Raw genomic sequence first — 66425 nt, forward strand, 5'->3', positions numbered from 1 at the left:
CATTGTGGAGGCTTTCTGTAGGAGCTGCCAAGCATGTCACCATTCCTGGGCATGCAGTCCTCGAAACTAGTCTTTGAGTATGGTTGTCGTGTAATTTGTGGACCAACCTTGGCACATGGAAGGTTCCAAAAGGGTTGCACTTCCTAGAGCACCTGGGTGGCTCAGTTGGTTAAGCATCCGGACTCTTGGTTCTGACTCTTGATTTCAGGCTCTGGTCATGATCTCAGGGTTGTGGGATCAAGCCCTGAGTTGGTCTCCCTGCTCAGGAGGGAGTTTGCTTCTCTCTCTCCCTCTGCCCCTCGCCACCCCCTGCACATGGCACACACACGCTCGCTCTCAAATCTTAGAGGCAACAGGTACATCCCATGATAAATGGTCCCTCTTCCTCTGAAGTAGGTATTACTCTTTTTGTTTCACAGGGAAGGATTGTTTGAGATCATGGAGCTCTGGGATGTAAGTAGCATTGGGACCCACGCAGCCCATGCAGGACCCCAGAAAGTTTGCCCAACCAGGGCTGGGCTGCTAGCTCATGACTGTCATCCTGGCATGCTCTGGGGGGGCCAACTGCCCATTACCAGGGGGTGTCCGATAGGTGGGGTCTTGAAAGGGACCAGGAACAGGTTTTATGTCCTGGAGGTACTTTGGCCCAGCCTGAGGTCATCCAGTCAGGTGGCTTCCAGTGAGGCCTGTGTTCTAGTCCAGGACAGGGCATGAAGGCTCCTTTCCCATCATCCTGCTGCAATCTGAAGGGGGAGGCCAGACCCCAGGTCAGGGGCTTCAGCTAGGCTTACTTAAGGTCACAACCAGGTTGCTGTCAGCCTCCAGCTCCCACACAGAGCCTCCCTTGTTCCCTAGTTCTTGAGTCTCAAATCTTGACTCCCATTACTTACAAGCTATGTGGTTTTGGGCAAGCTGTTCTAGCAGAGCTGCTAAAGGGGCTCAGTGAAACCTGCATCCAGGGGCTGCTGGGAGGGCTCAAAGCAGATGGAGCGGGCCAAAGTCCTGGCTCCTCGGCAGAACTGCACGAGCAGGGGTTAGTACTATCAGGACTAAGCCTGCAGGCCACAGAACCAGGCTGTGGACTTCCCTCTGGCCACAACAGAACTTCAAAACCCAGCCCTCCCTGTCTCTCACCCCATGCCCGTGGGGGTCCAAACAGGACTAGATCAGATCAGCTAGAGGAGCAAGCTCAGCAATCAGGCCATAGTGACTCTTGGTCCTGCCTGGAGCCCCCTACCTAGCAGGGCTGACAGACTGAAGCCTCACTCAGCACACACTGATCCCTGCCCAGGGTGTAGGGACCCTAAGATGAACATGCTAGCAGCCGTGGCTTGCAAGCTCTCCTACCTGCCCCACATCTGGCAGGGCCCAGCTGGCCTCCGGCTCTGGTACTGTCTCGGGATCCTGAGTGGTCCCCAGAAGTGTTTCCCTGAGATCTTTGCTTTGGTCTCCTCCTCAGAGTGGTGTCCCCGACCTCATAAGTCAGATAAAGGCTTAGTGGCCACTGAGAAGAGGAACTATGGCCCCTTGGCGCTGGGCACAGACATGGCTGGGTGGTACTGGATGAGTGTACTGTGTCGAGGGACACAGAGCAGGATGGGGCAGCGGGGAGGCACCCAGAGCCAGGCTCAGTTTTCTCATCTGAAATGGAGATGGGAATCGCATGTCCCCAGAGAAATGACAGAATCCCCACTCCATGAACAGAATCCCTGCTCTTAGTACTTCAGAACTGGCCTCTGTCCACACACAGACTTTATTGTTGGGCGGGGGGCAGAGGGGTCCTTGACACTGGTCCGGTGGACGCTCCTGGGACTCAGCCGTCACTGGGCAGGGCAGGCACGCTGGCCAGGGCAGGCAGCAGCCGCGTGTATATGTCAACCCCACGGAGGAACACGGCCTCGTGCAACCGCTCATCGTGGTCGTGCAGCAGCACATGTGTGCGGTTCATGGGGGAGAAGCCCAGCGCGGGGACCCCCGCCTGCAGGGGGCAAGGAGAAGCCATCAGGAGGAAAGCCAGCATCCAGGACAGCCCACCCCCCTGCCCACGCACTGCAAGCCCCTCACCACACGGAGGTAGCGGCTATCCGTGGCAGCAGGGAAGATCTCTGGCTCCAGCGTGAGGTTCCTGCGGAGGCAAGAGCCTGGTGAATGAGGAGGCAGGGAGGGGAGAGCGCAAGGGGAGCATGGAAAGGGTGAAGGAGGATGGACGGGAGGTAGGAGGAGAGAGGAAAGGGGAAGAGAAAGGCGGGCCAGTGTGCTCACATGTCCTTGCAGGCCCCGCTAAATGCCGCCCACCAGGGGTCTGAGTCATCAATTGATGTCATTCGGGACTCCGTCCACTTCTGGAAGGAGGGGAAGGATAGCAGGATCAAGACAGGGCCTGGACAGCTTGCCCTATTCTTCACAGGCCTGTCAGTGCCTGGCATAGACACACACCCATTCCCCCCACCCGCCACCCCAACTTCCACCCACCTACCCAGATAGCCAGCTGGCCAGTCCAGCCACAGGCCCTCTTTCAGTCCCTTACAGGCCACAGGTCTGGGACTTCGCCCTGCCCTTCATCTACTTACTTCCTGTCCAGCTTTCACATCCTAGGCCTCTTCCTCAAAATGGCTCTCCCAGACCTCTCAGACTGGCCAACTACTTGTTACAGGTTCTCAGAGTGCAGGGTCCCACCTTTTCCTGAACCAAGTGTGTTCATACTTATATAAAAGTAATATATTAGGGGCGCCCGGGTGGCTCAGTTGGTTGAGCGGCTGCCTTCGGCTCAGGTCATGATCCTGGAGTCCCGGGATCGAGTCCCGCATCGGGCTCCCGGCTCGGCGGGGAGTCTGCTTCTCCCTCTGACCCTCCTCCCTCTCATGCTCTCTGTCTCTCATTCTCTCTGTCTCAAATAAATGAATAAAATCTTTAAAAAAAAAAAAGTAATATATTAATGTTTAATTCAGGTCTATTTGTCTCTTCATGCCGTAAGGACTATGAGGCCACGTACTTTACTCCTACGGTATCCCCGGCACCCAACAGTGGCCTCCACCACGAACGCCTGTCGGTGAATAAAATGTGTCCCTCATAGCTAAAGAAACGCCCAGACGTATGCAGGTACACCGAGCACCCACTGCCACGGCGGCACACGCCCGGCAAGCCCAGTCTCCCCTGCTCCCACAGCTCCCAACCGTAGGTCCCAGCTGATACCTGAGCAAACTCGAAGGTGACCCCCTCACCAGCTGCCCGGCACCAGCCCTGCAGCTGCTCCTCGAAAGCCTGTGAGAAGGGAGATGAGCTGACCTCTCAGGCTCTCCCTGAGCCTCCAGCCTAGGACTGAGAAGCCGGCTCCCTGCTCCAAACCCAGGTGGAGCTGGCACCTTCAGGTCCACATCCGGTGCCACACGGAAGTCAAAGCTGGCGCTCAGAGTAGCAGGTACCACGTTATAGGCCACGCCTCCCTCTAGCTTGGTCAGGTTCACGGAGGTCACAGCCCCTGCCTTCAGCTGGGGGTTTGACTGCAGCCTGCGGTGGGGGGACAGGGTAGGGGCAGCAGGCGGAGCAACAGATAAAGAGCCTCCCTTCTCTCTTGCAGGGCCGGCCGCCCAGACCCCCATCCTCTTTCCCAGGCTGCCTCACCTCTGCCTCTCCTTCTCCCGGAAAGCCAGAATTGAGCTCACGACCTTGTGCTAGGAGAGTGCGAGGTGGGATGTGAGAGTGGCCCCAGGATAGAGCCCCGGGAATTCCCAAACTCCCTCCCTGTGTGCCACGCACCAGCTTCTCCGCTGCTGTGTCCTCGATGAAGCATGAGCTGTGGCCTGGCTTCCCGGTGCTCGAGATCCGCACCCCTGGGAGGTGAGGGAGAAGGGGGTGTCTTCAGCATGGGAGGGGCTGGAAAAGTGATCAGCCTGGGGGTGGGCCCCAGTCTTCGCCTCATCCCAAGCTCCTCTGGCAGGGTGGTCTCCCTTAGAACGCACGGTGGAGAGCTGGTTTCTGCCCATGGGGGGCTACCCTCAGAAGCTCAGGAAGGAGAAGCCCGGGTAGGAAGGGGCTGGGAGGCAGAGGCTCTGGGTTCAAGGCCTACTCAGGCCCTGACCTGCTGCATGACTCTTGGGAGGCTGCCCCTTCTGGCCTAGCACCCCACCACACAGTGACACCCCCCCTCCAAGCCCATACTCACACCAGGGGCTCCGCTCACTGTAAAAGACAGTGAAGGCATCGGTGGGGTTGGCCAGGCCTGGGGAGGGAAACGGGACTCAGAGGGTAGAGTGGCCCAGCCACTAGCAGCCTCCATATCTCCTACTCGCCGCTCAGGGGCCTGCCACCCTGCTCACCTTCATCCAGGGCGAAGCCAGCCCTCAGGGCCTGGAACTCGGGCCGCTGCACAAACAGCTCCATGCCTTGGTGACCTCCAACCTCCTCATCTGTAAAAGCAGCAGGGACATGAGATGAAGGAGCTGCCCCTGCCACCACATCCTCCTCCTCCCTGAAAGTGTCCCTCCCCAAGCCACCCCTACCTGGCACAAAGGTCATGTGGATGGTTCTGGGGAAATGGTGGCCCTCAGCCTTCAGCCTCCTCACAGCCTCCAGGTACCTGAGGGGCAATGACAGGGTGTAAGCCAGGGCTGGGGGAGCCACCAGATGCTTGGGCGGACAGGCTGGAGCCCTGGGCCCCTGCAGCCTGCTCTGCCACAGCCTGGCAGGGGACTCTGGGAAGTCTCTGTCCTTCACTCTCCCTATCCATGTAATGGTGATAATTCCTGTCCAAGATAAAGGGTCGAGATGTTCCTTGGCCTTGAGGTTCTCCAATGACACCCACCCCAGGTCCTGGGTCAATTCAGTGGGCCAGTAGGGACATTGTGGGGGACAGGAGATGGAGGACACTCACTGGATGCTGACACACTTCATGTCCTGGGCACCCCTGGCGTAGATGTAACCCTCAGCATCCTTGAAGGCCTCAAAGGGGTCATGACTCCAGTGCTCCTGGGGCAGAGAGGAGAAGAGGGACCCAAGCCCCAAATTTAGTCATTAAGCTACTCTGCTTAACTGTGGCCCTGCTCTAGAAGCCTACCCTAGGGTTGGGGTGACAAGTGCGGTGGTGAAGAGGGCTGAAGAGGGCAGCTGACTGCAATCCCTCATCTCTGCTCCCACCTCCACCCCCACCCTGGGCACAGAATGGACCACTGGGCAAAGGCTGCCTGAACGGAGTAGTGTCCTAAGAGATCGGGAGTCAGTTTCAGGACAAGCCCCCGAGGCTCCCTGGGGTCCAATGGGGGGTCTGCATCATCTTTGCGTACCCCAAGGCCTGCGCCGCTTCCCGCGCCCCACACACCTTGAAGACAGGCACCACATCAGTGTGGGAGTTGAGTAAGATGGAGGAGAGTCTGGGGTTGGTGCCTGGCCACGTCAGAATGGTCACCACATGGCCAGGTGCCACCTGGAGAGGACCAGGAGGTGAGGAGGTGCCCCGGGGCCACCTCCCCTCCCCATGCCGGGCCCCAGGCTCACCTCCACTTTCTGACAGCCCAGGCCCAGCTGGCGGGCTCTCTCCTCAAGGAAGGCCACGGCAGCGCCTGGGGACACGGAGAGTCTTGGGGCTGCTTCTGCCTACCCACCCCTCCCACTGGCCCAGGCAGAGCTGGGGGTACATCCGGAGAGGGAAGCCGACCCTGAGAGGGGCTGCTGCCTCCTCAGTGCAATTCCACATTGCTCGAGGACACCTGCATTTCTGTCTCCAAGGAAGAATGTTCTGTCTGGCCAGTCAGTGACCCTTTGTGGAAGGTCAGGTGGAAAGTCCATAGTTAGAAACAGGAGTGATGGCTCTCTTCCTCAGGGATGGGAAAACTGGCGCAGAGGCATGAGATTCACCTGATGTCTCCCAGCTGGTAAATCAGGGCAGGGGTCTGCACCCATGTCCACCATTCCCAGCCACCAAGGTTGATTCCCTAAGGGCTGTGGTCTTTGTCCTGCCGGGTAGGCTTCTGGAGCTTCTTCCTTGAGGCTGTCCGGTCTCCCCTCCCCCTCCTCAAACCCCGGGGCAGTGAGGTGAAGTTGTTCCTTAACCAGCCACCAGAAGTAACTCTGGGTGCAACACAGCCTGGAGCGGCTGCTGAGCAGTCGGCTGGCCTGGGGAATGGCTAGAGGCGTGGAGGTGCCCGTTTGGTGGGAGTCTGGTGTAGAGCAGTCCCCGCCCCGGGACCCCACCGCAGGCCCTGGAACGGCCGCGTTCTCACCGTAGTCGGGCTTGGGCTGGACGGTGCGGATGCGCAGGTACTGGCGGAAGAGTGTCACGGACGGGTGCTCGCCCTCGCGACCTTCGCTGGCCATGGCGCTGCGCGTGGTGATCTAGGGGCAAAGCAAGTGGCTACCTACCCCTCCCAGCCGCTAGGGCCCAGTGGACTCCACCTACCCACGACCCTTCCCCAGGGCGGTTCCCCGTACGTCCCACAGGGAGAAGACACCCCGTTTCGGAGCCCCCATTCTGTTTCAGGGGCTGGGCTGGCCGCTTTCAACACATTTCCGTACTGAATCGGCCAAAGAGCCCCAGGAAGTTCGTGCGTCTATGCCTAGTTTCCAGACGAGAAAGCTGAGGCTGAGAGGTTCAGAGACAGCTAGAGAGTAGCTGAGCCGGGTCTGAACCCTGACATTGACTCTCCCTACCCGCCTCAAAAAAATTCTCCCAACTGCCCGGATTTTATGCCATGTAACCCCAGATCCCTTTACCCCTCTCCGGGGTCCCACCTCGCTCTCCGCCGGTCTTGGGCCCGCGCTTGCCTCTCAGCTCCCGCCCCGGACTGTGGCCGGGGCTCGGGGTCCTGCGAGGTCGAGGGCTCAGAACCGCCCCGGTCCGCCCACCACGTGGCCGGACCGGATCGCGGGGCGGGGCCGAAGACTGCGAGTTAGGGCCAGCCACCCATCCTCTCTGCGGCGGCGAGGGCGAGGGAGTCTCCGCCCGCCCCAGGTTCCAGCCTCCTCTCGGGTTACGGGATCCCTCTCGGGCGCCGCCACCGCCGCCGCCTGCTCCGCCCCGGCGGCCGGCCCCGCCCCCGCCCCTCAGGCCCCGCCCCACAGGCCTGGGCGGCGAGCTCCGGGTGGTCCCGCCCCCGGAGGGCTCTACCTCCTGCAACCTCCAGATTGCGCGGGAAGAGAGGAGAGCAGACCCTTGACACGAGAGGCTGCGTCTGCCCCCTCGGGCGCCCTTCACTCTTGGGGTACAGCGCTGCAAAGTCCTGCCAGAGCTGGCCCCTGCCTGCTCCCCCACCCCCTCCCGCGAGTCTCTGACTTCTCCCCTTTCCGTGTCTCAGCTCCTCAGGGAGGTCCTCCCTGACCGCCTCAGCCCCCCGTGTGGAGAGGTTATTGGTCAATATCTGTCCCCTCAGACTGCAAGTTCTAGGAGGCTGGCTGGTCCATGTACCCACAGGATTCTGTCGCTGGCGGGGCACAGATTGGTGTCAGAGCGGACGCCTGGACACGTGCCAGGAGCGGAGGATAAATGGGCAGAGGGGCACATGGTGACTTCGTGTGAGATCGAGCAAATGTGCCGCTGTGGGAGCTAATCCAACAGTGCGTATCAGCGTGTATGACCGCGTGTGTGACAATACGAGTGTGAGATGGTGGCCGGGTGTGGCAGCGTCTGCGTGACAGAGGATGACACGGTGAAGGTCACCGTGAGGCTGTATGACCGTGTCAGAGGGCGGGATGGCACAAAAGCACACATGTGGCATACTCTTGGCTGACCCTGCGCCAGGCTCCCTGGCTCTCCCGCAGCCACCGGAGAGGGGGGATAAAGAGGCACAGGTGTCCCACTGGCCACCCCCAGGCTGCACACGGTTGTAGCTGCCCACTTGTGTGCCTGGTTGTGCTTTGTACTCTCGGCCAGTTCTGCCCCCTGCTACAGGGGCTGAGTCGGCGTGGGAAGAGGCAGAGCTGAAAACTTCAACCTCTGTGCCCAGAGGAGGCAGGCTGGGAGGGGAGGGGAGGGGAAGGGGGGTCCGTCCAACCCTCCTGGGGTTTAAGTCTGATCTGCTTGCTGACCCACACATACCCAGGGGCAAGCAGGCTTGGCAGTTCAGCGCCAATGCTATGTTAATTGTTAAGTCACATAACCACTTCCGTCCCTACACATCCTGATCTCTTAGGCCATAGGTCCTGCATTCCTGACTCACTGGCTCAACTGCCAGACCCTGGATTTCCCACCAACCCCAGGGTCACACAGCAGTAGTAACACCTGCTCGCCCTGACCCCCCTCAAGCCCTGTGAGGCCAAGTGCTCCATTTACCCAGACTGAGTCAATTCTAAAACCACATTTTGAGCCAGGTATTACCATCATGCCCATTTTACAGGTGAGGAAACTAAGTCACAGAATGGTGAGGGCAGCCAGCTAGGCAGTAGACCATCCCAGGCTGCTGAAGCCTCTCTCCAGCTCCCAGCCCCAAAGCAGCCCCGAACTTGCCACTCACTCCTACCCCACCTGCTGCAACGCCAGGGAACAGGACCTGACACTCCCCGGGCATGACAAAAATGTGTTTTTTTATTGTGCCTGTGAGATGAAATGAGAGGTCCCGACTGGGCCTGGCCCTCTGGCCTCCACCCTCCAATCCCAGGGGCTGCCTCCCTGGTGGGGCCCTGGTCCAGACTCTCCAAGCTCAGGCCAGGCCTGGGGCCTGGTCAGTGGGTGAACTCAAGGCAGGTGGTCAAGGAAGGCAAGGAGGACAAGGTGGAAGTCTTGCGGCTTGTGGAGGTAGCAGGCGTGGCCTGCATCACGCAGCTTCACCACAGAGTGGTTGGGCAGGTGGCGGAGCTGCCGCAGCGACTCCCGAGCCAGGATACGGTCCAGCTCCCCATACAGGATGAGAGTCGGGGTCTGCAGGGCAAGGCAAGGGGCTGTGATCCTGGGGTCTGACGGGGACTGACCCTCTAGCTACCTCCTTAGGGAATCTTTCCCAAACACCCCATCTCTTTCTATCCAGATGAGGCCATGTGTCCTCCAAGTGAGACCTGAGTCCTTTCCCCCCATGACTCGAGCCAGGGATAGGAAGCCGGACCTTTGGAAACCCTCCTTCCAGTACCTTCACGGCCCAGAATTGTTCCTGGGTGTAGTTCTGCGTGGAGGCGGGTGCAATGGGCACAAATCCACGCAGCTGGTGGTGGCCTCGGATCAAGAAGGGCAGGGCGTAGTGGCCACTCAGAGAGGGGCTCACCAATACGGCATTGTGCACCTCCAGGTCTCGCAGCACTCGCTCCAGCAGCTCCGCCCGCCCTGCCTCTGTGCTTGCCTCCTTGGAAGGTGCCGAGTTCCCAAAACCTGGGAACAGCAGGAGGCGCCAGCTGAGGGAGGCTGGAAAGGAACCCAGGACTTCCTGCCCACCACAGTGGGGGAAATGGCAGAGGCACATGGCAGCGCTACCCCCAAACTTCCCAGCAGCTCTTTTTTGCAATGGGATAGGTCTGCTAGAAAAGCATCTTTCATTCATTAGAGTGGCAAAACTAAAAAGATTGACAATATGCAGTGTTGGGGAAGATGTGGGGAAATGGGCACTTTCATCCATGACTGATGGGAGTATAAATCCACGTGGCATTTTTGGAGGGTAAGGTAATATTTGTCAACATTTAAAAAATGTGCATCCTTTGACCCATCAATTATCCTTGGTAGCTACCCTACAGAAATTATTGCCTCCACGCTCAAAGAAACATGTCCAAGGCTGCTTCAGCTTCATGTCCCAAGCATTTCCACAGATGCTGAAAACTCAACTTACATATCCATCAGTGAAGGAATGGGCAGATCAAACCTGTCCATCCTTCTGAGAGCACACAGTACAGAGAGGGAGATTCATATTGACTGGCCCGCTCTATGAGATGTGGTGTAGGGGGAGAAAAACCAAGCTGCAGAGAGATCTGCTAAGCAGACAGGACACCAGTCATGTTTCTAACCTCACCACACAATCCTGCATATTGTCTGTCTTTCTATATACGGAAATGCCCCGAGGGGGTCGGACACCCCCAAACTGCTGGGAGAGAAATGTGGCATGGGTCTCTGAGGGCGTCACTCTTGCTTGATTTTTAAAGACAAGAATGATAGCATAAATAATTTGCATAGCTACAAAACCGAAAAGCTACCTAGTTTGTCATAAAATGTCTCTCCGTGCAAGCACTTGTGAAGTGAGTCACGTTTCTATTTGCTCTGTGACATGCAACAGTCCACATTCTAGTTTTCAAGGCAGAAAATAAAGACACAGACCTTTTAGTATTGCCATCTTGTGTTGCGACCTACCACGGCTTGTCCAGACATTGCGGTCCAATCCCCACCCCCCAACCCAGCCATACCTTAAGGGTTTTCTGCCCCTCCAAGTCCTCCCCTGGGAAGCTGCCCCTTGTACCTGCTGGATGTTGCCTCCCTAGACCCGGAGTGGGGGCTCTCACCTGGGAGGTCAAGGGCCACGGCCCGGTAGCCCCTCTGTGCCAGCAGCTGCAGTGTGCCCAGCTGCTCCCACGTGTGGGAGTTAAAGGCCTTTCCGTGGAGTAGCACCACCTCCACCCTGTGGGCACACAGGGGAGTGTGTGTCCTTGGCGTCTGGAAGTGGCCCGCCATTCTTTCTTTCTAGGCTTCTCCCACTGCCCTCCCAGGCCCTGAGCACCCTGAGTTGAGCTGGGGTCCCACACAGGGACTCCCCTTGGACCCAGGCCTTCCACTACGCCCTGAGGTCAGCACCCACCTGCGTGCCCGGTGGAGTGGCAGCACCTCGCGGTAAAAGATGGGGGAGTTGCCAGGGGTGAGACCAGCCAGGACTGTGACATTGGGGCCTCCCCAGAGCCAGGAGGTCTGCTCAGGGGGGCCTGGCAGCCCCACGTACAGTAGCAGCATGAGCAGCAGGCCCAGGCCCAGCAGGGCTACCTGGGACCGGCTCATGGAGGTCTGTACCACAGTCTGGAGGAGAGGAGAGGAAGAGGAGGCTGGGGCTGTGTCCCCACCAGGTCCCCTGGACCCCATCCCCAAACCCCACCCCCAGAAGCCCCCAGCAGAGGAACAGCTCAGCCCTTGCCCTTTCTCCTGCTCTGAGCAGGGGTCTGAGGGTTCACATCCACTGCTCCACGCATGCTGGGGTGGGGGCTCAGATACCCTGCAGCCTGAGAAGGAGCGTCTGAGATGTCCCTGGAGACAGCATGCTCATCATTGTGCCAGCTAAAACCACTTCCGTTCATCAGGTGCTTATGAGAGCCAGACCCTGTGTTTGGCCCTTCACATACGAGGGCTCACGAATCCACACAGGAACACTGGGGAGCAGATATGAATATAGTTCTCTTGCAGATGAGGAAACAGGCTCAGAGAGGTAAATTCTTTTGCCCAAAATGCAGAATAGCAAGTAAAGGAACTGGGATTTGAACCCAGAGCTGGGCTGCTAACCACCAGGCTACACTGAGCTTGCCAAGGAAGAAACCATGGGGCTGGGAGGTGAGGGACGAACCGGAGCCTTGCTGGTGGAGAGTAGTGAGAAGCATCAAAAGTGAAAGACTATGTATAAAGCCCCATCCCACTGACAGCATGTTTGGAAATGGTTCTTCTTTTTAAATCACATTGCATGTAATAGTGCTTAAATCAGAATGTGTTTTCCAATTGATGGAAATATTCAATGCTCTATCTCAGCTGATATTAAGTGGGAGGAGGGCTCATGGAGAGTATCTGGGATGGAGAAAGGCTGAGGGGAATGAATGGGGCCAGGGAGGGGCATGGTACACCTAGAAATGGAGGCTGGAGAGATGAATGCTCCCCCCACGCTCTCAGCTTCATGACCTGCTTCACCGACTCCTGCAGTCTGGGTCCTTTGCCTGTCCAGACAACAGACATCAGGACCCAGGACCCAGTTAGCCCTGGCTTTGAGATTCTGCTTTGCCACTTCCTGGCTGTGTGTCTTCAGCTTGTCAGTAAAATGGGGGAAAGGATCACTTTGCATCAGCCCTCTCAAGTTTCCTGTGATATTTCAGGAATACTGTGGACTTGACCCAGGGCTGTCCTGTAACATTTCTTGGGCCTAGAATGAGTACACCTGCCTTATTCTCAGATTCCAGCAAACACATCTTTATGGAGTGCCAACTGGGTGCTGGCCCAGCTGGAAACCCATATTGGGCACCACCCTCCTCTCCTGGGAGCTTTGGGGATGTTTCCCAAGCCCCCACCCCCAGGCTCCCAGGTGGTGGCAGCCCCTCTGATGCTGATGGAGAGCCAGGAGCTGAAGGGAGGAAGAGGCCGCTCTTCTCTTCCTTCTGACCATGAACAGCAACCTCCCACTGGGCATGAGCCTAGGCTCCCAACAGTGGAAGAATCCCTGCGGACCTCTTCCTTGTGGGGAGCCTGCTGCAAGGGAGAGGCGGGACTTTGGCCGTTGCCTTGGCAACCTAGGCAGCTGGTGCACTAGACCATGGTGGTGGGCAGCAAGCCAGCAACCCAGCATTGGCTACAGATACGAGAAAAGGCGTGCGGTCAGGGAAGCTGTACCCAACTTAGGTCCTTGGCATACGTGTGGACAATGACACACAGGTGTACACACGTGCACACAAACATCGAATCTTGTCCCCACATACTTTTCTTTTGCACAAGCTATTCCTGGCACGGCGGGTACAGGCAGCCCTGCTTGGCCTGTGAGCAATGGATCCCTTGAAATACGTACCCTCAAAATCAGGCACACAGTCAGCCATCAGGAAGGCAGACGGACAGACACATACACGCTTTCAAAATCATGCTGACCCTCAAATTTCCAGCACACAGTCATATACACAATCCTAAAACACACACGTACAGGCAAACAGACACACATAGCCTCAGAAATACACACGCACAGGTAGATACACACCCTCAAAATCACATGTACACAGAAACGCACATAGCATACAGACACAAGCGTACAGACAGACCGACACCTCCCCCCCAACGTAGGCGCGTAGAAACAGACAGACACCACATCGACACACATCCAGATCCCGCAGAACGCACGCAAACGCCGGAGCGCGCACACCACACACCAACACAGGCACACTCGCGCCTGCCACTCCCGCAGGACTCTGCCCCAGGGCTCCGGGGCAAGGGGCGGAGCCAGGATGGCCCGCCCCCGGGCACCCTGCAGTCTTCACTCCCCAGGGACACTCACCGGGCCGACTGGGATGACCGGGCCGGACACCCCAGGGCGAGCCCCGCCCACGCGGAACCAGCAGCCAAACAGCGCCGCGACCATTGCGCTGCCTCCGCCGCTCTGCAGGCTGCTGCGGGGACCAGGCGGCGGGGCGCGCAGCCAAGGAGGCGCGCTTGCGCAGTCCGCAGTCGCAGGCCCCGCGCCTCCTAAACCCACGCAGGGGGGACTCCAGGCGGCGCCCGAAAGCACGTAGGCCCGGCCCACTATCCAGATTTTCCGGATTGTTCTCAGCCCGAGGGCCAGGGGAGAGCCACCGGCTTCTCCCCGCCAGACCACCTCTACGGTGGGTCAGTCCCTCGTCTGTAGAGGGTTAAGGATCAGGATTGTCTTAAGGACCACAAAAGATGGGTCAAGCCTTAGCACAGTGTCTGGAGAGGAGGCGTCGCTGTTTAATGTCAGATATTATTGTCACTTGGCAACTCCAGGTCTCAGTCCAGCCGCTTCCCCAACCCCTACAAATACACAGGCGCACACACTCGGTCACAGCCCAGGGTGGCCTGTGACTCTTTCACTGCTCCTTATGGCACCTATCCTGGTCGGCGATGTGTGGCCAAGGCCAGGCGTGGCAGCCAGGCCGGGTACAGGAAGGCAGCGCAGGGCACGCAGGACTCACTCCGTTATAGACACCCTGCCAAATAGGCAACATCACACCCATTCTACAGGCCAGGAAATAGGCTCGGAGACGCTGTGAAAACGGTCGAGGTCACCTGGCTGGACTTGGGCAGAACCTCGCACTCAAAGTTGTCTGGCTTCACCGCGTGCCTGCACACAACCCTGGGCCTGGGCAGGGTGGGGAGGAGGAGGGAGCAGAGGGATGAGACCCTACGAACCCTTCTCCGCAAGCCGCATCATGTGCATCTGGGGCAGGCTGCTGCGGCCGCACCCAGCCGGGTGCTTGGAGCACATGGGGCCGAGGGGCTCGGGGAAACCGAGGCCGCTGTGACAAGACGATCTAGCGGCAGCGACCGGCCCTGCGACGGCTTGTGGCCACAAGAGGGCGTCCCGTAGCACGGCCTGGTCTCCGCCCTCGGCCGGGCCACTTCCCCGCTTCCCTGCCCCGGCCCCAGTCGCCGCCAGCACTCGCCTGCCTCTTATCTGCGCAAGTCTACGCAGCTCCCCAGGTACCAGCCCTGCGCCCCCAGACCCTCTCGTCTTCTGTCCAGTGAGATCCCACCCCCACCCAGCCCAAGTTCCTCCCCTTCCCATCTCGGCTCCCCAGGTCCCCTCCTCGGGTCTGGCCCCCCCCCCGCCCCCACTTTCCGCGTGCGCCTTACCGGGCCCAGCGAGCCAGAACCGAAGTCTGCGGAGGGGACCGAGCGAGCCGCCGCGGCGCCGATGACCGTGCGTCAGAGCGTTGGGGCCCAGCGGGCAGCGCGCTGGGTACTCCGCATTCCTTGCGGGCCGGAACTCCAAAGCCTTTCCCAGCTCTGCGTTCCGGCTTCCGCCTCCGGAAAATGGGTTTTTAACTCCAACCCCGACCCCCTCCGGCCTGCGGGGCCAACCTACAAACTGTAACAGTGCCTTGAAGAGAAAGAGGTCGATAAGCAAAAGAGCTGCTTACTGTCGACTGAGCGCTTATTATGCTCACTGTGTGCTGGGAGCGGTGTCCAGCGTGGTACGTGCGTGAGCTCATTTAATCGCATCCGCCACCTAGGAGCTGAGTACCATTGTATTATCCCCATTTGTAGAAAAGAAGAATTAACAGTGAGGACAATAATCATAATGGGAGCTGCATGTATTGAGTTCTAAGGGCAGGCACCCTCACTTGTCCATTCTTTTTTTTTTTTAACGCATTAATTCTTGAGGTAGGTTTTGTTGCCCCTTATTCCAGAAGAGGAAACTGAGGCCCAATGCCACACAGTTGAGTGGCAGAGGCATAAATAACTCCTCTGCCTTCCTCATCTGAAAGCACGTGGAGAGTTCTGGTAGCCTCCTGGAGGCCTCCTTGCTGCTCCCGGAGGGACCCCTGCCCTCTCTGTGGCAGCCTCTCGGTCCCATCTGGGCAGGGGGTTCTGTGGCTCCTTATCAGTCTTGCATTGAACCACAGGTGCTTCACCAGTACAGCGGCAGGGATGGCAGGAGTGGAGCTTCATGAGGGCACCATCCAGGTGCAGGGCCAGAGCCTCTTCTTCCGAGAGGCTCGGCCAGGCGGTGGGCAGGCTGCCTGCTTCTCAGTTCTGCTGTTGCACGGAATCCGCTTCTCCTCCGAGACCTGGCAGAACCTGGGCACGCTGCACAGGCTGGCTCAGGCTGGCTACCGGGCTGTGGCCATGGACCTGCCAGGTACTTCCGGCGCAGGCTTCCGGACCAGGGTTGTGGGGGCCTCACTGGGGGACTGGGCACTGGGGCACTGGGAGGACCTAGCCAGGCTAGGCCCCCCCAGCTTGACAGGGTGCAGTGCCCTTGGCAAGGGCCTTCCAGTTTCTCTGGTCTCGATCTGGATGTGGTCTGGACACTGTCCAGCTGCTTCTAACCAGGTTGCCCAGGGCAGTGTCTCAGTGCCTCTGAGCCTCTGTTTCCTCATCTGTGATGGGAGGTACAGATTTCGGGGGTTGGCTCTAGTGAGAATGGACTGATATTACGTGCATATGTGGCCAGTACCCAACACCTAAGACTCGGTGCTCAGCCAAGGGGAATTAAAATCTTTTGACAGAGCCATAACCATAGGCTCTGCGGGAAGCCCGAAAGAGTGAGACTGAGTCTCCTGACACATGTGGGGGCGGGGCGGGGCCTGGTGGGTGGCTGAGCCCCCAGTCATGATCCCAGGTACAAAGCCCTGAACTGGGCTCTGGAGTAGGGGAGGGGCAGCCCCAGCTCAGACTGATAGGCCCCAGCCCATGGAGCCAAGTATGACCCTGTAACTGACCTGCTACCCCTCACAGGCCATGGCTGACATGGTTTCAGTGCCCAAGTGTGGGCCTCCAGGCCCAGATGGGATTGGTTCGGACAGTGGGTTGGACTGATCTTCCAGGTGAAGGTCTTGATCTTTTGGGGGAAGGTGGGGCCTGACTAATTGGAGGGGAGGTACATGTGCAGAGCCAGCTCCTCGGCCACTGTCCACCTTGCCAGCCCTGGAACAGGTGCCTCTTACGCAGTTAATTCACTTAATTTTCACCACAATCTGAAATGGCAGATACTTTTTTGTCTCCTTTAACAGATGGGGAAACTGAGCAGCTGAGAGAGGGGTGAGGAGACTTTCCTAAGGTCATGCAGATAGTTAAGTGGAAAATTGAGACTTGGCCCCAGCTGTGTTGGACTTCAGAGCCTGATCCTTTCCAGGACACTCTACGGCTGGGATGGGCACAGACATAGAGGGAAATGCCTCATGCTTGCCAAAGAGATGACAGATCTAGGCTGCTGTAGGAATAAACTTAGGCACGCTGTGTGCTGCTGGAACCTGGCACAGGGAGATTGAGCTAGGAGGGCTTCCTGGAGGAAGGGACTGTCTCTTCCATTTTCCCACTCAATGCCCTTGTCTTTCTCACACCTGAATCCCTGCAGGCCTGGGGCGCTCCAAGGAAGCAGCAGCCCCTGCCCCTATCGGGGAGCTGGTCCCCAGCAGCTTCCTGGCAGCTGTGGCGGATGCGTTGGACCTGGGCTCTCCAGTTGTGATCAGCCCATCGTTGAGTGGCATGTACTCCCTGCCCTTCCTCACGGCCCCTGGCTCCCAGCTCCGGGGCTATGTGCCAGTGGCCCCCATCTGCACTGACAAGATCAGTGCTGCGGACTATGCCAGTGTGAAGGTATCCCTGTGTGGGAGGCTGAGATGCCCCTGCCACGAGCAAGAAAGCGTCCATCCTGGGGCCTTTCCTCAACTCAGGGCAGGGTAACCAAGGGGTGGCTTCTGGGGGGAGCTAAACCACCAAACGCTGCCCTGTTGGTTTACTTAGCAGCAGATTACCGTGCCTTGGCCCGCGCTAAACCATGTGCTGGGGCAGACCAAAATCCATGCCTCTGTCCCTCAGGAGCTGGGGCCTCTTCGATCACCCACTGGGCCAGCTTGTCTCTCCCCCTCATTTGGGGTGGCCCCAGGGAGAGACTGAAGTGGTGGTGGGGCTAGACCTGACCTCTAGGAGGTTGGGGCTGGTGTGGCAGATCCCTGTTTACTGTTTCCCTTTCGTTTCTCTAGACCTCAACTCTTATAGTATATGGAGACCAGGACCCCATGGGTCTGACCAGCTTTGAGCACCTGAAGCAGCTGCCCAACCACCGGGTGTTGGTCATGGAGGGGGCAGGGCACCCCTGCTACCTCGACAAACCTGAGGAGTGGCACACAGGGCTGTTGGATTTCCTGCAGGGGCTAGCATGAGACCCAGCCCTGCTGATGGGGTGGCTGCTGGCCTGCCTTGGGCTCTCTCTGTCTCCTTCCTCCCTCCATGGGTTCCTGCTCATCAGGTACATGCAACAGGTGTGTCTCTGTCTATCTGGGTTCTTGTCTCTGGGGTCTGTCTTTTCCTCTTCCTCTTTCTCTTGCAGTGACAGACTAAGGAGGTGAAATCAAGAGGAAAAACCTCAGGAAGCAAGAGACGTAATCTGGTGGAGGGTAATCCATTAGATGAGCTTCTCCTATAAGCTTTCCTGTCCGCTCGCACCCCTTACTCTGCCCTGTGCAGCCTCCCCAGCCTGCCTCCAGCCTTTTCCTTCAGCTGCCCTCCAGGGCACTCACACCTCCTACTCCTGCTTCTTAGACCACAGATACATCCATGCCCACATGCATGCTTACACATTTAGAGCCATCCATGTTCCCAGATGTGACCCTTCACTTGGGAGCAACCACACAGGTACGGACAACTCTGGACTGACATGCACAGTCCCCTACAGCTTTGCATTGCATGCATTCACACACATGCATTCTTGCGCTCTCACACAAGCATTCACATGGGCACATGCACCCTCCCAACCATGCAGAACCCCACTGTCCAGGGAGGTGGGGACCCTAGGGGCCAGCCCTTGCAGGAGGCCCTCTGCCAGGTTTAGGAGTGGCCAGCCCTGAACTCCATTCACCCACAGGTTGCAGCTGGCCCCAGACCAGAATTGCCACCCAAAAGGTGAGGGCCACCCTTTGGAACCTCCGATCTCCCTGCTTTTCCCCCTCTTTCTGCGTGCTCCACACCTCCCCAGGTTATTAGGCCTGGATCTGCTCAGCCAAGCTTGTTTCCTGCTCTGAGGTTTGGGGGTTGGGGAGACAGAGACTGGCGAGTGGAGGTCGGTGAAATAAAGTGATGCAATTAGACCCCGCAGGCTCTCACTGTCTCTGGAGCGCCGCCCCTCCCCCCGCCCCCTGGGGACCGGCACTGTGGGCCCTTCCCCCACCCTGGCGGGACCAGATGGTCCCCCTGCCCTTTGTCCACCCGGCCAGATGGAGGGGAAGGGAGATTGGATTCCCCTCCCCACCCACACACACACACCCAGGTGCCAAGAGACTCAGCTGTGGGGGGAGGTGGAGGTCAGTGGGACCAGGCTGAGCCGATTACGGGGCGGGGGGGAGGGGGGGAGGTAGATCGGCTCCCCAGGGGGTACGGTGGGGGAAGGAGAGGGCTTGGGGACCGTCCAACTCCTCCCATTCTCTAGCAGAGTACACAACTGCGCCGCGGCCCTTGCGACCCTAGCCCCAAAAAGGCATTCTGGGGGTAGCTTTGGGGGGAATGGCGGGGCGGGGTGCACGGGATCACACCGCTCTCAGGCCCCTCCTCCAGCCGGTCCGGTAACCTGTCCGGGGCGGACAAGGGCCGGGCCTCGCGGAAGCTGTGGGTGGCTGAGGGGCGCGGGTCTTGGTGGACGAAAGCCCAGCGCGGGGATGGATGGCGCAGAAGCGAGGAGAGCCGGGAACCGGGCCGGGCGGAGGGTCGAAGGCCGCGCTCCGAGAGATCCGAGCCGGGGCCGGGCAGCGCGGGGACTGGGGTGGAGCGGGGGGCTCGGCGGAGGCGCCGGGCAAGCGGCCCTGGCGGGCAGAGAGCGCAGGGGCTCGGGGCCCGGCGAGGCGCGGGGGGAGCGCGGCTGGGCTGGCGCTCGCGGCGCGACCCCCCCTCCCTCCGGCCCCCGCTCCCGGCGCCGGGACGAGCCGCCGAGGGAGGGTCGCCCCAGCCCTCCCGGAAGCGGCCGCCGCTCGGGGCGCACCGCGGCGCGCGGGGCGGGGCGGGCGGCTGCGGCACTGGGGCGGCTGGGGCGGGCCCGCCGCGCTGTAATCGGATCCGGGGAGGGGGCGGGGAGGGGCCGGGCCGGGCGGGCCGGGGGGTGGGGGGGGCGCGGAGCCGGGCTCCGGGCCGGCCGGGCTCCGCGCCTGTCAAACCCCTCATTGTTCGCAGCTGATGTCACTCGCAGTTGTGAGCGGCCGCCTCTCCCGGGGACAATGTGGGACTGAGCGGCCCAGCCGCCGCGCCGCCGCCGCCGCCGCCGCAGGACAGCCCCAGCGAGGTAGGGTGCGGGCCGGGCGGGGCACCGCGGGCCGCGAAGTTTGGGGGTTCGGCCGGGGGGCGGGGAGCCCGCGCCGGAGTCTACAGGCCAGGGTCCCGGGTTGGGAGACTGGGAGACTGAGAGGAACACGCTTCCCTGTCCCACACGGACCCAGGCCTGCACAGGTTGGGGGCGCTGCTCTGCCAGAGGAGCCCCCAGCACCAGGGAGGGCCTTCCTGGACCCGAGACCCCAGATTTGAGGCCCACATCCCACCTGCTGTTTCTGTTCTTTGGACCCGCTCTTCTCTCGACCTCCTGCCTTGGGTTCTGGTTCTGCTCCATGTCTATCCCCATCTGCCATTCCCCTGCAGTTCCTGGCTCAGCACACACCCCTTCCCATTCTCTGCAGTCCTTGGTTGGGGGGGAGGGGGGGTGGGGAGGCAGACAGACCTCCAGACCAGGGGTGTGTGGAGATGACAGTTGGGGGCTCAGAGTGGTCCCTCATGCTCTGTGGCTCTTAAGCCCCTCAGCTCTGACCTAGCTTCTAGCTGAAGTCCTGGGGGGCAAGGGGTGTCTGGATATTCACTTCAGCCTGGCCCTCATGCCTGCCTGGCCAGGAGAGGGAGGTGCCCACCTCCTCACTCCCCTGTCCCAGGCCCGCCATCTTGAGACCTGTGGCACCCAGTGCTCCGCCCGGCTCCAGCACCCTGGGGAGTGGTCTTCAAGGGGATGCACCCAGGGCCAGCTGCATTTCCTCCTCCCAGAATGTGGGCTCTTGGTCCCCACCAAACCCACAATGTTTACCTTCATGCTGGACCAACAGGGCATGTGTCCCTAGGGGCCCTCCTTCTCCTACAAAGAGCTCTTAGACCCTAGGGACTCTCCAGGAGCTTAAATCTTAGCTCCAGCCTTCACTCTTTCTTGAGGTTACCCTCATTGCTTCAGGGCCGGCACCTGCGACCCTATCCTTTTCCCATCTGAAGGTCCCCTACTCCCTCTGGGCCCTGGAACCCCGTCAACCTCCAAAGCACCCCCATCCCAGCCCCCACCCCCCAGCCTTCATCAGCATGCAGGCTCAGGCTGCCCAAACACAAGGGGATTGTTCTTCTTGCATGCTCAGGGTGGGGGGCTGGGAGCAGGCGGCCCACACACCCTGGCAGGCCCAGGCCACAGGGAGGCTGGCTTTGCCCCGCCCTGTGTCCCCAGACAGGCTCTATCCACCCTCCCTACTCCCATCCCTGCCCCCCTCCAGCCTCCATCACCATTGCCCGGTGGCATTGACCTCTTGAGGAAAGAGCTCTGAGCGGCACAGGTGGACCCCTGGTTCTCCCAGCTCTGCCAGTTGCCTTTCATGTAGCCTTATAAACAAGCGCCTCCCTCTCTGGGCCTTGGGTTCCGACTTTGTGAAACCTATGCCACTCCCCAGCTCTTCTTCCAGCCTCGCTTCCACATGGGGAAACCCATTCCGGGCCCCTAGGAGTCTCAAAGGACAGCACTAATCCCCTAGACCCAAAGAAACAGCAGGAGGAGAGGCTGAGGGTGCTGAGGAATGGGAACTGGGAATTCTGTCCAGGTAGATCCTGGCTCTCCCATGTGGCTGGTCCCCTGTGCCCTGGATCTTCTCACCCCATCCTCACTGCTTCTCTGGGACCCCATCCTCAGCCCCATCTCTGGTCCCTAATGCCTCTAGGCCCTTCTCCCTGCACATGGAGCCTGGTCCTGGCTCCTGCCCTCCTGAAGGAACTCCTACCCTCCTGGGTAGTAGAAAGATAGGCTTGAAAATGCCCATTAGGGCTCCTTTGAGCTGAGTTGGGGCACAGAGGCCTGAGTGATTATATCTGACTTGGAAGGTTGGGGAGGACTTCACAGAGGAGGTGGCCTTTGAGAAGGATTTTGACAGAGTGAGGATGGGCATTTCAAGCTGGGATCAGCCTGGGCAAAGGCCCAGAGGCCTGGAGGTACTAGGCATGTTTTGCAGCCTGGTGTGTAGGGGGGGGAAGGAGTGGAGATGAGACAAGAAAAGCTGACAGGGGCCAGATCATAAAGGGCCTTGACTGCCTGTCTGTGGTGATCAAGCTTTATTCCTTGGGTACTAGGGAGCCAAAGATGGCTGTTGAGCAGCAGAATGAGCCAGTCTCCAGCATGGAAAATGGAAGCTAGAGACCTTTCTCAATTTGGGTGAAGCAGTGAGAGGATGGGTACCATCCAGTGGGTGGGGCTGTACCAAGAAGTTGTGTCCTTTCTCTTGGAGCCCAGTCTGGCCTGGGCCTGCCTCAGTTTCCCTTGGCTGTGAGGACTCTTGAGGGGGTTGCCAAATGATGCTCTAAGGAGGCTGTGGCATTTCTGGCACCAGCCAACTTGTGAGAGCTTCCCTTTGCTGCTTAGCTCTGAGTCTACAGGACAGCCTTGGGCCAGGAAACCAGAGGGTGGAATTCATGGACCTCACGCTGCTCCCCTGAAGGCCTCTCCTCCCCCGACTCTCCCAAGAGGTGGTATGAATGGCCATCCTGGGAGGCTGTAAGGCTGAGAGGCTAGTTGCACGGGTCAGAGGATACTAGGGCATTTCCTGTGGAGGCCTGGGTAATCAGGAAGGGGGAGCATACCCAGAGAAGGGAACAGGCCAGGGAGTCAGGATCCCTCACTGCTGATCTTCCCAAGTCCAGTGTCCACCTCCTGCCACACCCTGCTTCGTCTGATGTCCTGAGCCATTCCCCAGCATCACTGGGTGTGGCCAGCATGGCTGCTTTTGGATTAGGAGTAGGAGGCTGCTAGGCTGGAGCCTGATGGTGCTGAGGGGGATGTCAGGGGATATGAGGTGGGGGATGAACTTGGAGACTGCCCCCCCCCCCCCCCCCCGCAACCTTCTCCCTAGCCCAGGTGGGTCTATAAGCTCTGGTTGGTCCAGACACTGGCTAACAGAGCCAAGGGAATCCCCCAAGGGGCGGGCCAGTCCACTTGAGTTGCCTGGCCCCAGGAGCCCTCCCCTCCCCCGGATTGTTCTTGCTCCAGAACAAAGCCAGGGTGGACACTTGATCCCTGCATGTGGGGGGGAGCTGGCTAAGCCCCCGGCCCTTTGATTGGGCAGCTGTCATGAGAGAGAGACAGCTGGGGGGGAGGGGCAGGAAGGGGCAGCCGCCATCGCTTACACAGCTGTCACCGCCCCCCCCCCCGCCCCCTCCAGCCTGAGTGGCAGGAAGCCAGGGACAGAAGGAGTGGGCACTGGGTCTGGGAAGGGGGCTTGGGGAGCAGGAGGGAACACCCGAGGTCAGAGGCAGAGGCCTGGTCTGAGCTTGGTATGTTCTGCCAGGGAGCTCTGCTGACCAGAGGGGGCTGGGCACCCCCAGAGGTGAGCTGGAGGTCAGTGTGGCATGACGTGTGGCTGCCGTGTGGGTGGCCCAGCAGGGACCCAGGGCCCACCAGCAAATGATTCCCTGAGAACTCTGGTGAGGGTAGAAGGGGAGCCAGCATGCCAAACAGGGCTGCTTGTTCTTAGGGCCCCTAGGAGAATAATTCGGGAGCCCTGTGTCAGGAACTGCTGTTCTCGCCTAAAAACAGGAGAGATCTTGAGGGTCCCTCACACAGAGAGACCAGCACTAGCACCGCCCCCTCCAGTCCCACACATACACATATAGCACAGGTGGGTAAACTGAGGTCTGGGTCAGGTGAAGCCCTGGCCAAGGTCACCCATGAAATTTGGGGCAGTGGACTCTGCTGCAGACCCAGGTATCTTTTTCAGGGCAGGAACTCTAGTTCTGGCCACATTCGAGCCCCTTTGCCCTTTTCCCCTCAAGCCTTATGACCCCCAAGGTGATGTGGCAATGGTATGGGGACCACTCCAGAGGACTCCCTGAGCCTCAGAATATTCTGGAGTTTAAGACCGTGGCTTTGGACAAGTTATCAGTCCTTTCCAAACATGACCCACATGTACTAGCCAGGCAGGGGTCTCCGGAGCTACTAAAGCCTGCTCCCCACCTTTGAAGAAACTCCCTCCAGGAAGAGGACTGACAGACGCAGCCAGACAGCCAGAAAGGGGAGGCCGACAGGGCCTGTGATAGAGAGCCCCATGCTAGCAGGTACGACCATGCTGGCCCCACCATTCCCCACCTCTCTATGACCTTGGGCAGGTTATAGACCGTCTGTTGGCATCAGGTTCCCTTCTGTTTGGTGAATTCATCTGTTCAGCTAACCATTAGGTTCTGAGCACCTTCTCCAATCCGGCTCTGGCCTGAGCTCTGGGGACACAAGGAGAAGCTGGCAGCCTTGGCTCCTGCTCTAAGGGGCTCCCAGGCTTGGCTGTCCAGGCAGACAGAACTAAGCACGTCACCACAAGTGCTTTGCTGGAGGAAGTGCACGCAGCTGGGGAATGTTAGCAAGGGCAGCCAGCATGAGGCTGGCCAGGATGCTCAGAGAGCACAGTCCCTGTGTCCACTGTTGACCTCTGACCTCTGGAGAGCCTACGGGCAGAATTCAAGCAGAGGGAGGAGCAGGTGCTGGGGATACAAGTTACTGAGGGCTTGAGGGGACAGCGTTGTCACCCAATGGTACAGATGAAGGAGCAGGCTTCATGCCATACAGTGGCTTCCTTGGGCTTCCTGAGAAGGCCAGCCCGGGAGCACCCCCTTCCTACTCCATGCCCAAGCTGTGGCTAGCAAGGGGCTTCCAAAGAGGGGATTGGACAGTGCTCCATGCCCTTCACCTTCATTTCAGGATAGGGCAGGGGGCTGAGGAAGAAGGTGCCCAGAGGTCTCCAGAGTGCTCTAGGCAGGCACACACATCCTTGGCTCCCACACCCTCCTGGGCAGAAGGAATTTGCAGGATTAGGGCTTGGCCGTGGCTTAGTTTTGGCACCAGTTGGTCCCACTCCATTTTCCTTCTTGGGTTCTGGTCCCCCCAGTTAGCTCCCCATCAAAGCTGAGCCTTGGTGGGAGACAGCCGCTGGAGGAGAGGGATTTCCAAGCAGGATTAAGGTTCAGGATTAAATTGGGGCATGAAAAGGGGTCGGGTAGCGAGGGCTGGCTGGCGGCCGGGCTAATCCCAGAAGCTAATCTCTGGCTCCTCCTTCCTCTGTCAGTTAACGGCCTTGACATTTCCCAGCCCCCAAATCCCTTTCTTACCCATCACCCAGTCCCTAGGGGAAGCATTCTCTCCCATTTTATAGGTGAGGAAATTGAGACTGGGGGCCCAGTGACTTGTTTCTGGTACAGTAGAAAGCGTTCCAGGCTGGGAATGTGGCCACTTCTTACCTCCGCAGCACACAGGAGAGCAGACTGCTGGTCTCCCGACACCACCCCCCTCGCCCCACGTGCTGAATGAACACTGCTCAGAGCTGTCTGCAGGGAGCCTCTGCTTTAGTGACCTCTGGACATGGGGCTCCCAGCCCATGTGCCGCCCCATCCCCACAAGCCTTTGCCAGGCAGGGGGAAGGCTGGGGCAAGAGGACCCTTGCTATTTTCACTGCTACCCTCCTTTTGAGGCCTCCCCACGGCTCCCCATGGCTGCTCCAGCCTCCGCTCCAGCTGCAACCCCATGCTCTCGTCAGCAGCGTAGGGCGGGGGGTGTGGGGGTGGGGAGGCTCTGGTCCCTGAATGCAAGTGCTTCTCATTTGAAGTAACTTTTCAACCTTAACCACACTTTCAAGGCCCAATCCCCAGGGGTCCCCTCTTCTAAGAGGCCAGAGAGGAGGCTCCCCTTCCCTGGACTCCCATAGGTCTCCTGGTTAATTCTTCTAATGTACGCGGGAAAGGGAAAGATGTCCATGGAGACTGGCTGCCTACCACATATGTGCTTAGCTCATTCTAATTCTCATAACTCTTTGGGGGTAGGACCTGGTACTCTCTTCTTACCGATGGGGAAGCGGAGGCTCCGGTGGGTGAAATGAGCTGTCCAGGGTCACACAGCAAGTGAGTGGCACACAAGCGTACCCATCAGTGTGGCACTTGAAACTGGGGGTCTACGCTGTCTCTCTTCTGTGGGAATTTGGTCAGTCTGACTCTGAGGTCCCCATGTAAGGGCAGGGGACCCAAAAGAGACGGGAGCTCCCCTCTAATCCCCCTTTTGCTGCCCCCGCCAGAGCCGCCAGGCACCGTGGGCGCACTCCTAGGCCGCTGTGGCCCCAGCCCCGCTTGACAGGATGAGTGGCTCAGACGCGGGGCTGGAGGAGGAGCCGGAGCTCAGCATCACCCTCACACTGCGGATGCTGATGCATGGGAAGGTGAGTGGGTGGGGGGCACGGTCTGGTGTGGCCGGCCAGGAGTTTGAGCTCCTGTGTCCTGTCTCTGTTAGATCCCCTGTCCTGGTGGACGGGCTGGGCCTGGGGCATTGGTCCCCCCTGACTCCACTCTTGTCTTGTTTGCAGGAGGTTGGCAGCATAATTGGGAAGGTAGGTGCCCAGTTCTGTTCTGTGTGGACCTCAACCTGAGGCCTCAGGCCAGGTCAGGAGGTAGTGACGGCTCAGGCTAAGAGCCATTCCATATTTTTTGTCCCACAGAAAGGAGAGACTGTAAAGCGAATCCGGGAGCAGGTGAGGATGGAGTTTGGGAGAGCTGCCCAGGGCATCTGGTTTGGAGGGGAGGGGAGATCCCTGCCCCACCTTTTCCCTGAACCCCACCATTTGGGATGACCAATGAGTGCCCTTGGAAGGTAGCTGTTTCTGGCGGTGGGCTGGGGCCTGGTGGGTGGGTAGGCAGACAGGTTCCTGGCAAGGAAGTGGAGAAGGAGCCCCACTGCCCGGCCTTGTGTGTCCCCGCAGAGCAGTGCCCGGATCACCATCTCTGAGGGCTCCTGCCCTGAGCGCATCACCACCATCACCGGGTCTACAGCTGCTGTCTTCCATGCGGTCTCCATGATTGCCTTCAAGCTGGATGAGGTCTGTGGCTGGCTGGGCTGGGAGGCCGGGGGAACAGGGCTCTGACTCCACACAGTGGCTGCAGGTGGCAAGGAAGGCCAAGCCTGGCGGGGCAGGGTTCTTTCATTAGGGTAGGACCTGGGGAGGGCTTCTTTCCTTCAAACCCCAGCAGCAAGGTGCTCCCAGGGGTGGGGGAGCAGCAGGCGCATGCACAGCCAAACCACGGTCTTCCTGCCCAGGACCTTTGCGCTGCTCCTGCAAATGGTGGAAATGTCTCCAGGCCCCCGGTGACCCTGCGCCTCGTCATCCCTGCAAGCCAGTGTGGCTCACTGATTGGGAAGGCCGGCACCAAGATCAAGGAGATTCGAGAGGTGAGGAGAAGGGGGATATCACCCGCAGGGAGTCCTACCTACCCTTCACTTTAGAGAGGGGACCTGGGCTTATGGCTTCCTGTCCCCCTGGAGAGCTTGGAGTCTGGGCAGCTCTAGTCTGGGTTATGAGGGCAGCCAGAAGTGGCCCCTGTTCTCTGCTTGCAGACCACGGGTGCCCAGGTGCAGGTAGCCGGAGACCTGCTCCCCAACTCTACAGAGCGTGCTGTCACCGTGTCCGGGGTGCCTGATGCCATCATCCTGTGTGTGCGCCAGATCTGCGCTGTTATCCTGGAGGTGATGCCTTGGTGCAGGGAGAAGGGATGGGGATGGGCCCTGGGCCTCCTTGTCAGGCCCCCTAACCCTATGCATGTGGCACCAGGTGGAGGCAGGGCAGGGCCACAGGGATGGACGGGGAGCTCTGGATGCTCGGATGCATTTACCTGGGGGTCATAGGGAGGGCCTTGGGAACACAGGGCCCTTGGGGAGGTCAGAGGGGCCTAGAGGGGTCTGATAGAGCCTCCCCCACTTGTGCCTTCCAGTCCCCACCTAAAGGAGCTACTATCCCATATCATCCGAGCCTCTCCTTAGGTACCGTCCTTCTCTCTGCCAACCAGGTGAGGTGAAACAGTAGGAGGGCTAAAAAGCATTCCTGGAGAAGGGGGGTTGAGATGGGGGACGGATGGAAGAAGGACTTGGGGGCTGGCAGGGGGGAGGACTGGCCAAATTGCTCTGACTTGTCACAGTAGCCCCCTTTCCCCCCACTTTGTCCCCACAGGGTTTTTCTGTCCAGGGTCAGTATGGGGCTGTGACCCCTGCCGAGGTGAGTGACCATAGCCCCAGGGACCCCTTCCTAAAACCAGGCCTCCTCTGACTTCTGACCCCTCTTCTTTGGCACAGGTCACCAAGCTCCAGCAGCTTTCAGGCCACGCGGTCCCCTTCGCCTCCCCCAGCATGGTGCCAGGTGAGAGACCCTGCAGAAGGAGGCAGGGGCGACACCCCTGGGGGGCCAGGCAGCACCCCCCTGGAATGTACATGGGGAGGCAGGAAAGGCCCGGAACCATGTCCAATTCCTCTTCTCCTCCTTCCCAGGACTGGATCCTGGCACGCAGACCAGCTCACAGGAGTTCTTGGTTCCCAATGACGTGAGCGGAGGATGGGGTGGTTTGAGGGTGGGGGGGTGCTTCCTGGGGTCTGGGCCTGGCCCAGGGTTGAATTCCACTCTCCCTGCAGCTGATTGGCTGTGTGATCGGGCGCCAGGGCAGCAAGATCAGTGAGATTCGGCAGATGTCAGGGGCACATATCAAGATTGGGAACCAAGCAGAAGGTGCTGGCGAGAGGCACGTGACCATCACTGGTTCCCCTGTCTCCATCGCCCTGGCCCAGTACCTCATCACTGCCTGGTGAGTGTGGGGTGGGGGTGGCCCAGGTCACAGGGCTTACGTGCCTGTGAAAGGCACACTTGGGGTGGGGAGAGCTGATCTCCCTTCTCTGTCTCTGTCTGGGTGTGTCCTCTGCCTTCCCGAACCCTGCCTTACTCACTCCATGGGGCCCCATCTTCCCCTCCACATCCATCCCTTGTGTCCTCTTTTCCCTTATCCCTTCCCTGTCTCTTTCCCCCGGGTTTCGGCCTCCCTGTATCTCCCCTCACCGAGTACTATACCTGCTTATCTATTCTTCCCCTGTTTATCCCCACTCTTCTGCCATTCCCATCCTCTCCCCAATATCCACTTCATGTCATTATTCTCGATTCCTCTCTTTCATCTAATCTCCCCTCCCCATATTTGCCCTCACTTCCCCTTCTCTTACCTGCACCGTTCCCTTCATCTCCCCCCATATCCCTCTCTCCAGTCTAGAAACGGCCAAGTCTACCTCTGGGGGGACGCCCGGCTCGGCCCCCACAGACCTGCCTGCCCCCTTCTCGCCGCCCCTGACGGCCCTGCCCACAGCTCCCCCAGGCCTGCTGGGTACACCCTATGCCATCTCCCTCTCCAACTTCATCGGCCTCAAGCCTGTGCCCTTCTTGGCCCTACCACCTGCCTCCCCAGGGCCGCCGCCGGGTTTGGCAGCCTACACTGCCAAGATGGCAGCAGCCAATGGGAGCAAGAAAGCTGAGCGGCAGAAATTCTCCCCCTACTGAGGCCGGCTGAGGCACAGGCGCAGGGGCAGGCAGGACCACCGGTAGGGGGCTGCCTCTGCACCCTACCTGCCCAAGGAGGCTCCACCCTGGGCTCCCAAACGCCACTAATGCCCAGACGCATGGATGCACCCCCCCCCCAACCCGGGTCTGTGGGAGTTCCTCCTCTCGGAGTGGGAGCAGTTTCTGGCCCAGGGACTGGGAGCCGCAGCTGCCCCAGGGTAGGGGGCTCCACCCCCTCTAGCTCTATGCTTGGATGCAGGGAGCATCCTTAGTGCCCCCACTTCAGAGGGTCACTCATGTACTCCCCATCCCTTAGGGCTTTGCAGCCTACTGCCTCCCCCCCCCATGGGGATCAGGGAGAAGGGCTGGGGGGTGGCTGGGGGCCATGCTTCTCTCCCCACCTCCCTGCAGATTCCCGCTGCTTCCACTGATACCCTTTTGACTGGAATGGACTGGCTGGGCTTGGCAGAGGGCAACCCAAAGAGGGGACCCTGCTGGGCAGCTGGGGGAGTGGCATGGAGGCAGGGGCCGAATTCTCAGCAGCAGACACTCTGTACAGTTTTTTCAATCCCTGTTTTTGAATAAATATTCTCAGAGACCAGGAAGCTGTGAAACATTGTGGGTGTTGGCAAAACCTCCGGAGAACGGGTGTGGCCAAGTCCCCGCAGGACCCCATCTGTGAATCCACACAGTCCCCATTGGGTCTTGGGCCCTTCCACATGCCAGTTCTGGGGCTCCAGGGCCCTTTGGGGTCATGTTGTTGAGCCTCCTGCCTCCGGCACCACACTGATCCAGTTGCTTTCTGGGCATTTTAGAAGCTGGCAGAGGAGTTCCAGTAGGTTGTTCCACCTCCAGTAGGTTGTTCCATATCGGTGCAGATATCAGGGAAGTCCTTCTGAGTGTCTCTCCGCTGGTTCCTCCTGCTGTGGCTGTTACCTAGGCCTTGCCCTGCTTGGTCCATTCCTTTGGCTGTAAGCCCTGAGGGCCCTCTTCTTGGTGATCTGGGCCACCTCCTTGCCTTCTTTGGTCTGGGGACTATCCATGAGTGTCCAAGGAACCCTTAGAGATGGTCCAGGATACAGATGGGAAAACGGGCCTAGGGAAGGGTAGGTCTGTATACAAGACTATGCAGGGTAGGACCCAGAACCCAAGATTCCTAGCTCCCAGAATCCTCTTGGTCTCACTAGCCTGCAGGCCCCCCTTCTCCTGTTCCAGAGCCAGAAATCCAGGCAGGGCACCTGCCCGGAACTGTGTAGGAGGTTGGATGGGCTCCTGGTACCACCATCCCTTCTCCAGTCTCAGCTCAGCATGGGACACAGATCTCCTCTCAGGTGGCCCCTGGCATACTCAGGCTCTGCCTTCTTGGCAAATCTGGGGCTTGTTCTGGTGCCTCAGAAGGGCCTAGGGCAGGGCTCTCTGAACGTCCCTGGAGGTGCTGCAGAAGTGCGGGCAGGTGCCAGGCCCGTGGAGTGCACGCCCTCGGGGGCCGGGGCAGCGCCTGGCGGGCGAGGCGACCCAGTGCCCGGCGCACGGGGCGCTGCAGCAGGCCATACAGGAAGGGGTGAGCCGCGAAGGCCGAGTAGGCCACCCAGGTGACCGGCGCCTCGGCCAGGGCAGCCTGCGCGGCGGGCGCCAGGCACGCACAACCGTAAGGCAGCCAGCAGGCGGCAAACTGGCCCACGGCCAGCGCTGGGGCCAGGGCTGCTTTGCCCCCAGGCAGGCGAGGCCGGAGGGGCGGCAAGATGGAGAGGCGGCTGTCCAGAGAGTCGGAGCGCGGCCGGGAGCCGCGCGCGGGCCGCGGGGGCCGCAGGGCCGCGCGGCGCGCCACGAGGAAGATGCCGCTGTAGGCGCCGAGCAGCAGGAGGGCGGGCAGCGCGAAGGCCAGCAGCGCCCAGAGCGGCCGGAAGGGCCCGAGGCCGCCGGCCAGGACGGAGCAGCGCGCCGGGGCAGGGGGCGGCGCGGGCGGCGGCCCGAGCAGGGAGAGCGCGCCCAGCAGCCCCGCGGCGGCCCACACGGCCGTGAGCACCAGGCCGGGCGGAGGCCGCGCGCCGGGCCGCAGCGGGTGCACTATGAGGCGGTAGCGCGCCAGGCCGAGCGCGGCCACCCCGAGCGTGCAGGCGGGCAGCAGCGCCGCCGACAGGAAGCGCGCCGCGCGGCACGGGGCGGGGCCCAGGCGCACGCGGCCCAGGCCCGGCGGCGGCGCGGCCAGCAGGCCCAGCGGCATGATGGAGGCGGCCGCCAGCAGGTCCACGACGCACAGGTGCACCAGGTAGAGCGCGTCGCGCAGTCCCGGCGTGCGCAGCACCACGACCAGCAGCGCGCCGTTGCCCAGCAGTGCTGCTGCCTCCACGACGGCCGCCAGGATCAACCCCACCGAGCCCGCGACTTCTGAGGTGTTCGGCCCTGTGGTGTTGGCCATTCGAGCGCTTCAGGCCTCACCCTGTGCTGGGCTGCAGAGAGCGGAACGGAGCATCTCTCCCCACCCCCACCCCCCTTCCCATCACCTGTCCCTTGCTCCTCTGGCCCTTCGCCTCCGAGGCTGCCCTGGCGCCGGCTCCGTTGCCCAGGCTGCCATCCTGTCACAGGGGCTTGGCCGGCCCCATGGAGAGGTGCAAGGCTGCGACTTCAGCTCTCTCTTCTGCCCCGGCAACTCAGCCTCTGCTGGAGATGGTACCGGCTGACACTCTGATGTTGCCCTTTAGAGACACACAGAGCTGGCAAGGGAGGAGCAGGGCCTGGCACCAGCCCCCTGGGTCCTAGCAGCTGCCGGCTGCCGGCTGGAGGCTGTGCCTGGGACGTGCTGCGGATGCCTCTGGAGGGAGGCCCAGAGCAGGCGCAGGCTGGAGTCTAGACTGAGGACATCAGAATGTGGGCTTTGGAGTCAGCCCGACCCTGCTCTGCCTTTCCCTGGGGCGGGAAGTAGCCCCCCACATGCTCTCCCCTCTCATCTCCATTAGTGGGGGTAATCAGATCATTCAGCCTTTGTCCTGAGGGGAAACTGAGGTACCAGTGATACAAGAGCTGGAGCAGCGAGGGCTCCAGGAGGACTAGTTCTTTCAGACGAGGCTAGGTAAGGTGAGGGGAAAATCATAGGACTTGGCGCTTAGTAGGCTCTCGACTGGGCTTAGCTTGGCACAGAATAGGTGCTTCATGATAGTATGTAGAATTAATGAGAGGAGGCCTTGGGGAAACTACTGTTTTTGTTCGATTTTGTTAAAGATGTTATTGATTTATTTGAGAGAGAGCTTGAACATGAGGTGGGGGAGCGGTGAGGGGCAGAGGCAGAGGGAGAAGCAGGCTCCCCGCTGAGCAGGGAGCCCGACGCGGGGCTCTATCCCAGGACCCCGGGACCATGGCCTGAGTTGAAGGCAGATGCTTAACTGACTGAGCCACCCAGACATGCCACTGTTTTTGTTTTAATTGAAGTAGAGTTGACATACAATACTACAGAACTTCAGGTGTACAATGTAGTGATTCGACAATTCTGTACTTCCCAGACTCCTTTGCCAGTTGGTTTTGGGGTATATTCAGCTAAAAGAAGTCAGCAGCGGAAGACTGGAGGGTGGAGGGAGGGAGGAAGCTGAAGGTATTTTCTCTCTCATGCTCAGCCTGGGGCTCTGGGTCTACCTCTGTGGAGGACAGCCCCCTCTGTGGTTGGGTGCCTGCAGGGAGATCGTGGCCTCTATGCAGTGGAATACTATTTCCTTCCATTATCCCTCCGGCCCAACGGTGGTAGCAACTTCCTACTGTTGCTAATCTTTGGATTGCCTCACTATCCCCTTTGATAGTTCAGTTTCTCTCTATAAAATTTTCCTTGTCTGGAATCCCGAGGGTGATTTCAGCTTTGCTGACTGGATTTTTTTTTAAATGTCCTTTATTTAAATTCAATTAATTAACATATAGTGTATTATTAATTTCAGAGGTAGAATTCAGTGATTCATCGTTTGCATATAACACCCAGTGCTATTACATCACGTGCCCTCCTTCATGCCCATCATCCAGTTACCCCATCACCCCACCCACCTCCCCACTGACTGGATCTTGATTGACACACTCTCCAGTCCACTCTCTACACAGCAGCTGAAGTGGTCTAAAAACAAATCCCATCATGTCATGACCCTGCTGTCCCCCCTCTAAGAGCTTCCCATCATCAGATTAGACTCTCAGCTCCTTGGTGCCCAGGTGGCCTTCTCTCCACCTCTCTGACCTCACACTCCTTGCTGACCGTACTTCCAACCATAGCCGTCATCTTGCTGGTCCTCCAACATGTCAAACTGGTTTCCACTTCAAGATCTTCTCATGTGCTGTTTCCTCTGTCAGAACACACTTCCCTCGGATCTGTCCAGGACTTGGTCCCTCACCTAAGTCTGGGCACTGCTTGAGAGAGGACTTTGGTGACCATTTTTCCTAAAATCCCCCTGCTTCATCACTAATTCTTTACCCTGCCTTCTTTTTCTTCCTGGCACTTTTCCTACTCGATATATTTCAGATCTCTGCACATGCTTGTTCAGAGCCTGTTGTCCTAGCCTGTAAGCTCCAGGAGACCCGGGATTTTGTCTTCGTCTGGGCCCCTAGAACCCACCCCAGGCACATGATCAGCAATGTACAGAACTAGGTGGTAGCCACAATAGCATGAGCTTCCTGAGTTGACTCATTTCCTGCTGGAATTTGAAGAGCCTGGTCCAACTCTCCATTATTCACGTGAGAAAACTGGCGCCCAGAGAAGTAAGGAATGTGTCCCAGATCACACAGCTGAATTGTGCCTGGAACCCAGGTCTACACAGGCACCACTTCCTGTGCTTGGCCACAGCTTAAACGTGGGCCTTTGCCTCTAGGAGGTGAAGCTGGATTTTTGAGGTCTTAGTTCAGAATAAGAGGAAGTCCAATGCCTTCCCTTCTCCTCTTCTCTCTGCCCAGCTGTGCCTGCACGCCAGGGGCAGTGCCTGAGCCACCTGGGCCTGAGGAAGGCTCAGCAGGGCCAAGTGGGAATAGCAAATGAGAAAAGTGGACTGGGGGAAGGCGATAGGCAGGGATGGAGATGATAACATCACCGAGAGTGCACGCTCCCTCCAAAATAGTCCAACTAAAATAAAAATGGAGGGATAATGGAACACTTTGTAGCTTATCTTTCTTGGGTTTTTGTTTGGTTTGGTGTCTTGTTTTGTCTTAATTTGCACAAAGAAATACAGGAAGGATAAAGCAGAAACTATAGCAAATGGGTGGGAATGGAGTGAAAGGCTCTTCTGAGCACACATTTCTGTCCAAAAGACTGGACTTTTTGGAACGATGTCAGTGTTCTACGTATTGAAAAAATCAACCAACGAAGATGAGGAAAACCCCCTAAAAGTTAATTATAAACAGAAACAAATGAACCTCCCTATACTTCAAATGTATAACAACCATGCTGAAGAGAAATAAATAGCTCAACCAAGTGATATTTGAACCTTTGTCCAAACTGCTCCTTTGACCATTGACCCTCAGCCTAAAAGATAAGTCTTGAAAAAGATTCAGTACATCTTGAGCTCAACTTACAAAGTTTGGTTTTCACAATGGTATGGGTGTAGCAACTCTGAAACTCCTTTGTGTGTGGGATTAAGCAGTAAGTAAATATATTAAGGTTGATGGAAACCAAGGTTCTTCCCGTTAGAGAAAGGAGGCATTTTAACTATACATTTGGGGGAGAATGGAAGAACCCTGTGGTGTTGGATTGGAATTGGAGAAATAGACATGGATAGATGTGTTCGTTTATTTACATATACATATTTTCTGGCTCTCTTTGCTATAAGGACTTAAAAACAATGGTACCCCGGTACCAAGGAGCACACCTACTGCCCAAATCTTGGATGTTAAATACCATTTCCTGCTCTAGGGAACCAGGGCTCCTTGGAGAAATGGCTGATTCCAGGTTTGCACGAGATGAGCTTGGAACATTTTGTGATGCCAGAAAGGAAAGAAGTGCTCAAAAAATGATGTAGATCTGAGAGTTGGCTTGAAAGACCTTCTTCTGGCAAAATCTGGGACATTTTGAAGATCAGAATAATTACAGTAATGGATTATAACCCATCACATAAGATAAGAATCTACAAGTCCATACGGATAATAAAGAAAGGGGACTAGTGATTAATAAATATAAAAGAAATGAGAGAATTAGGTAACTGTCGTTTGCAACCATCTTAGCAAAAATTGATTTAAGTCATTGATTTCAGGTAAAAATCATCAATGGATATTAAAGCTAGTGGGTAAAAGTCCAGGAAGGATGGGACGCTTACACCTCAAGATATTTTCCCACAGTTCACTGATTAATTACAAACAGGAAAAATGGTGACTTTCAGGTGGAGACCCCTGGTGGACACAAGAGATTGAAATTAACATCACCGAGAATGAGACATATCCCTGTGGATATAATGCACGGAGGACACATCACGTAGGTCATATTCCTGCCCAAACTGCAATGCCTGAAGCTGATCATGACACAGCATCAGACAAACCCAAATCGAGATATTCTGTACAACAACTGGCTTGTCCCCTCCCGTATCAAGAATGTCAAAGTTATGAAGGGAAAAGAAGGGCCGAGGAATGGTTGCAGACTGAAGGAGACACATGAGGCATGACAACTAAATGCAATGTGTGACCCTGGACCGGACCCAAACCTGCTCTCTAGAACCCGCACCCCCATTTGGGGACAGGGTTACCTAGGGGGGGTGGCTGGCATGCCTGTCATGATTATAGAACAGTACCCCTTGGCTATATGCTGAACTTATTAATAATAGTCACATATAAGATACATGTGGATGTTTGGTGCCGAGACATGAGAAATGCTTGATTTGCCGGGCTGTGTCTGGGCTAAAAGGCAGAATCACTACATGGGTCCCCAAATGTTGAGAGTCCCCTTTGAAGGCTCAATGATCAGGAGGCCAGGTGTTGCGGACATGGATGTAGATCGATGGTGTGTGTGTGTGTGTGTGTGTGTGTGTGTGTGTGTGTCCCACATCACCCTTGTGAGTGCTCACTCCCTAGAGCAGGGCTGGGGCTGCTGTGTGGTGTGGCGGGTCCCCGACGAGAGAGAAGGAGGCCCACGCTTAGTGCAGCTGCAGCACAGACAAGCGGAGGCCAGGGAGTGAGTGGATACAATATTTAATAAACTTGCTATATATGCTTGAAGTTCAGCCTGCCCTGGTACTCACACCTCTTGGGCAGATGGTCTGGGTCAGGGTGGACAGCCCGGGTGGATGTGGGACTCCACCCACTCTCAGCCTGTGCTCCTCTAACTTGAACGGCGGCTGTATCTGTCTGTGCCCCAGTGATAATGGCAGTCCATCATGCCCGTCACCGTAGGAGGTGAGACTCTGGGGCTGTGGCCATGCCAGGGCTAGCAAAGATCGGAGCGGGGGGGATCATTGCCTGGGACACAAAAGCGAGATTTGGGGGCACCAGGGATGGGCAGGAAGGTTAAGGCTGATGGTCTAGCTGCCAGCAAGCCCCAGGGGTGGGGGTAGGCAGATAGCTCAGAGGTGAACCTCCAGCAGGTAGCGCAGGCGACGCTGGTTCTCCTGGTAGATGAGATACTTGCTCTGGGAGAACTGGGAGCTGCAGAACTCTGCACAGAGCACAGGCCGGCCCTGGGGCACCGCCACTCGCTGGCCATCCAGCTCCAGCTCAGTGTCCTGGGTTGGATCTGCAGGGCACAGCAAGGGCCATGGGTGAATCAAGGGTCACTGATCCTTGGCTTTACCAATAAGTTCTGCCACCTATACTGTCCACTTCTGCCACGGGGAACACCTGCTCATTCCCAGCTTGCAATCTCCAAACCACCGCACAGGCTGGGCCTTCTGCCTGGAATATCCATCCCATTTCTCTGCCTGGGAAATGCCTACTTATCTTTTAATGCTCAGTCATTGACACCTTTTCTTTGAAGCCCTCCTGGATGCCCAGGAGTGATGTTGAACCAGGAAATGTTTGTCGAACCACAAAGTGAATGACTAGTAAGGAGGGCTGCTTCTCTCTGTCCCTCTCCACAGCCCCTTCCCTGCCCACCTCCTCCCTGAAAGCATCCTGGTCCCCTAGCTCAGCCCCAGGCCTTTATCCTCAGGCCCATCCAGCTTTTCGGGACTCACCAGGCTCTGTGTGGCCTCGGGCAAGGACACTGTTGGAGCCAGAGGTTGGCTGTTTCCAGCTGCGCTCATCGATGGTGATGTGGTGCTCTCTGCCCAGTGCCACCTCCCCCAGGGACATATAGCCAATTTGGTGGGCTCCACAGGATATGCCAGTAACCGGGGGACCCAGGGAAGCTCAGCATGGGCAGCCTGGCCCTCCTACCTGACTCCCTGGCCCCTGCTCTGCTGCACTATTATTTCCTCTGGCTTTGTTGACCCAGCCCAGAAAAGTGCCCCCTCTTCCTGCATCCTTAAAAACACCCCCTTGTCCTGGCTGTGCTCCCTCCCACCCCTCCCCTATTCCTTGGACCCCAGAGAGCAGGCCTCTGCAGCCCCTGCCCCCCACTCCAAGGTCAGCAATGGGCTCCAAATGACCAAATCCAGGGTGGACGCCTTTTCTCTCTGGCCTGTTCTGCTGATTTTGCCAGTGGCATCCTTCACCCCCGACCCTGGGACCCCCTTGCACTGGCTCTCCCGAAGCCACCTTCTACTCCTTCTTAGGCTCCTCTTCCCTCCTGGTGGACCCCTTGACCTTGGGCAACTTCAGATATCCTAGAACATCACTCCCATCCAGCCTCTCTTGGCTTGGTGGGTGGTGTGGGTCTCCAGCGATGGGCTGGCTGAGAACCCAGTCTGGGGAGGTCTCCTCAGTGAGGACACCTCTGGACAGAAACTTGGGGGTCATCAGAGATACCTCTGACCCTATCACACAAGCTGCCCATCCCACCTCTCATACATCCCTCTCATGGATTCTCTCTTCCCCCACCTCCACTGCCTGGGCTGGGTGCCCATCACCTCTGGCCTGGGTGAGAGCACGGCTTCCCTGTGCCTCTGGCCTCAGCTGCCCTCCCCATGGTTGCAGAAGCTGCTGTATATAAGTCTGGTTAGGGGCCCCATCACTGTCTGGATAAACTCCTTTGATGCTCCAGGCCCCAGTCCCCACCCAGAACAGGCATTTGCTCAGATCTTTATCATCAGGCTGTGTGCAGAGGTCCTGACCTGCTGCAGCCTCCCAGGCTTCGTGCCTCCTCCTAGCTTCTTGACCTCCAAGCCTCCTCTTCCCCCCCCCCCCCCCCCCCCCCCCCCCCCCCCCCCGGCTGGCACACTCATCCTATCTGCATCACCTTCTCCGGGAAGGGAAGTTGCCTGGGGCTTCTGACCTGTCCCTGACCAGTTGCGCTTCCTCTGAGTCCCCGCCCCCCCTTCCCCAGGGTGCCCCGCTGAGTGCTCTGGTCAGTAGCCACTCAAGGATTCCTCTCCTGGATCCACCGCGAGTTGGGCAAGCACTAGGCCCAGTCCTCCCTCGTGTCCCGTGCCGGCCCCGGGCTTGGCCCCGCGGGGTACCTCACCATAGCCGGCTGACTTGCTGTTCTCTGAGGCGAAGCAGATGCCCTTGCCAGCGCGGCCGCCGGAAGGTGGCATGACGCGGAGCCCACTGGTGAGGGTGGCGGCCACCACCGCCACGTTGATGCCATGCCACAGCAGCTTCCGATTACCCAGCTTGGAGTGGGCCTGGAACCTGTCTCCCTGGAGGGAAGGGGGTGGGGGCAGGGAGGGTCATGCTATCCAAGCTCAGGTGTTTCTCCCTGCTGTTCAGAGGGTACGACCAAGGCCAAAGGCCCCTCTGGCCAGTCACACACACTCACGCACATATGCCCAAGACCTGGGCCTGGGGGAGGCTGAGGAGTTGTTAAACCAACTCGCTGATAGGCACATAAGCCAAGGTCATCTCCGTAAGGGGCAGGTAGCGAGGGGGAATGGGTTGGGGAGACCCTCCCTCGCCTCCCCTTCTCGGTTCACTTCCCAAACATGGTGAAGAGCCGGGCACCTGTAGCTGTGGCCAGTCTGTTCTAAGTAGGCGGGTATCACCTGCAGGAAAAACAGAAGCTGGCTGCCGAGGGTGAGAGACGTGTGGACAGAACCCCACTGTGGCCTCCAGTTCCAGAGCTCTGCTCAGGCCCTACCGACACAGGGAGAGAAGGCCAAGGGCAGGCGATTCCTCTGCATGCCAGGAGGGCAGGTGGGCAGAGGGACAGTGCCTCCTGTCAGCCTGGTTCCTCTGCGGGACCGGCCCACCTTATACTCGGGCGCCTCTGGGTCCAGGCTGGAGCTGACACTTAAGGAGCCGGTAGTCTCGGTCCAGTGGGTGTGGCACCCCCTCCACCTTCTCCTCCTCGGGGGATGCCTGCAGGGTCTGGGCCAGCTCGATGTCGGCCAGCACCTATAGTGATGGGCATGGGCGGCTTGTGTGGCCGCTTGACTCCCAGCCTCCTCCTTTCCATATGAGTGGGACCATGGCCACCCCACCTGTCTGTCCGCCTCTGCACCCCTACCCCATCCACTGGTCTGGCCTTCCCCTCCCCTGTTCTTCCGGCTACCCATTCCGTCCACCTCTCTGGGCCTTCTTGGCCATCTGTCCCCCATCTCCCTTGCCCCGTCTGTCCATCTGCCCGCTGCCTGCCCCCCTGCAGAACCTCACCAGCAGCATGTCCTTCTTGGCCTGCAGGAGCTCAGGGGATTTGATGGGCGGGGCCTGGTTGCGGCTGAAGTTGTGGGGAATGACAGTGTAGAAGTGGGAGGACAGTGCCTCCAGGCTGAGGCCACCGTCCGTGGGGGCTCTCAGCGCCACCTCCAGGGCCTCCAAAGCCTCGAAGCCTCGTGCAATCTGCTGCTTGCTCAGCTTCCCTAGGGGCATCTTCTTCACATCTGGGGAGGGGGTTGGGGAGAGTGGGGGAGACTCAGCCCTGCAGCCCTGCACCCCGCCCCGGGGCCCCCACCACCCTGCCTGGCTCCTCTCCCCTCACCGAGGTTCATGAGGGTCATGGCATTCTTGAACATGTCCTTGCTGAAGATGTTGGTGATGAGCTTCCGTGTGGCTGCGTCCAGGAAGCAGGGCCATACGTGCTGTACCATGGCCCTCACGGGGTCTCCATCCACCAAGGGGTAGAGGGCACGTGGGCGGGAGCAACTGGGCACAGCCAGAGCAGAGCCTGGCCTTAGACAAAGATTGGCCAGATTGAGGCCAGAGAGGGGAGGCCCGTGCCTGAGGTCACACAGCTTGGTAGTGGCAGAAGCCAACTGGCTGGGTCTCTCCTTCCAGTCCCCTCCCTTGTCCCAGGCCCCACCACCCTCCGGGCCACGTCACCTTCACCACGGCTTCCTGGGCCTCGTTGTCTCCCTACACTTCAATAAGCGTGTATTTGCCCGGGTGGGCCACAAAGTGGTCCCGCTCCACCCAGCTGTTCTTGATCTTGTCCCGAAATTTCTTCTCAAAGTCCTTCTTTGCATCCTCCAGTAGCTTGAAGTAGCTGAACTTTGACTGGCCCACCTCTCCCTACAACCGACAGCCTTCAGGAGTGTGCCCGCCACCAGCCGGCTGTGAGCATTTGTGGGCCTCTGCTCTGCCAGGCCCTGTGCCAAGAGCCCCTGGGCAGTCAGAGGCAGAGAGGGGGTGCAGTCACCAGCCGAATAAGCTGTGGGGGCCCTGGGGAGCAGGCCACATGTGTCGAGCAGGGAGAGGTGGGGAGGAGGTAGGTACAGCGTGGGAAGGCGGTGGCACTTACCACACGGCCCCAGTGGTTCCAGCAGGCGAAGCGGTCACCCTCTTCCAGCAGCTGGATGATGTAGAACTTATTGTTGTTGCTTCTGATGTTGGTCTGGTTCAGGGTGCATGCATAGTCTTCATGCACCTAGGGCCAGAGGGGGCATGGGGAGGGCAGGCCCGCTTGGGCTGCCCTTGGGGGGGACAGAGTACCCGCCTGCACACAGACAGCGGTCTGATGCGGACAGGAGTCAGGCTGTACTGGGGGCATCAGAGAAGGCTCTGTCAGGGAAGGCTTGAGGAGGTCATGGTTCTGCCCTGCGGGACACAATCTGAGGGGACATGACTCAACTCAGGCAGTTGGGGGAAGTTCTGGAAGGACATGGCTGTGCCCTGTGTCAGGGAATCAGAGGGAGACATTCATTCTGCCCTGGGGATCTCACAGGGACACAACCCTGCCATGCAAGGGATCTCAGGGGGACATGGCCCTGTGGGGCTGCTTTAGGGGATATACGTGAACCCTGGGGAGGCTGAGGGGGTCAAAGTCCTGCCCTAAGTGTGGCAGGGGGAGGCCTGAGAAGCTCAGGGGCTTGCCCTGGGGTCTGAAGAGCAGACATGACCTGCCTGGATCTGATGGGATACAACCCTACCTGACCTTTGGGGTCTTGGGGGGACATAGCTTCCTTGGGACTCTGAGCTACCTGTCCAGAGCCAAGCCCTGGTGAGGTAGGGAGCAGGTCTGAGTGTATTTGTTTGTTTGTTTAAAGATTTTGTTTATTTATTTGACAGAGAGAGGCACAGTGAGAGAGGGAACACGAGTGGGGGGAGTGGGGGAGGGAGAAGCAGGCTTCCTGCGGAGCAGGGAGCCTGATGTGGGGCTCGATCCCAGGACCCTGGGGCCACGACCTGAGCCAAAGGCAGACACTTAACGACTGAGCCACCCAGGCGCCACCAGGTCTGAGTGTATTTGTACCTGGGAAGGAGTAGGCTCCAAGTCAGGATTGGGACTACAGCTTACCTGAGTCCCAGGGCTGTGGCTGAGTGGGCTGGATCCACTCGGACTATGAGCTTGTCTGTGGGGGCAGCTCTGAGGGCCTCGGCGGTGGAGCGGAAGCTGTCCTCCTCCTCTGCCCCCTGCTGCCCCTTCTTTTTTTCAGGGCCCTCACACTGCACCTGGGGCTTGCGCTTTGGAGCCATGGCTCTTCTGGGGCACAGAGGGGGCCCTCAGGCTTCATGGCCTCTGCATCCCACCTGACTGGTACAGCATCAACCTGCCCCACTCTGGGTTTGCCCTTTGGTGACACCCCCCCCCCGACACACTGCCTCCCCTTGCCTCCATTTCCCCATTCCCTGACCCAGACCAAAACCGGCTCTCTGCACCAGTCCCCTTTCCCTTTTCCCATTCACGGAAGCCAGGCCAGGACCCTGTCCAGTCTGCCCTCAAAGGGGCAAGGAAGAATGATTCCCCACCCTCTCTAGCAATCCAGGGTCCTGAAGAGGGAGGGAAAGTGAGAAGAGAATCTCTTCCTGCTTCTGGGCTCCTCCTCCCTGTGGGTACTGCTTGCTCCTCCCCGTCTCAGCTGACTCAGATGGACCTGGCATGGTTGCTGGGCTGAGTCACCCCAACTATGGAGGAGAGTGGGCAGCAGCTCCCAAGAGCCACACTCCTGGGACAGATCTGTCTCTCCAGAACTTGGCACCCAGCAGCCCAGAAACCCTTCCCGAGGGGTTCAAAAGTTCTGGGGTGCCAGTCAGGGTCTGAGACCTGTGGCCTTGAACTGCCAGAGGGCAAGCTCCAGTCACACCCCGTCCTGCCCTGCCCTGCAGAGGGCTGTGGGCAGGACCATAGGGCAGTCACCTAAGAGACGTAGGGACCTGAGAGAGATGGCAGTCACGGGTCTAGTATCAGGACCCCCACAGCAGTTCCAGTTCTAGGGCCTTCTCTAGCAACCCTCTGTAACCTTAGGCGGGACTTGGGCAGTGATTTCCCTACAAACGCCAGAGATGGGAGCAGGGGCAGCGCGCGGTGGGGGTGTGGTTTTCCAGCTATCTGGCCACCAGTCAAGTGAGTCAGAGGCTGGACAGGCGGAGGCCAACAGCCTGTCCCGTGGACCGGTGGACACTTGACTGGGATACAGCCAGTGCAGCCCCGGGGACTGATGCGTCCTTAGCGCCGCTCGTCAGGCCTGAGGCACGCAATACGTGTCAGCCGGTTGCCCAGTGACCTTGGGCCCTGGTGCAGACACTGCCTCCCCTCCTCGGGGCTGCCTAGATTCCTCCCGGTTACCTCGCGCCAGGATGGTTCACCCTGGCTCCAGCCCCCGACGGGGAGGAGTCACGCTCCGAGATACGAAACCCTGCATCTCTGACGCCTCCCAGCGTCCAAGGACCGCAAACACAGAGAAGGCCCTTCTGATCCGACCGGCCCCTGGACGTCAGCCCGCAGCAGGGCGCATGCGCCCTAGCCTTGGGCCGGAAGCGCGGGGAGAGGCTTGCTTCCTACTGGAGCCTGGCGCCCGAGCCAGTAGGAACTCTTGGAGGCGTGGTCACGAGCGTTTACCCTATGGGCGCTTGAGGGGCGTGACAGAGCTTCAGAAGGACCCAATGGAGCTGTGGGAGGCGGGACCCGCGGGGCACTGGGAACCTATCGGGGCACGGAGTCTTGGCCAGACCTCAGGGGTTTAGCAGCCACGTGAGTTCTCCGTGGTGGCAGCTACGCTCACGGTGGGCAGCATGTCGGCGGCAGCGGCGGCTCGAAAGCGGGGAAGGTCGGCATCGGGGCCCGGGGCCGGTGCAGGGTCCGGCAAGCGGCGGCGAAAGGTGAGCCTGGAGCTTCTGCGGAGTCCCGCTACTGGGACCACCGTCATCCCATACGGGACACCAGGGCCCCGGGCCCCTCCGCGGCTCTTTTTTTCGGGACCCCAGCTGGAGTCAGCTTCGTCCCTCTCTCTGTGGGCCAAATCCTGAAAGACCTTGCATTTGAGCCGGGGGGCCATCGCCTTTCCTGGTCCCGCGACCCTCGAGAGATCGGAAGGGGCGCTTGGTCAGTGCCGGGATGGTTGGGACGCCTGACCAACGAAAGGATTATTTAATTCTCAGGCCGACTCTGCCGGGGACCGGGGCAAGTCCAAGGGAGGCGGCAAGATGAATGAGGAGATCTCCAGCGACTCTGAAAGTGAGAGGTGAGTGAGGGAACAGTGAGGCCCAGTGAGTCGGGACAGAGCTGGGACTAGAACCCAGGTCTCTGGCCTGTTTGGCTCTTAGATCTTGGCACTTTCCTCCAGTTCTGACCCTGATGAGTAGGACTCGTCTTGAGGAGATTGAGAAGTCTCATCTCCTCTGCAGGGTCTCTGTGTGGGGAGAGCCCCCAGTCCCAGTGGGAGACCAGTGAGACCTCCCTGGTTCATGGCAGGGACCTGAGCACAGGCTGGACCGGCTGGTAAGGATAGAGGAATACATGAAGTGCTTGCTAGTTCTTCATCTGTTTTCCCGCAATTTCACAGTTGTTGCTCTCAATACATGCCAAGCACTGGCTTTACTATTGAGAATACAGAGATGAGCAGTCAGGTGAAGACAAAATGTGTTGCAATGGGATGTGTATTCTACAGCTCTGTGTTCTGGAGACAGGGGAGGGGACATTTAAATAGGGCTTGGAGAGATGAGGAGGAATCCCTCAGGTAGAGGCAGGGAGGACATTCAGGGAGCAGAGAAAAGTCTAGGGCTTTACATGTGTGGGAGTGGGAAATGGCGAGGATGGAAGGCAGGTGATGGCCGCTTTGGTGGAGGGCTCTGAATACCTCCCTCATTCTGCAGGTGCCGAGGGTAGGGCATGTTGCAGGGTTTCAAAGGCGGCTAACGGTGTCAGGCCTGAGCCTGTAGAAAGGAGGCTGTCATACCAGGGATTCTGGGGGCCTTCCCTAAGAGTTGGCTTTAGAAATTCAGCTTCTAACACTGAGCACATGCTGGTCTTGACCTGCTCACAGAAAGACTTAATATACTTACTTTTAAGGTCACTATGGTGGGTGTGTGCCTGGCCCTGTGCTGAATACTTTTAAATGTTTAAAAAATGTGTTGTGAGTGTGGGAGATACAGAAGGAGTCAACGAAATGTGTCTGGACTCTAGGGAGCAATGGTGAAATGATGAAGCTCTGTGTGCCTAGCACCTAGGTTAGGAACTAGACCATTTGCAGAAACTTAGAAGCCCCAGCTCTGCATTCTGACTTGAGTTAATAATTTCTCTGGTTTCCTTCCTTCCTTCCCTTCTCCTTCAGCCCCCCACCCCCACCCCGGTCCTCCTCCTTTTCATTTTCTCATTCAGGTATAATCTGTTTGTGAGTTTTGACAAACACATACAGTTGTGTAATTGCCACCACTATGAAGGTGTAGAAAGGTTTCATCACGCTCCAGAATTCTCCCTGCTCCTTTGTAGTCAGTGCCTCTCCACCTCCAGCCCCTGCTAACTACTGTCCCTAGCATTTTGCCTTTTCCAGAACGTTATATGAGTGGAATCATACAGCGTATGCTTCCTTTGCTTTTCTTTAGAGTTCCATTTCCCATGTGTGAACCCCTCAACAATTGATTAGTTTAGGTAAACTGAGAAGTTCTAACCTTAGCTGGATAAAGGAAGGGCAGCACCAACCCTGTCGGCTGAAGGGTGGCTGGGCACTGGGTACTAAGTGGTCTCTGGGGCCTGGTTTAGCCTTGGCTTCCTTGAGAGTTTCCAAGGTTCCTTCTGGGGACATTGTGGGCAAAGTCATAAATGAGTCTTGGGAAACAATTGGGGCATTTGACAGGGACTAGGTATCTTCAGGCACGTGATCAGGGGACAGTTCCTGTGACCTACCTGTAGCTCCCAAGAGCAAGTCCTGGTAGGATGTGTCTTGAGTGAAGTGAGTGCTCCCAGCCGGTCCAGGGATGGGGCGTGGAAGGGAAAGCAGCACCTTCACCAGCACAAGGTCAAGCCAAGACCCAGTTAAGTTTCACCTGGAATCCCGTCCTCAAGGTAGAGGCTAGTGCTGTGGTAATGAGGGTGAGGCGGTGATGCCTCTTGGGTCCTTCTATCGGATCTAGGCTGGTGGCTGCTCCCCTGTTGGGGGTGGGGGGGGAGGTCTGGGATCTGCCTTTTCAGCTTTCCATGTTGGATCTCCTACTCCCTTTCTCATTCTTAGCTCACCCTCTTGTGTGGGGAGCACACCCTCCATCCTTTAGTGAGGTTTAGAAAAGACCAGTCCTGTGGTGCCTTGTACATCTGACAGGATCTTCACCGGTCGTCGATGGTTTAACTGGCGTGGCCTTCCAGGGGTTCACATTGCCCTTGAGGATTTTGTGTGTGTGGCTCTTTTGTCGGCCTGCTTTCAGTGTTGCTGTTGATTCCAGACCCTGCATATGTGACCTTTTCTCAGCAGTCTGTAGAACCTGCTCTTTCCCTCTAGAGTTGAGAGATTTCACAGTGATCGTTTTGGGTTTGGGATCTCTTTTCACCCTCATGTCAGGCACTGGGTGGGTCCTTTCAGTTTGGTAGGTCACGTCTTCCCGTTGTGTGCATGGGTAATCGTTGGCGCTGAGGGCCGGCAGGGATGCAGGCGGTGAGTGGCAGGGGAAGCAGCGGGGAGGCACGGTCCCAGTGGCCAGAGGAGCGGGCTGAACCCTCTCAGAGCCAGCCCCTTCCCGCCCACAGCCTGCCTTCCAGGAGGACTGAGGAGGAGGAGGAGGAGGAACAGGAGGAGACAGCCCAGGAGAAGAAGCTGCGCTTGGCCAAGCTCTACCTGGAGCAGCTCAGGCAGCAAGGTGAGCCCATGCACTGGGCAGGAGAGGGGCAGGGCCTGTGCCCACGAGTGCCTGCTGCGGCCACAGCCACCTGACGGGTGACTGATGCAGGGGCCTGGTGGGCTGCCAGAGCCCCTGGTGCTGGCTGCCCTGAGGAAGGGTGGCTAGGAGACTAACGGGCCTCCTGGGGCGGGGGGCAGACCTTCAGGGGGCTTTAGCCTGATCTCTAAGTAAAGACTGGGGTTAGGCAGGAGGAGACCTCTCCTTTGCCCGAGGTAGGCCGAACTTCCCAGGGGGACGCAGCCTGAGTGTTTGGGGCCCAGGACCCAGGTGGTGGTGGGGTGGGGATGGGAAGGGAGAGGTGGAGGCTTGGCCTGGGTTGACCTGCTCTGGTCTGTGCTTGCACAGAGGAGGAGAAGGCTGAGGCTCGGGCGTTTGAGGAGGACCAGGTGGCCGGACGCCTGAAGGAGGACGTGGTGAGTTGTGGAGGGAAGGTGGTGGGAGAGAAGGGTGGGGCTGGCCCTGCTCCTGGGAGCTCACCCCTGTCCTCTCTGTGCAGCTGGAGCAGCGGGGCAGGCTGCAGAAGTCGGTGGCAAAGGAGGTAAGCGGGCAGGGCACTTTGGTGTGAGATGGGAGTGAGTCATGGGTCCCACGTGGGTTGGGGAGCACATGGCCTGACTGGGGACTCAGGCTGTGGGGTATTTGCTCTGGAAAATGGTGGGCACTTGGGCAGACAGGGTCACGTGAGGGTCTGGTCAGGGTGGTGGGAAAGGATGGTGTGCGCCTGCGTGTGCATGTGCGTGTGCATGTGCGTGTGTGTGTGTGTGTGTGTGTGTCTAGGGGCCTTCTTGCCCAGGCAGTGACCCAGCCCTGCCTGCCCAGATCCAGGCCCCAGCCCCGGCCGACATCCGAGTCTTACGGGGGCACCAGCTCTCCATCACGTGCGTGGTCATCACCCCCGATGACACGGCCATCTTCTCTGCTGCCAAAGACTGCAGCATTATCAAGTGTGAGTGAGTGCCTGGGTGGGGGTCCGCAGCCTGGGGGTCTTTCGGGAGGGCTGGTCTGTGGCGGAGGGAGTCGTCAGGGCAGATGGGGGCCCGAGAGGGAAGCTTCTGGAGGTAAGTTTGCTCCTAAGGAGGTGTTTTCTGGGTGCCAGTGGAAGCTTCTGGCTAGGAGTGGGGCTGTGAGCTCCCTGAGGCTCTGTGCAGCCCCAGGACTGCATTCCTGGTCTTCCTGGGTCCTCCCTTCGACGGCTGAGTGCTGTCTTCATCCACCCTGAGGAGAAACTGGAAGAACCAATAGCCTTGGTCCTAAAGCACCTTCCTGTCCTTCTCCTTGGGGCTTCGCGGCTGCCCTTTCGGGTTACCATCACCGTGTAACAGACGAGAAGCCTGAGGGGGTTGTACAGGGGCTCACGGTGGCTGCGCCCGATCTTCAGCCCTGAGGCCACCACTTCTCCCACAGCCCCGTGCTGCCCTTGGTGGGGGCTTGCCAGCCGGTCCTAGCCTCCATCCCAGTAGCCTCTCTCTTTCCCGGTGTCAGGGAGTGTGGAGAGTGGACGGAAGCTTCATGTGATCCCACGGGCCAAGAAGGGTGCCGAGGGGCAGCCCCCCGGCCACAGCAGCCCCATCCTCTGCATGGCCATCTCCTCCGACGGCAAGTACCTTGTAAGGCAGGGTTGGCCCCAGGGGCGGGTGAGAGGCCGGGGCACACGCTGGCTGCCTATAGCCATTGTCCCCTTGCCCGCAGGCCTCGGGTGACCGTGGCAAGCTCATTCTCGTCTGGGAGGCCCAGAGCTGCTGGTACCTGTACACGTTCACGGGGCACCGGGACGCCGTGTCGGTAGGAGCTGTGGACGCTCGTCAAGCGATGAAGTGGGCCGGGCTGGGGCGACTGGGTGAACGAGGCAGAGGGCCACCATCGTCGGGGAGCCTGCGCTCCGGTGCGGGGCGTGGCACTGTGAAGGACACAAGGGGCTGGAGGGACTGGGGAGAGCTGGGAGGGTCTGAGCTCACAAGTCTGCAGCTGCTACGCCGTGAGCGGATGTCAGGAGGTCCTCCCTGGGCCTCACGTCTGTCTTGCCTGCCGTAGTCCAGGTCCCCTTTTGCCCCCTCTCCGTGTACCGTCAGGGCCTGGCTTTCCGCAGAGGCACCCACCAGCTCTACAGCACGTCCCACGACCGCTCCGTGAAGGTGTGGAACGTGGCGGAGAACTCCTACGTGGAGACGCTGTGAGTGTGCGTGGGGAGGGGGTGTGGGGATGTGCACCCCAGTGCACGGGTGACCCCGTCCTCCCCGCCCCCTCCCCCCCAGCTTTGGGCACCAGGATGCCGTGGCTGCACTGGACGCCCTTAGCCGGGAGTGCTGCGTGACGGCCGGGGGCCGGGACGGCACGGTGCGCGTGTGGAAGATCCCCGAGGAGTCCCAGCTTGTCTTCTACGGCCACCAGTAAGGCTATCTGTCGGGCCGGTGTGGGGAGGGGGCTGGGGGGGGGGCGCCATGCCCCTCACTGCTCCTTTCGCCAGGGGCTCCATCGACAGCATCCAGCTTATCAACGAGGAGCACATGGTGTCGGGCGCCGATGATGGGTAAGAGCTGCCTTTTGGGGCCTCGCACCACGGCCGCCAGTCCCGGCCTCACCTCCTGGAACCTCCCCGTGCGGCGCTGTGGTTCCTTTCCCCTGAGTGGCCTTTCTGCCCTACCCGGCCCCTCGCCGATGATCTCCTCTGTCTACAGCTCCGTGGCCTTGTGGGGCCTCTCCAAGAAGCGGCCACTTGCCCTGCAGCGTGAGGCCCATGGGCTGCGAGGGGAGCCGGGTCTGGAGCAGCCCTTCTGGGTGTCGTCGGTAGCGGCCCTACTCAACACAGACCTTGTGGCCACAGGTGGGTGCCCTTGGAGGCCGAGAGCAGGGGGTGGCGGGAGGGCTGGGGCGGGGGTGCTCACTGTCTCCCTGCCCGCCCCAGGCTCCCACAGCTCCTGTGTGCGGCTCTGGCAGTGTGGGGAGGGCTTCCGGCGGCTTGATCCTCTCTGTGACATTCCCCTGGTAAGTGGGGCTTGAACACCCACCCGCTTTGGCCACATTCCTGAGGCCCTGGAGCTCGTGGCCCCTGGACTTAGCCCCTTACTGTTTTTTCCTGCCAGAAGGGAGGCTCCTCAGGGCAGGGCCAGCTAGGACTTCTCTTTTTTATAGTCCCAGCTCCTAGCACAGGGCCTGACTGGAACCCTTACTCCTTCCTCTCCCTTCTTCCCCCATCTCCCCTTTCCTCTCCTCCACTCCCCACCCTGTCCTGGGTGCAGGGGAACAAGGCTGGGACAAGGCGGGAAACAGCATGTGCAGACGCATGGAAGTGATGGGCAGCCTGGTGCTGTGATGGGTTCTGCATGGCTGGTGCAGATTGACCCCAGGCTAGGGCATGTGGACATGGGGCACCCTAAGGGAGAGTGGTAGGATGGTCAGCGGCATCTGGTGACAGTGCAGGACTTGGAGATAGTCATGGAGTCTCCAGGACCCCACAGCCAGGTGCTAGGCCCTGGGCCACCCCTGATACACGGGACGTACTTGGCGTACACAGTCTCCTTAAATCCTCACCAGCTCACTATGAGGCTGGCGCTCTATTTCCCTCCATCTCACAGGTATGGAGGGTGAAGCCCTGAGGGGTCAGGGGCTGATCCAGGTGGCAGGAGGCAGAGCAGGGATTTAAGCCGGGCCTGCTGAGGCCAAGCCCTTGGCTGTGAAGCTGGGGCTGTGGTGTTGGGGGAGGGGGGATCTATTCTCATGTCTTCCCACGTCTCTCCCTCTTCTCAGGTGGGCTTTATCAATAGCCTCAAGTTCTCCAGCTCCGGGGATTTCCTGGTGGCTGGGGTGGGGCAGGAGCACAGGTAGGAGGCACCCTTGGAGGGGTGAGGTGGAAAGTGGCGCTGGCTGGGCCACCGGGTGGGGTGGTGGGGGCTGGGCTTGGTCTCAGCTGCTCCTTTTGTTCTGTCCCCTGCAGGCTTGGCCGCTGGTGGCGCATCAAAGAGGCTCGGAACTCCATCTGCATCATCCCGCTCCACAGGACCTCCAGGCCCGCCACTGCCGGCTCCTGACTCTTCTCCCCTTTATTTAAGTCCTTCCCAGACCAGGCCCTGGCCTCTTTGTATTAAAAGCCTCCTTCTTTGGGCCTTGTCTCTTGCAGCTTCTTGGGTAGGGAAGGAGGGTGATGGCGGAACTCTGGGTTAGAAAAGGCCAAGGAGGGACAGGGCTCCCACAGTCTCGATCGCTGAGGGCTTTTTTTTTAAGATTTTATTTATTTATTTATTAAAGATTTTATTTATTTATTTGACAGAGAGAGACACATCGAGAGAGGGAACACAAGCAGGGGGAGTGGGAGAGGGAGAAGCAGGCTCCCCGCAGAGCAGGGAGCCCGATGCGGGACTCGATCCCAGGACCCTGGGATCATGACCTGAGCCGAAGGCAGTCACTTAACCAACTGAGCCACCCAGGCGCCCAAGATTTTATTTATTTATCAGAGAGCGAGAGAACACAAGCAGGGGGAGTGGCAGGCAGAGGGAAAAGCAGGCTTCCCGCGGAGCAGGGAGCCCAATGCGGGACTTGATCCCAGGACCGTGGGACCATGACCTATGCTGAAGGTAGACGCTTAATGACTGAGCCACCCAGGCGTCCTGGCTGAGGGCTTTCTATCCTTTTCCATGGAACTTGGGGATGGAGACCTCAGCCAGCTCCCATGTCCTGAGTATCTTCTATGACCTTATTAGTCCAGCTCCCTGCCCATGGCTCTGGGCTGCTAGGGGTCAGAAGCTGCTGACCCCTCAGCTACGAAGCCATGGCTGTCCAGTTATGTGTCCGGGCTGGCTGTGGAGTCTGAGAACTGCAATGAAGACAGCTAGGCCTGCAAGTAACCTGCCCCACCCAGGCCAGGTCAGCTGAGGATGGGTGGGGTGGGACACTGCACTGCCAACCACCTGGGGACAAGTGTCCGACTTGGGAATAGCTCTGTCCTTGGTCTGACTGACAGCCTGCTGTCACAGGAATGTTCTTTCTGCTGATTTTACCCACTGGATAATTCACTCCTGCCACCAGCGAAGCCAGAGGAGGCAGACTGGAGGTGTTGAGGTGCAGTAAAATCTCCTCTTAATGGGAAATGAGAAGAGAATGTAATGGATTCTGCTCTAACCTTTTCTTAACCCACTGGGCTCAACCACTGAGTCTGTGGTTCTCAAGGGGCAGCGTGGTCCCCTCAGGGGAGGAAGCCGCAGGGCTTCCCTCCTGTTCCCCTGCTCAGGAGGTCTCCCCTCAGACAGACCTGCTCCTGCCTGCCTGCATCCTTCGGGGCCCGGGGCGGGGGGGTCAGGTTCAGATCGAACCCCCAAAGATCCTGTTCTGGATCAGAAGGTGGTGATAGAATTCGCTTCCTGCATCCTGCCTCAAATTGAGCTCAGTGATAGCATAAGCATACTTCCTGAAAGACATGGCAAAGCAACATTGAAGTGCACCTTCATATACGAACCCCTTTCCTATGGGCACATTCCTACTGGGAGAAATCCACAGTCTTGAATCGTTGGTGCTCTATAAATAATGTATCATTTTTCTTCTGGCTGCTTTTATGATTTTTATCTTTGATTTTCAGCGGTTTGATTGTGATATGTCTGGGCATGGTTTTCTTGAATACATCTTTTTCTTTGTTTCTTATTGTGGTTAAAATACACGTAACAGAATTTACCACTGTCATCATTTTTTTATGCTGATGCCATAATTTTATTATCAATTAGGAGAGGTTCTTTTTTTTTTTTTTTAAGAGAGATTGCTCACGAACCAAGAGGAGTGTAGTTAAAGAGGGAGAGAATCTTAAGCAGACTCCATGCCCAGCATGGAGCCCAACACAGGACTTGATCCCATGACCCTGAGATCATGACCCAAGCCACCCCGTGCCCCACTTTCTACCTCAATTTCTTCTTTCTGGGACTCTAATAACATAAGTGTTAGACCTTCTAATATTGTTCCACAGGCTGCTGAGCCTCTTTTAATTTTTTTCTCAGTATTTTTTCTCTCTGGATTCTCTCATTTTTATTGCTCTGTATTCAAGCTTACTGATTGTTTTCTCTGTCATCTGCATTCTGCTGGGAGCTTATCAGTGAGTTCTTTATTTCAGATATTGTATTTTACAGTTATAAAGTTTCCACATGATTCCTCTTTCTTTATTTTTATTTATATTTCATTATTAATCATATTTATAAAACATTTTACAAACATTTTTAACTCACACTTCCAAGGTAGATTTACTATGGTACCCAAAGTTATCATTTTTTTAATTATGTTAATCACCATACATTACATCATTAGTTTTTGATGTAGTGTTCCATGATTCATTGTTTGCGTATAACACCCAGTGCTCCATTCAATACGTGCCCTCTTTAATACCCAACATCTCTACACCCAACATGGGGCTTGAACTCACAACCCCAAGATCAAGAGTCATATGGTCTACCAACTGAGCCAGCCAGGTACCCCACTTTTGTTTTAGTTTTTTTTTTTTAAGATGTTATTTATTTATTTGTCAGAGAGAGAGCACAAGGAGAGGGAGTGGTAGGCAGGGGGAGAGGGAGAAGCAGGCTCCCAGCTAAGCAATGAGCCTGATGTGGGTCTCAATCCCAGGACCCTGGGATCATGACCTGAGCTGAAGGCAGATGCTTAACTGACTGAGCCACCCAGGTGTCCCATTTTTGTTTTAGTTTTGATGTCTCTTCTGAGAACTACATTTCCATTCATTTAGAAAGGGTTCACCTTTACCACCATGGATGATGGTTATAATAACTATTTAAACATTGTTGTCTGATACTTCTAACATTAAATGATGGTCTATTTCTTTGAGAATTAATCAGAAGGGGCTCTCTTAGATTATTTGCCCTCCACACTAGTGCAGTTCTGCATTTTGGGCTTCCTTCAATTATGACATGGAAACCGGAACTGATTGTTCTTCAAGATTTTCTTCCCCAATCCACCTATTATTGTCCACTATCCAGAGTCCAGTTGCTTTCTGTATTCTTTCCAGACTTTTTAGTTGTCATCATTGGGAAAGATCAGCTGTAGTACTCTTGCTCCATCTTGCTGGCACTGGACTCCATGGTATTTTAAATAAATTTTAAGAAATGGTCTTTTCTAGACATCCAGATGGCCAACACACACATGAAAAGATGCTCAACATCACTCATCATCAGGTAAACATAAAACAACGAGATTATCACTTCATACCTGTCAGAATGGCTAAAATAAAAAACGCAAGAAACAACAAATGTTGGCAAGGATGTGGAGAAAAAGGAACCCTCGTGCACTGTTGGCGGGAATGCAGACTGGTGCAGCCACTCTGGAAAACTATGGATTTCCTCAAAAATTTAAAAAGAGAACTACTGGGTGCCTGGGTGGCTCAGTTGGTTAAGCGACTGCCTTCAGCTCAGGTCATGATCCTGGAGTCTCGGGATCGAGTCCCGCATCGGGCTTCCTGCTCAGCGGGGGGTCTGCTTCTCCGTCTGACCCTCTTCCCTCTCGTGCTCTCTGTCTCTCATTCTCTCTCTCAAATAAATAAATTAAATCTTTAAAAAAAAAAAGAGAGAACTACTTTATGATCCAGTAGTCGCACTACTGGGTATTTACCCAAAGAATACAAAAATACTAGAGGTGAAGGATCTGTACTCTGAAAACCATAGAACACTTATGAAAGAAATTGAGGAAGACACAAAGAAATGGAAAAACATTCCATGCTCATGGATTGAAAGAACAAATATTGTTAAAATGTCTATACTATGCAAAGCAATCTACATATTCAATGCAATCCCTACCAAAATACCATCAACATTTTTCACAGAGCTGGAACAAACAATCCTAAAATTTGTATGGAACCAGAAAAGACCCCGATTAGCCAAAGTAATGTTGAAAAAGAAAACCAAAGCTGGAGGCATCACAATTCCAGATTTCAAGCTGTATTACAAAGTTGTAATCATCAAGACAGTATGGTACTGGCACAAAAACAGACACAAAGATCAATGGAACAGTTTAGAGAACCCAGAAATGGACCCCAACAAAGCAGGAAAAAATATCCGATGGAAAGTCTCTTCAACAAATAGTATTGGAAAAATTGGACAGCCCTATGCAGAAGAATGAAACTGGACCACTTTCTTACACCATACACAAAAATAAACTCAAAAAGGATGAAAATCTAAATGTGAGACAGGAGTCCATCAAAATTCTAGAGGAGAACACAGGCAGCAACCTCTTTGACCTCGGCCACAGCAACTTCTTGCTAGACATGTTCCAGAGGCAAGGGAAGCAAAAGCAAAAATGAACTATTGGGACTTCATCAGGATAAAAAGCTGTTGCACAGCCAAGGAAACAATCAACAAAACTAAAAGGCAGGGGCGCCTGGGTGGCTCAGTCGGTTAAGTGTCTGCCTTCAGCTCAGGTGGTGATCTTGGGATGGAGCCCATGTTGGACTCCTTGCTCAATGGGGAGTCTGCTTCTCCCTCTCCCTCTGCCCTTCTCCACGCCCCCCTCCCCCGCTGCTTGTGCTCTCTCTCTCTCAAATAAATAAATAAAATCTTAAGAAAAAAAAAAAACTAAAAGGCAACCTATGGAATGGGAGAAGATATTCGCAAATGACATATCAGATAAAGGGCTAGTATCCAAAATCTATAAAGAACTTACAAACTCAACACCCCAAAGCAAAAAATCTAGTCAAGAAATGGGCAGAAGACACGAGCAGACATTTCTCCAATGAAGACATACAAATGGCCAACAGACACATGAAAAAATGCTCAACATCCCTTGGCATCAGGGAAATACAAATCAAAACCACAGTGAGGGGCGCCTGGGTGGCTCAGTTGGTTAAACGACTGCCTTCGGCTCAAGTCATGATCCTGGAGTCCCTGGATCGAGTCCCGCATCGGGCTCCCTGCTTGGCAGGGAGTCTGCTTCTCCCTCTGACCCTCCCTCCTCTCATGTACTCGCTCTCTCTCACTCTCTCTCAAATAAATAAATGAAATCTTAAAAAAAAAAACAAAAACCACAGTGAGATACCATTTCACACAGGTCAGAATGGCTAAAATTAACAAATCAGGAAACAACAGAGGTTGGCGAGGATGCGGAGAGAGGGGAACCCTCTTACACTGTTGGTGGGAATGCAAACTGGTGCAGCCATTCTGGAAAACAGTATGGAGGTTCCTCAAAACATTGAAAATAGAACTACCTTATGACCCAGCAATTGCACTAGTAGGTATTTACCCAAAGGATATAAACCTAGTGATTTGAAGGGGCACATGCACCCCAATGTTTATAGTAGCAATGTCCACAATAGCCAAACTATGGAAAGAGCCCAGATGTCCATTAACAGATGAATGGATGAAGACGATGTGGTATAGGGGCACCTGGATGGCTTAGTCGGTTAAGCATCTGCCTTTGGCTTGGTTCATGATCCCGGGATCCTGGGATTGAGCCCAGCATTGAGCTCCCTGCTCAGTGGGGAATCTGCTCCTTCTGCCCCCGCCCCCGCTTGTGCTCTTGTTCTGTCTCTCTCAAGTAAATAAATAAAATCTTAAAAAAAAAAAAACGATGTGAGGGGCGCCTGGGTGGCTCAGTCAGGCATCTGCCTTCAGTTCAGGTTATGATCCCGGGGTCCTGGGATCGAGCCCCACATGGGGCTCCCTGTTCAGTGCGGAGTCTGCTTCTCCCTCTCCCTCTGCCCCTCGCCCTGCTTGTGCGCTCTCTCTCTCTCTCTCTCAAATAAATGGGTGAAATCTTTAAAAAAATAAAATAAAATAAAAGATGTGATACACACACATGCGCATGCACGTGTGCGCACAATGGAATATTACTCAAGCATCACAAATAACTAAATCTTGCCATTTGCAACGACGTGGATGGAACTAGAGAGTATTATGCTAAGTGAAATAAATCAGTCAGAGAAAGACAAATATCATATGATTTCACTCATATGTGGAATTTAAGAAACAAAACAATTGAACATAGGGGAAGGGAAGGAAAAATAAAATAAGATGAAAACAGAGAAGGAGACAAACCATAAGAGATGCTGAACTCTAGGAAACAAACTGAAGGTTGTTGGAGAAGTAGGTGGGGGGATGGGGTAATTGGGTGGTGGGCGTTAAGGAGGGCACTTGATATAATGAGCACTGGGTGTTATATGCAACTGATGAATCACTAAATTCCACCCCTAAAACTAATAATACACTATATGTTAAATAAATTGAATTTAAGTAATGGATTTTTAAAAAGAATACAAAAGCACTTATTTTAAAGGATATATGCACCCTTATGTTTATTGCAGCATTATTTACAATAGACAAATTATGGAAGCAGCCTAAATGTCCACCAATAGATGAATGAATAAAGAAGATGTGGGGTGCTGGGTGACACAGTTGGTTAAATGTCCGACTCTTGGTTCCAGCATAAGTTGTGATCTCAGGTCCTGAGATTGAGCCCTGCATCAGCTCCATTCTGCTTGAGACTCTCTCTCCCTCTCCCTCTGCCTCTCCCACTCATGCTCTCTCTCAAATAAATAAATAAATAAATAAATAAATAAATAAATAAATCTATCTTTTAAAAAAAGATGTGGTGTATATATATATATATATTATTCAGCCATAAAATCATGAAATCTTGCCATTTACACCAACATGGATTTATCTAGAGACTATAATGCTAAGTGAAATGTCAGAGAAAGACAAATACCACATGATTTCACTCCCATGTGGAATATAAGAAACAAAACAAACAAAGGGGAAAAAAAGAGAGAGAGAAAAAAAACAAGAAACAAACTTTTAACTATGGAAAACAAACTGATGGTTACCAGAGGGCAGGTGGGTAAAGGGATGGGTGAAATAGATGACAGGGATTAAGGAGTGTACTTGTTGTGATGAGCACTGAGCAATGTATAAAATTATTGAATGACTATATTGTACACCTGAAACTAATATAACATGGTATATTTACTGGAATTAAAATAAAAAAAATTTTTTTAAAGATGGTCTTTTCTATTTATTCAGTATTACTACTTCTGGACTATTATTTCCACCTGCTGATGTGAGCTTCCATTTGGGATCTTCCTTTAGCATTTCTTGTAGTGTGAATCTGCTAGCAATTTTGTTTTCTGAACTCTTATTTTTTTGAAAATGGCTTTATTTTAACTTCATTTAAAAAAATCAAGGTATAATTTATGTATAATGAAATGAAGAAATTCTAAATGTTCAGTTAAATGAGTCTTGACAAACGCATATATCCCATAAATCTATACCTCGTCAAGATATAAGACAGTTCTGGGGCACCTGGGTGGCTCAGTCGTTAAGAGTCCTGGGATCGAGCCCCGCATCGGGCTCCCTGCTCGGCGGGAAGCCTGCTTCTCTCTCTCCCACTTACCCAGCTTGTGTTCTCTCTCTGGCTATCTCTCCCTGTCAAATAAATAAATAAAATCTTAAAAAAAAAAAAAAGATATAGGACAGTTTTATCACCCCAGAAAGTCCCTTTGTGCCTCTTTCTAATCCATCCCAATTCTCAGAGGTAACCATGGTTCTGATTTCTATCATTATGTATTAGTTTTGCATGTTATCAAACTTCATACATGGAATTATACAATGTATTCTGTTTTGTGTTTGGCATTTTTGCCCCTCAACGTGATGTCTGTAAGATTTGTCAGTGTCATTGTATGTATCATTAGTTCTTTCCTTTTTATGGTTTAATAGTATTTTATGAGTATACTCATAACACTTATTTATCCATTCTCCTGTTTACAGACATTTGACTTGTCTCCAGTATTTAACTGTTATGAATTTAATGCTACAAGCATTCCTGTACAAGTCTTTTTGTGAACATACATTTTCATTTCTCTTAAGTACCTAGGAGTAGAATTGCTGAGTCACAGAGTAGGTGTAGGTGTATGCTTAATTTTATCAGGAGCAGCCAAACTAATTTCCAAATTGGTTGTTCCATTTTGCCAATGTTTGGTTCTCAGTTTCTAAAAATTTTTAAAAATTTAGCCATTTTAATAGATAAGTAGTGGTAACCCATTGTGGTTTAAGTTTTGCCTCTCCCTTATCCATTCAGCTGTTGAAGGGCATCTCGGCTCTTTCCACAGTTTGCAGACATTGCTGCTATGAACATTGGGGTGCATATGGCCCTTCTTTTCACTACATCTGTGTCTTCAGGGTAAATACCCAGTAGTGCAATTGCTGGGTCATAGAGTAGCTCTATTTTTAATTTTTTGAGGAACCTCCACACTGTTTTCCAAGGTGGTCCATATATATAAAGGAATAGTACTCAGCCATCTTAAAGGATGAATACCCAACTTTTACATCAACATGGATGGGACTGGAGGAGATTATGCTAAGTGAAATAAGTCAAGCAGAAAAAGTCAATTATCATATGGTTTCACTTATTTGTGGAACATAAGGAATAGCATGGAGGGCATTAGGAGAAGGAAGGGGAAAATGAAGGGGGGGAAATCGGAGGGGGAGACGAACCATGAGAGACTATGGACTTAGAGAAACAAACTGAAGGTTTTAGAGGGGAGGGGGGTGGGGGGATGGGTTAGCCCGGTGATGGGTATTAAGGAGGGCACATATTGCATGGAGCACTGGGTGTTATATGAAAACAATGAATCATGGATCACTACATCAAAAACAAATGATGTATTGTACTGTGACTAACATAACCTAATAAAATAAAATTAAATTAAAAAAAGATTTTAAAAGAGGGGCAAAAAAGTTTTACCTCTCCCTAATCAGTAATGATGTTGAGAAATTGTTCATGTGTGTTTGTGTGTGGGGGTGGGGGGTGGGGCAGAGAGAGAGGGAGAGAGAATCTTAAGCAGTTTCCATGCCCAGTGTGGAGGCTGATGTGGGGCTTGATCTGAGATCATAACCTGAGCTGAAATCAAGAGTGCCCCTAAAGATTTTATTTTTAAATTATCTCTACACCCAATGTGAAGCTCAAACTCACAACCCCAAGATCAAGAGTCACATGCTCTACTGACTGAGCCAGCCAGGCACCCCTGTATATCTTCTTTTATGAAGTATTGATGAACTCTTTTGCCCATTTTTATTGGGTTGCTTATCTTTGTTCTCAAGTTGCAGAAGTTCTTCTATCCTGGATATGAGATCTTTGTCAAATATATATATACACACACAATATATATGTATATATACACATTTATTTATATATATATGCACATGTCATTTATATATATATGCACACAATATATACATTCTCTCTCCATACATGTATGTATATATACACACACATATGTAGTAAATGTTCTTTTCCTCAGCCTGTGACTTTTTTTAAAAATTGAGGTATAATTGACATACAAGATTATATTAGTTTCAGGTGTATGGCATAATGATTTGATATTTGTATATACTGCAAAATGCTTACCACAGTAAGTCTAGTTAATATCTATCACCACAGAGTTACAGGTTTTTTTTCTTGTTAAGATAACTTTTTTTTTTTTTTAAGATTTTATTTATTCATTTGAGAGAGAAAAAGCAGGGGGAGAGCAGAGGGAGAGGGACAAACAGACTCCCTGCTGAGTGTGGAGCCTGACACGGGGCTCAATCCCAGGACCCAGAGATCATGACCTGAGCTGGTCAGACCCTTAACCAACTGGCCACCTAGGGACCCCTTGTTAAGAGAACTTTTAAGATTTACTCTCTTAGCAACTTTCAAACACACTGTACAGTATTGTTGTCTAATGCTCACCACGCTGGAAAATATGGAACAATTCATGTATTTGTGTGTCATGTTGGTAAGGGGGCCATGCTAATCTTTTCTGTACTGTTCCATTTTAGTATATGTGCTGCCAAAGTGAGCAGCCCAGCTGACTTTTAAAAATGCTGTCTTTTGATGAACAGACGGTTTTAATTTGGATGAAGTCCATTCTATCAAACTTTTATACTCAGTGTTTTCTCTGTCCTAAGAAATCTTTGTCAACTCCAAGGTCACAAAATAATTCTCATGGGTTTTCTTCTACAAGCTTTACAGTTTTAGCTTTAGTTTTTGTTTAGGTCTGTGATCCATCCTGTGTGGTGTGTGTTGTCTATAATTTTAGATAAGGGTCAAGATTCCTTTTTTTTTCCCCATTGAAGATGCATTTCCTTTCTGCACTGAATTATTTTGTACATTAAAAAAATCAATTCCTTGTGTAGACGTGTGTCTATTTCTGGCTTCTTTATTATCCTGTTTCATTGATCTATTTGTCTCTTCTTAAACTAAAACCACATTGCCTTGATTACTGTAACTTTATAGTCTTTAAATCTTGAAATCAAATAATGTAAGCCTATTTTGTCTAAGTGTGTACCTCTGCTCCCTTTTGGTTCCATTTGTATGGAATATCTTTTTCCATTCCTTTGCTTTTAGCTTATGTGTATCCTTAAAGTAGAAGTGAGTCTCTGTTAAGCAGCATATACTTGGGTCGGTTGTTGTTGTTTTGGTCCATTTAGTCAATGTCTTTTGATTGGAGAATTTAATTCATTTACATTTAAAGTACTTACTGATAGGTAAGGATTTACTAATGTCATCTTATTAATTGTTTTCTGGTTCTTTTGTAGTTCTTTTGTTCCTTTCTTCTCTTGCTGTCTTTCTTTGATGTTTTGGATGTTTTTCCATAGGGTTATGCTTTTTTTTTAAAATTTTTTTAGGGACGCTTGGGTGGCTCAGTCAGTTAAGCATCTGCCTTTGGCTCAGGTCATGGTCCCAGGGTCCTGGGATCAAGTCCTGCATCGGGCTCCTTGCTCAGCAAGAGCCTGCTTCTTCCTCTGCCTGCTCTGCCTGCCACTCTCCCTGCTTGTGCTCTCTCTCTGACAAATAAATTAATAAAATCTTTTTTTAAAAAAAGATTTTTTAAAAGTAATCTCTATACCTGATGTGGGGCTCAAATTTACAACCCCGAGATTAAGAGTCCCACATTCTACCGACTGAGCCAGCCAAATGCCCCTACAGTGGTAGTCTTTGATTTCCTTTTTTTTTTCTTTTGTGTATTTACTGTAGGTTTGTGCCTTGTGGTTATCATGAGGCTTACATAAAACATCTTATAGTCTTTTTTAAGTTGATAACTTCAATTGCATACACAACCTACCCTTTTCTCTTCCCCCAATTTTGTTTTTGATGTCATAATTTACATCTTTTTATATTGTGTATCCATTGACAAGTTATTGTAGCTATAGTGATTTTTTTAAAAAGATTTATCTATTTATTTTATTTTATTTATTTATTTTTAAAGATTTTATTTATTTATTTGACAGAGAGAGACAGCGAGAGAGGAAACACAAGCAGGGGGAGTGGAAGAGGGAGAAGCAGGCTTCCTGCCGAGCAGGGAGCCCAATGCGGGGCTCAATCCCAGGACCCTGAGATCATGACCTGGGCTGAAGGCAGATGCTTAACTGACTGAGCCACCCAGGCGCCCCAAGATTTATCTATTTATTTTAGAAAGAGAGAGAGGACGCGCACGAGTGGGGAGAGGGGCAGAGGGAGAGAATCTTCAAGCAGACTCTGTGCTGAGCACAGAGCCCAAGGTGGGGCTTGATCTCACAACCCATGAGATCATGACCTAAGCAGAAACCAAGAGTCTGACACTCAACTGACTGAGCCAGCCACCCAGGTGCCCCACTATAGTGATTTTTAATACTTTTGTCCTTTAATCTTTGTACTAGAGTTAAGTGATTAACACACCACCAGATTACAATATTAGAGTATCCAGATTACAATATTAGAGTATTCTGAATTTGATTATATACTTACCTTTACCAGTGTGCTTTATATTTTCATATGTTTTCTGTTATTAATTAGCCTCCTTTCATTTCAGCTTGAAGAACTCCTTTTGGCATTTCTTGTAAGGCAGGTCTAGTGGTAAGAGAGATGAACTGTCAGCTTTTGTCTGGGAAAGTCTTTTTCTCCTCTTCATTTCTAAAGGACAGCTTTATTCTTGGTTGGCTGTTTTTTTATTTCGGCACTTTGAATATATCATCCCTCTGAATATATCACTTTCTCATGGCCTGTTCTGCTGAGAAATTTACTGACAGCCTTATGGGGATTCCCTTGTATGTGAGAAAATTTTGCTCTTATTGCTTTTAAAAGTCTTTATCTTTTTTTTTTAAAGATTTTATTTATTTGAGAGAGAGAGACAGAAATAGTGACAGAGAGCATGAGTGGGGAGGAGAGGGAGAAGCAGGCTCCCCACTGAGCAAGGAGCTCAATATGGGGCTCGATCCCAGGACGCTGGGATCAAGACCTGAGCCAAAGGCAGATGCCAACCGACTGAGCCACCCAGGTGCCCCTAAAAGTCTTTATCTTTGATTTTATTTGATTTGATTTTTTATTTTTATTATTTTTTAAAGATTTTATTTATTTATTTGAGACAGAAAGAATGAGAGAGAGAGAGCGCACATGAGAGGGGGGAGGGCCAGAGGGAGAAGCAGACCCCCTGCCGAGCAGGGAGCCAGATGCGGGATTCGATCCAGGGACTCCAGGATCATGACCTGAGCCGAAGGCAGTCGCTCTAACCAACTGAGCCACCCAGGCATCCCTATCTTTGATTTTAGACAGTTTTACTATAATATGTCTTTGATAAAATTTCTTTGGATTGAATCTGGGGACTTATGAGTGTCATGAACTAGATGTCCAAATTTTTTCCCATGTTTGTATATTCTCAGCTATTCTTTCTTCCTTTTTTTTTTTTAGTATTGAAGTATAGTTGGCATACAATTTACATCAGTTTCAGGTATTCAGCTAATATTTCATTAAATAAGCTTTCTGCCCCTTTTTCTCTCTGTCAGCCCTGCTAAGGATTCTGAGGATTTCTTGGAGCTTTTCTATATATACACCAGCTCCATACTTCTTGTTCCTTCTTGAGGGGATCCTTAAGATTGTATGTCTTCTCTCAATCTTGCAAAGCCAGGCTGGATTCTGATAGCCAACCATTTGCTTCCCCTGAGGGCAATGCTGAACGCTCAAATTTGTGTTCTTTCTCAGTTCCACAGAGTCAGCTGGCTTTCTATGCATACTCACTAGCCATCTGCAAAGGCTCCTACTTGCCACCCTCAGGGGCCTACACAGGGAGTCAGCCATAGATAAGGGAGTATGTGGGTGATTAGCACAGAGTACTAGGGATGTCCATATGCCAGTTGGGAAATCTGCAGGTGAGGCATCCTCAGTGGCTGGCTTCCTGATGGAGTCTGGTTAGAAGGACTCATGTTCCTTTGATACATTTTGAGCCCTACCTGCTATTCTCTTAGCCCCTCCCCACTCCTCAGTCATGAGGCTTACCTCAGTGTTCTGGAAGGTGTGACAAATGCACTCTCAGTGACACCTGGAGCTGTGACTCTAATTGGCTACTCACATTAACCAGGTGGGTTTTCAGAAGACAGGAGCAGGCAGAGGTAGGGAGGGTCCCACCTAGTGTCTAGGGTCTTGGGTCAAGTGTCTTTTGCATGGTTCAGAAATAAGAACAGAGCTAAGAACTTCTGTAGTGGCCACTCCTCAGCCATATGATGTGGCCTTGAGTCTCTCAGGGGCAGAAGACAGGAGAGCACTTGAGCCCATTGTAGTCTGAGATGGGGGCCCCAGCTGGTCCTGGGAGCCTCATGGAGTTCCTTGGGCATTGTATAGATGGGTCAGCAATTCAACTCTTCTAATATTATCATTGGTAGCAATTTGGTGGATATAACTTTCTCCCCCTTTATGTGCATTTACAATATATATGTATAATTATGTATCTTGATGGTTTTATTTACATGAATGGGATCATAAAGATCTTTAACTTTTTCACTTATAAATATATCTTGGATACCCTGCTTCATCAGTAAATTTACTTACAAGTAAGTTCTATGCCCAACATGGGGCTTGAACTCATGACCCTGAGATCAAGAGTCTCATGCTCTACGGACAGAGCCAGCCAGGTGTCCCTAAATTAATTATTTTTTAACAGTTATAATTTGTTAGTATTCTCTGAGTATTAATAGACTGCTAACCATTAAATGAATCCTCAATTTTACCAAGTGGTGATATTACCAATGACTGGTTATCTTTATACACCTTTACATCAATGGGCCAGTATTTCTGGTGTTTTTTTATTTGTATTGGTTTTTGTATTCAGGGCTTTGACCATTTCCAGCAGAAAAGAATGGCCAACACTTGTCTTTTCCTTGGAGGGAGCTCAACTATTGGGAGCCATCCTTGTGCCTGAGTCATAACTGCCCTTATGACATCATAGGTCTCCTTATCCACTCTATCTACGCATCCATGGCTAAAGGAACACAGACATGAGGGGATTTGAACCATCTACACCCAATCCATGTGGGACCAATGGTGAGTAAGCAAGAGACAGACAAACCAGGCTTTTTAGGGATGTCCCCATAGATATCTTAGGATGAGGGAATCCCCTGGCATATGAATACTCTGGGAAGCCCCAGAAGCTGGGAATCTGTGGGATACTGAACAGACAGGGAGGGAGGGCAACTTCACTCTTGCCTTTTCCCTAACTGCTGATTTCAGGAGAAGGAACAGCCTGAACAAATTAATGAACAAACTGAAGATGAGCCTCAGCAGAAAGAGGAACCGACTGGTTTATCCCCAGAATTACTGACTTCAGAGAAGAAGGTGGAGGTAGGAGGAACCCTGACTTGGATGCCTCTGGTCCTTGTGTCCTAGTGCTTGTGGCTAGTGTTTTTTGCATGATCCAGAGCTGAGAACACGAATAAACTCATTCTTGTTTGTTCTCTTTCCCCATTTTTTTTTTCAGGCTGAAGATGTAGATACAGTCAAGACAAATAAAGTGGATGGTGCTAATAATGGAGATAGACAAGTATGAGCCCCTCCCCAAGGCCACACAGGGCTGGAGCTGGGAATATAGGGGCTGTTTGTGGAACAGAATGGCCAACATATGGGAAGCTGGGCTTAATCAATAGTGTGGTGTGTATTTGAGCTTGTGCATGTATGTTTGCTTGTTAATTAAGACTTAAAATGTGAAAGTCAAGAGAAATAAGGATGGGGAAGAGATAAGAGGTAGAACTTTATGGGGTGGGGGAAACTTAATACTATAACATGACAGAGGAAGAGAACAGGTTGTGGTTTGGAGCTGGAGTCAAGGATGAAAGGACAGGATTAGCAAAGGATGCTACTTCTCTAGCAAGGGGGTGGGGTCTGAAGGGAAGGATCATAGGTCCTGATCAGTTGGGCACATTCAGGTGGAATATGTAACTCTTTGACGCATAAATCTTGCCCTAGGCTGGCCAACTTGATCCATATAAAACTGGGTAGACAGGGCAGATGTACTCCCATTTTATAGATGGGGACTTTGAGATTCAGAGGTCAACATGTGTCCATACCCATTAACCAGAGAGTGGCAGAGACAGGACACCTACCTGGTCTTCTGGTTCCAGCCAGTGCCAGTCCAGGGCTCCTGAGCTCCAGAAGAAGGGCTGATTGTTGATAGGGAATCAGGGTTCCTTTCTGGCGTGCCCCAAGACTCAAGCAGGTGGGGAACATTCTCTGAATGTCCCCTTTTTTCTTGCAAGATTCCAGGAAACCAAGATAAGCCCTCTACCAGTAATCCAGAAGTCATAAAGATCCAGGCCTGGTGGCGGGGCACCCTCGTGCGCCGGACACTGCTGCACGCAGTAATCAGAGCACTGGTCATTCAGCGCTGGTGGAAGAACATCCTGACAAAGCTGATGGAGAAGAGGCGGCGTGCAGCACTGGAGACCTTTACACGGAATGAGTGGGCAGCAGTCAAGCTGCAGTCCTGGGTCCGCATGTGGCGCATCCGTAGGCGCTATTGCCGTCTGCTCAATGCTGCCCGCATTATCCAGGCCTACTGGAGGTGCCACTCCTGTGCTTCCCGGGGTTTCATCAAGGGCCATTACAGAGTCACGGCCAACCAGCTGCATCTCGAGCTAGAGATCTTGCTGGGCTCAGGGCCTTGCATTGTGTCAGAGTGTATTCCCCTCCCAATAAAGCAGTGAAGTGGTCTTCCCCCAGCCTCTCTGTTTGACAAGTTCCAGGAG

The 66425-nt window shown here is 54.8% G+C and overlaps 7 protein-coding genes and 1 non-coding gene across 17 annotated transcripts in view; 4 read left to right on the forward strand and 4 right to left on the reverse strand.

The window, feature by feature from the left end:
- Positions 1 to 1734: 1734 nt before the first annotated feature.
- Positions 1735 to 14579, reverse strand: ABHD14A (abhydrolase domain containing 14A). 6 transcript variants are annotated; one of them, XM_045862247.3, is made up of 18 exons: positions 14438 to 14578; positions 10695 to 10906; positions 10402 to 10517; positions 9051 to 9286; positions 6216 to 6327; positions 5491 to 5555; positions 5315 to 5419; positions 4871 to 4965; positions 4500 to 4576; positions 4317 to 4406; positions 4163 to 4219; positions 3757 to 3830; positions 3622 to 3671; positions 3363 to 3507; positions 3193 to 3261; positions 2263 to 2342; positions 2065 to 2125; positions 1735 to 1978 (listed from the first exon to the last, which is right to left on the reverse strand). In XM_045862247.3, exons 2-18 carry the CDS (start codon positions 10886 to 10888, stop codon positions 1814 to 1816), a joined length of 1791 nt encoding a protein of 596 aa, XP_045718203.1. In that variant the 5' UTR covers positions 10889 to 10906; positions 14438 to 14578; the 3' UTR covers positions 1735 to 1813. The 6 variants fall into 6 exon arrangements, with proteins under 6 accessions (XP_045718203.1, XP_045718202.1, XP_054360688.1 ...); XM_045862246.3 differs by lacking the exon at positions 14438 to 14578 and adding an exon at positions 13122 to 13262; XM_054504713.2 differs by lacking the exons at positions 4163 to 4219; positions 14438 to 14578 and adding an exon at positions 13122 to 13266.
- ABHD14B (abhydrolase domain containing 14B) lies at positions 14167 to 18396 on the forward strand. Its single transcript, XM_045862253.3, has 4 exons — positions 14167 to 14284; positions 15211 to 15446; positions 16665 to 16906; positions 17293 to 18396. The coding sequence occupies exons 2-4, from the start codon at positions 15236 to 15238 to the stop codon at positions 17470 to 17472; spliced, it is 633 nt and encodes a 210-aa protein (XP_045718209.1). The 5' UTR covers positions 14167 to 14284; positions 15211 to 15235; the 3' UTR covers positions 17473 to 18396.
- A 983-nt stretch (positions 18397 to 19379) lies between these two features.
- On the forward strand, positions 19380 to 29513 carry PCBP4 (poly(rC) binding protein 4). Of its 2 annotated transcripts, XM_045862252.3 has the most exons (13): positions 19380 to 19577; positions 25627 to 25767; positions 25912 to 25935; positions 26044 to 26076; positions 26305 to 26421; positions 26640 to 26771; positions 26937 to 27065; positions 27311 to 27385; positions 27547 to 27591; positions 27669 to 27732; positions 27861 to 27913; positions 28002 to 28171; positions 28620 to 29513. In XM_045862252.3, exons 2-13 carry the CDS (start codon positions 25687 to 25689, stop codon positions 28906 to 28908), a joined length of 1212 nt encoding a protein of 403 aa, XP_045718208.1. In that variant the 5' UTR covers positions 19380 to 19577; positions 25627 to 25686; the 3' UTR covers positions 28909 to 29513. The 2 variants fall into 2 exon arrangements, with proteins under 2 accessions (XP_045718208.1, XP_064451638.1); XM_064595568.1 differs by lacking the exon at positions 19380 to 19577 and having other exon boundaries at positions 25683 to 25767; positions 26310 to 26421.
- Positions 29514 to 29889: 376 nt separating this feature from the next.
- On the reverse strand, positions 29890 to 31327 carry GPR62 (G protein-coupled receptor 62). The gene has a single exon (XM_045863803.3). The coding sequence runs from the start codon at positions 31325 to 31327 to the stop codon at positions 30236 to 30238; it is 1092 nt and encodes a 363-aa protein (XP_045719759.1). The 3' UTR covers positions 29890 to 30235.
- A 2727-nt stretch (positions 31328 to 34054) lies between these two features.
- On the reverse strand, positions 34055 to 43063 carry PARP3 (poly(ADP-ribose) polymerase family member 3). The gene is given in 12 exon segments (XM_064595569.1): positions 34055 to 36583; positions 37023 to 37196; positions 38411 to 38584; positions 38834 to 38930; positions 39138 to 39165; positions 39167 to 39282; positions 39541 to 39767; positions 39866 to 39999; positions 40208 to 40395; positions 40625 to 40750; positions 41621 to 41649; positions 41652 to 43063. Coding segments are annotated over 12 exon segments (1611 nt in total). The 5' UTR covers positions 41800 to 43063; the 3' UTR covers positions 34055 to 36413.
- A 135-nt stretch (positions 43064 to 43198) lies between these two features.
- On the forward strand, positions 43199 to 50530 carry RRP9 (ribosomal RNA processing 9, U3 small nucleolar RNA binding protein). Its single transcript, XM_045862255.3, has 15 exons — positions 43199 to 43422; positions 43702 to 43784; positions 46280 to 46389; positions 46777 to 46844; positions 46928 to 46969; positions 47251 to 47377; positions 47914 to 48038; positions 48121 to 48213; positions 48501 to 48601; positions 48684 to 48818; positions 48896 to 48958; positions 49107 to 49252; positions 49334 to 49413; positions 50176 to 50249; positions 50363 to 50530. The coding sequence occupies exons 1-15, from the start codon at positions 43336 to 43338 to the stop codon at positions 50454 to 50456; spliced, it is 1428 nt and encodes a 475-aa protein (XP_045718211.1). The 5' UTR covers positions 43199 to 43335; the 3' UTR covers positions 50457 to 50530.
- Positions 50531 to 60133: 9603 nt separating this feature from the next.
- On the reverse strand, positions 60134 to 60240 carry LOC123835005 (U6 spliceosomal RNA). Its single transcript, XR_006788572.1, has one exon. It is a non-coding gene; the product is annotated as a U6 spliceosomal RNA (small nuclear RNA).
- A 3769-nt stretch (positions 60241 to 64009) lies between these two features.
- IQCF1 (IQ motif containing F1) overlaps positions 64010 to 66425 on the forward strand; it is a 2543-nt gene continuing 127 nt past the window's right edge. Inside the window, exons 1-4 of one of the 4 annotated variants that reach the window (XM_064576472.1) lie at positions 64010 to 64728; positions 64915 to 65025; positions 65162 to 65224; positions 65937 to 66425. The exon at positions 65937 to 66425 is cut by the window's right edge and continues 127 nt beyond it. In XM_064576472.1, the coding sequence (XP_064432542.1) occupies positions 64726 to 64728; positions 64915 to 65025; positions 65162 to 65224; positions 65937 to 66383 (624 nt within the window). In that variant the 5' untranslated portion in view covers positions 64010 to 64725 and the 3' untranslated portion in view covers positions 66384 to 66425. Of the gene's footprint in view, positions 64729 to 64914; positions 65026 to 65161; positions 65332 to 65936 lie in introns of those variants that run through there. The other 3 variants (XM_064576479.1, XM_064576481.1, XM_064576477.1) reach the window with 3 other exon arrangements.

This window comes from Mirounga angustirostris, unplaced genomic scaffold (genome assembly GCF_029215605.1).
Source record: "Mirounga angustirostris isolate CCGP_5_RB_7025 unplaced genomic scaffold, mMirAng1.0.hap1 SCAF_1, whole genome shotgun sequence".
Classification (NCBI taxonomy): Eukaryota; Metazoa; Chordata; class Mammalia; order Carnivora; family Phocidae; genus Mirounga; species Mirounga angustirostris.

Coding starts and splice junctions, on each gene's coding strand:
- ABHD14A (XM_045862246.3), bottom strand. CDS start 13,205: ATGGTCGCGGCGCTGTTTGGCTGCTGGTTCCGCGTGGGCGGGGCTCGC. Junction 3,262..3,362: donor CACCGGATGTGGACCTGAAG/GTGCCAGCTCCA, acceptor CCCTTCTCACAG/GCTTTCGAGGAGCAGCTGCA. Junction 2,343..3,192: donor TCACCTTCGAGTTTGCTCAG/GTATCAGCTGGG, acceptor CCCTCCTTCCAG/AAGTGGACGGAGTCCCGAAT.
- ABHD14B (XM_045862253.3), top strand. CDS start 15,236: ATGGCAGGAGTGGAGCTTCATGAGGGCACCATCCAGGTGCAGGGCCAG. Junction 15,447..16,664: donor TGTGGCCATGGACCTGCCAG/GTACTTCCGGCG, acceptor GAATCCCTGCAG/GCCTGGGGCGCTCCAAGGAA. Junction 16,907..17,292: donor CGGACTATGCCAGTGTGAAG/GTATCCCTGTGT, acceptor TCGTTTCTCTAG/ACCTCAACTCTTATAGTATA.
- PCBP4 (XM_045862252.3), top strand. CDS start 25,687: ATGAGTGGCTCAGACGCGGGGCTGGAGGAGGAGCCGGAGCTCAGCATC. Junction 25,936..26,043: donor TTGGCAGCATAATTGGGAAG/GTAGGTGCCCAG, acceptor TTTGTCCCACAG/AAAGGAGAGACTGTAAAGCG. Junction 26,077..26,304: donor TAAAGCGAATCCGGGAGCAG/GTGAGGATGGAG, acceptor GTGTCCCCGCAG/AGCAGTGCCCGGATCACCAT.
- GPR62 (XM_045863803.3), bottom strand. CDS start 31,327: ATGGCCAACACCACAGGGCCGAACACCTCAGAAGTCGCGGGCTCGGTG.
- RRP9 (XM_045862255.3), top strand. CDS start 43,336: ATGTCGGCGGCAGCGGCGGCTCGAAAGCGGGGAAGGTCGGCATCGGGG. Junction 46,845..46,927: donor GACGCCTGAAGGAGGACGTG/GTGAGTTGTGGA, acceptor CTCTCTGTGCAG/CTGGAGCAGCGGGGCAGGCT. Junction 50,250..50,362: donor GGGGTGGGGCAGGAGCACAG/GTAGGAGGCACC, acceptor TGTCCCCTGCAG/GCTTGGCCGCTGGTGGCGCA.